Source organism: Zea mays, chromosome 10, assembly GCF_902167145.1.
Source record: "Zea mays cultivar B73 chromosome 10, Zm-B73-REFERENCE-NAM-5.0, whole genome shotgun sequence".
In the NCBI taxonomy this organism is placed as follows: Eukaryota; Viridiplantae; Streptophyta; class Magnoliopsida; order Poales; family Poaceae; genus Zea; species Zea mays.
The window spans coordinates 85,306,461-85,378,549 of record NC_050105.1 but is presented as its reverse complement, the minus strand read 5'-3'; the positions used below and the strand labels follow the sequence as shown (position 1 = coordinate 85,378,549).

The window sequence follows — 72,089 nt, the reverse complement described above, 5'->3', positions numbered from 1 at the left end:
ACCTTGAGTGCCGGTGTCTGTTCATTGTAGCTGTCGGGGCCTGAACATCTAGGTATTTTGGGTGCAATACCGTGTTTCTTCCTTATTTCGAGCACCAGGACTCGCCTGTCGGCTAGCTGGATCGCTTAACCAAGTGTGAGTTGCCCCGTGCGGAAGGTGACGAGTGAGGTATCCGTATCCCGGAGGCGTAGGAGTCCCTCGGCTCGACCGGCCTTGCCGCCCGAGGCTTCTCTTGCTCAGTTAAAGAAAACCCTCGGCCGCTCTGCGATGAGCCGGAGCCGAAGGCAGCGGTGTGAGCGTGGACAGAGGCGGAGTCGGCTGGAGAAGATACTTCGTCGGCCCAGGAGCAGGGGACTTCCCAGGCCGAGGAGGCGTAGCAGCGGCGGCTGGAACCTGGCCAGGTCATCCACTGGCGAGACCAACCCTGGAGTCGGGCTGCCGAGGCCATGAGCCGGGCTGATGTCCTTGGAGGTCAGCTGGCTGAGGCTACGGAGCGGCCGGTCGAGCCGTCTGCTCGGGCCAGGTTCCTAGAGGAGACCCTAGCGGCGATGGGCCAGGCGCAGTGCTGACATCTTCCTTCGAGGTGGAGATCCTCCGACCGTGTTGCTGTCCGAGACCGGGTCGGATTCCGCCGAAGGTGGAGTCGATGCCGAGGGTGCTGCTGCTCCCCCTTCTGATGTCTGAACCTGCAGGAACAGTTTATCTGTAGTGTGCTTATGTTTTTTGCGGCCGCCGATGCCTAAACATATCATCGTCGTGTTATAGAGCTGCGTTTCTTTTCCCCTTGTTTCGAGTATCAGGACTTGTTCGTCGGTAGCAGAATCGTTTATCCGAGCGAGAGTTACTTTTCACGGAAGGTGATGAGTGAGGTATCCGTATCCCGGAGGCGTAGGAGTTCCTCGGCTCGGTCGGCCTTGCCGCTTACGTGTACTCTTACTCATCTGTAGGATTCTGTTATTGATACAGTCGAGAAGGCACGGAAAATTGTTCTGCCAGGAAGGTTTTTGAGCGTTAAGACTTGTTCGGCAGCAGAATCGCTTATCCGAGCGAGAGTTACTTATCGCAGAAGGTGATGAGTGAGGTATCCGTATCCCGGAGGCGTAGGAGTCCCTCGGCTCGGTCGGCCTTGCCGCTTACGTGTACTCCGTCGTTTTCAGGATTCCACTATCGAAGTAGTCGAAAAGCGTGAAAGACGTTCTGACAGAAAGACTTTTTCCGAGGAAAATTTTGACGCAGAGGGGGTTCCCCCTTCTAGCCCCCGAGGGAGGGTTGGGCTTTGCCGAGGCAAGGCTGACCCTTCCTTGACGGTTAGACTCTTTTTGTGTATGTAAAGAGAACGAGGTATGTGAACGACTTGAAAACATCTTAAGGGTAAAAGCGACGTAGTTGTCGAATGTTCCAAGCATTGCTGTAGACCTCGCCTTGACTGTTGGCCAGCTTGTATGTTCCGGGCTTCAAAATCTTGGCGATGATGAACGGTCCTTCTCAGGGAGGTGTGAGCTTGTGGCGCCCTCAGGCGTCTTGTCGTAGCCGAAGCACCAAGTCCCCCACCTGGAGGTCTCGGGACTGAATCCCTTGGGCGTGGTAGCGTCACAGAGACTGCTGATACCTTGCCGAGTGTAGTAAGGCCATGTCTCGAGCCTCTTCCAGTTGGTCCAGTGAGTCTTCTCGGCTGGCCTAGTTGCTTTGGTCGTCGTACGCCCTTGTCCTCGGGGAGCCGTATTCTAAGTCTGTGGGCAAGATAGCCTCGGCCCCATAGACTAGAAAGAACGGCGTGAAGCCCGTGGCTCGGCTTGGCGTCGTCCTCAGACTCCAGACCACCGAGGGAAGTTCCTTCATCCATCGCCTGCCGAACTTGTTGAGGTCGTTGTAGATCCTCGGCTTGAGTCCCTGCAGGATCATGCTGTTGGCACGCTCTACCTGCCCATTCGTCATGGGGTGAGCTACGGCGGCCCAGTCCACCCGGATGTGGTGGTCCTCGCAGAAGTCCAGGAACTTCTTCCTAGTGAACTGGGTGCCGTTGTCGGTGATGATGGAGTTCGGGACCCCAAAGCGATGGATGATGTTGGTGAAGAACGCCACCGCCTGTTCGGACCTGATGCTGGTTAGGGGTCGGACCTCAATCCACTTGGAGAATTTGTCGATAGCGACCAGCAGGTGCGTGAAGCCCCCGGGTGCCTTCTACAAGGGACCGACGAGGTCCAGACCCCACACAGCAAACGGCCAGGTGATGGGTATTGTTTGTAGGGTCTGAGCGGGCAGGTGTGTCTGCCTTGCGTAGAATTGACACCCTTGGCAGGTGCGTACAATCCTAGTGGCGTCAGCCACCGCGGTTGGCCAGTAGAAACCCTGTCGGAAGGCGTTTCCAACGAGGGCTCGAGGTGCTGTGTGATGACCGCAAGCCCCCGAGTGTATTTCTTGCAATAGCTCCTGACCTTCGGCGATGGATATGCATCGCTGGAGGATGCCTGAGGGGCTGCGATGGTAGAGCTCCTTTTCTTCACCCAGCAAGACGAACGACCTGGCGCGCCGCGCCAGTCGCCGAGCTTCGGCTCTGTCGAGGGGTAGCTCTCCTCGGTGGAGATATTGCAGGTACGGGGTCTGCCAGTTTTGATTAGGCGTGACCCCATTCCGCTCTTCCTCGACGCGCAATGTCTCACCCTCGGCGCTCGAGGGTGCCTCGGGCTGAGCCGAGGGTGCCTCGGGCTGGGTCGAGACCTCCTTGGGCTCGGGCGTGTCGTCGGTCTTGACGGAGGGTTGATGTAGGTCTCGGGAGAAGACGTCCGGGGGAACTGTTGTCTGCCCCGAGGCTATTTTAGCTAGTTCGTCCGCAGTCTCGTTGTATCATCGAGCGACGTGGTTGAGCTCGAGCCCGTAGAACTTGTCTTCCAGGCGCCGAACCTCGTCGCAGTAGGCTTCTATGTTCGGGTCGCGGCAATGGGAGTTCTTCATGACTAGGTCGATGACGAGCTGCGAGTCGCCACGAGCGTCGAGGCACCGAACCCCTAGCTCGATGGCGATGCGCAACCCATTAACCAGAGCCTCGTACTTGGCCACGTTGTTTGACGCCAGGAAATGGAGGCGCAGCACGTAACGGAGGTGCTTCCCGAGGGGTGAGATGATGAGCAGGCCCGCGCCCGCTCCTGTTTTCATCAGCGACCCGTCGAAAAACATGGTCCAGAGTTCCAGTTGGATCGGAGCTGTTGGAAGCTGGGTGTCGACCCATTCAGCCACAAAGTCCACCAAGACTTGGGACTTGATGGCCTTCCGAGGAGCGAACGAGATTGTCTCGCCCATGATCTCCACCGCCCACTTTGCAATCCTACCCGAGGCCTCTCGGCACTGGATGATCTCCCCCAGGGGGAAGGATGACACCACAGTCACCGGATGAGACTCGAAGTAGTGTCGCAACTTTCGCCACGTCAGAATTACCACGTACAGTAGCTTCTGAATTTGCGGGTAGCGGATTTTGGTCTCGGACCGTACCTCACTGATGACGTAGACCAGCCTCTGGACGGGAAATACATGCCCTTCTTCTTGTCTCTCGACTACGATCACGGCGCTGACCACCTGAGTGGTTGCGGCTACGTAGATCAAGAGGGCTTCTCCAGCAGCGGGGGGCACCAAGATGGGCGCGCTTGTAAGGAGTGCCTTTAAGTTCCCGAGGGCTTCCTCGGCCTCGGGGGTCCAAGTGAAGCGCTCGGTCTTCCTTAAGAGGCGGTACAGGGGTAGGCCTCTTTCGCCGAGGCGCGAGATGAAGCGGCTCAGAGCCGCAAGGCATCCCATGACCCTCTGTACCCCTTTCAAGTCCTTGATGGGCCCCATGTTGGTGATGGCCGCGATTTTCTCCGGGTTGGCCTCGATGCCCCGCTCGGAGACGATGAACCCCAGGAGCATGCCTCGGGGGACTCCGAAGACACACTTCTCGGGATTGAGTTTTACGCCTTTCGCCTTGAGACACTTGAATGTCGTTTCAAGGTCAGTGAGGAGGTCGGAGGCTTTCCTCGTCTTGACTATGATGTCATCGACGTAAGCCTCGACCGTTCGGCCAATGTGCTCTCCGAACACGTGGTTCATGCACCTTTGGTATGTCGCACCTGCGTTCCTCAAACCGAATGGCATAGTAATATAGCAGTACATGCCAAAAGGTGTGATGAAAGAAGTCGCGAGCTGGTCGGACTCTTTCATCCTGATTTGGTGATACCCTGAGTAGGCATCGAGGAACGATAGGGTTTCGCACCCAGCAGTGGAATCCACGATTTGATCGATGCGAGGCAGAGGGTAGGGAACTTTCGGACATGCTTTGTTTAGACCAGTGTAGTCTACACACATCCTCCATTTCCCACCTTTCTTTTTCACAAGCACAGGGTTGGCTAGCCATTCGGGATGGAATACCTCTTTGATGAACCCTGCAGCCATCAGCTTGTGGATCTCCTCGCCTATGGCTCTGTGCTTTTCTTCGTCGAATCGGCGCAGAAGCTGCTTCACGGGTCGGGCTCCAGCTCGGATATCCAGTGAGTGCTCGGCGACATCCCTCGGTATGTCAGGCATGCCCGAGTGACTCCACACAAAAACCTCGGCGTTCGCGCGGAGAAAGCCGATGAGCACTACTTCCTATTTGGGGTTGAGCTCGGAGCCGATCCGGACCTGCTTGGAGGCGTCGTTGCTAGGGTCGAGAGGGACGGACTTAACCGCCTCAGCTGGCTCGAAGTTGCCGGCATGGCGCTTCGCATCTGGAACCTCCTTGGAGAGGCTCTCCAGGTCGGTGATGAGGGCCTCGGATTTGGCGAGGGCCTCAGCGTACTCCACGCACTCCACGTCGCATTCGTACGCGTGTCGATACGTGGATCTGACGGTGATGACCCCGTTGGGGCCCGACATCTTGAGCTTGAGATAGGTGTAGTTAGGGATGGCCATGAACTTGGCGTAGCATGGTCTCCCCAGCACTGCGTGGTAGGTTCCTTGGAACCCGACCACCTCGAACGTGAGGGTTTCCTTTCGGAAGTTGGAGGGAGTCCCGAAGCAGACGAGCAGATCGAGTTGCCCAAGGGGTTGGACGCGCTTCCCGGGGATGATCCCATGAAAGAGCGCCGCACCGGCCCGGATCACGGATAGATCGATCTGCAAGAGCCCGAGGGTCTCGGCGTAGATGATGTTGAGGCTGCTGCCTCCGTCCATGAAGACCTTGGTAAGCCTGACGTTGCCGATGACGGGATCGACAACGAGCGGGTACTTCCCTGGGCTCGGCACGCGGTCGGGGTGGTCGCCTTGGTCGAAGGTGATGGGCTTGTCGGACCAGTCTAGGTAGACTGGCGCCGCCACCTTCACCGAGCAGACCTCCTGGCGCTCTTGCTTGCGGTGCCGAGCCGAGGCGTTCGCCAGTTGCCCACTGTAGATCATGAAGCAGTCGTGGACCTCGGGGAACTCTTCTGCCTTGTGGCCCTCCTTCTTGTCGTTGTCATGGCCTCTGCCACCTTCCGCCGGGGGCCCGGCCTTGTGGAAGTAGCGCCGAAGCATGACACACTCCTCAAGGGTGTGCTTGACGGGACCCTGATGATAGGGGCACGACTCCTTGAGCATCTTGTCGAACAGGTTGGCGCCTCCGGGAGGCTTCCAAGGGTTCCTGTGCTCGGCGGCGGCAACAAGATCTGCGTCGGTGGCGTCGCGTTTCGCTTGCGACTTCTTCTTGCCCTTCTTCTTGGTGCCGCGCTGAGCGGACGCCTCGGGGACATCTTCCTGCTGGCGTCCCTGATGCTGCTTTCCTTCCGGAAGATGGCCTCGATCGCCTCCTGACCAGAGGCGAACTTGGTGGCGATGTCCATCAGCTCGCTCGCCTTGGTGGGAGTCTTGCGACCCAGCTTGCTCACCAGGTCGCGGCAAGTGGTGCCGGCGAGGAACGCGCCGATGACATCTGAGTCGGTGATGTTGGGCAGCTCGGTGCGCTGTTTCGAAAATCGCCGGATGTAGTCCCGCAGGGATTCTCCTGGCTGCTGGCGGCAGCTTCGGAGATCCCAGGAGTTCCCAGGGCGCACGTATGTGCCCTGGAAGTTATCGGTGAAGGCTTTGACTAGGTCGTCTCAGTTGGAGATCTGCGCAGGAGGCAGATGCTCTAGCCAGGCTCGGGCGGCGTCGGAGAGGAACAGGGGGAGGTTGCGGATGATGAGGTTGTCATCGTTCGTTCCACCCAGCTGGCAGGCCAGCCGGTAGTCCGCGAGCCACAGTTCCGGCCTTGTTTCCCCCGAGTACTTGGTGATGGTAGTCGGGGTTCGGAACCGGGTCGGGAACGACGCCCGTCGTATGGCCCGACTGAAAGCTTGCGGACCGGGTGGTTCGGGCGAGAGACTCCGATCCTCCCCGCTGTCGTAGCGTCCCCCACGCCTAGGGTGGTAGCCTCGGCGCACCTTCTCGTCGAGGTGGGCTCGACGGTCGCGGCGGTGGTGCTCGTTGCCGAGGCGACCCGGGGCTGCAGGCGTTGCGTCCCGCGTGCACCCGGTGTGGACCGAGGCTTCCCTCATGAATCGGGAAGTCACGGCGCGATGCTCCGGGGGGTACCCCTGCCTTCGGGAGGCAGAGATTTCGGCCCGTCGGACCGCGGCATCCTCCAGGAGATTCTTGAGCTCTCCCTAGATACGCCGCCCCTCGGTGGTGGATGGTTCCGGCATCGCTCGGAGTAGTATTGCTGTCGCAGCCAGGTTCTGGCCGACCCCGCTGGAAGCCGGAGGCAACCTTGCCCTGGCATCGTCAGCGATGCGGTGCTGGACGTCCTGGGGCAGATGACGCGCTTCTCCGACCGGTGCTCAGCCTGCCCACTCCTGTTCGATGTTCTGCCGGAGCTGCGCAAGTTGTCCTACTTCCTCGTCGAGCCTGGCCTGCATCTCGCGGATTTGCTCGAGCTGTGTGTCCTGACCCTCGCAGGGACTGGGACCACAGCTAGCTCCCGAAGGATGTCAACGCGAGATGCAGGCCTAGGGGGATCGCCGTCCTCCGACATACCAAGGTGATTGCCTCCGTCGAGACCCCCTAGATCGACGTGGAAACATTCGCGACTTGGGCCACAGTCCTCGTCGTCAAGGCTGTGGCCATGTCACACCCGGATTTCGGGGCACCAAGACCCGGGCGCGAACATAATCACCAGGTGTGCTGGGACCAAGTCTCACACATATGATGCATAGTGGCACAGGATCGAATGTCACATCTTTACTATATAACAGGAGTTCTGTACAAAAATAATTAAATAATTACATCATATGAGGAAACGATCCAGCAACCCAAAGTTGACTGGGAGACGACGGCCTAGACCTCTCACGAACACATCGCAGCATCCTTCATGCGCCTCATCCTGTGGTACCTGTTCTTGACCTGTGGGGGGGTGTGAGACAGCAAGAGTGAGCTCACATGCGTTCATCGCTCAACAAGTTGTGGGGAATAATGTGCATGAACTCGCCAAAGGTGGGAGCTCACGTGAAGTGTAAGGCTTACCAAAGAGGATGGTTAGAGCTGAGCATTGCTTTTAAAGTTGGTCAAAATTTTATTAGCATAAGTATAAGTAAATACCAACCCAATTAAGTAGTAGAACAAAAGTACCAACATCACCTGCGATGCAATGCATATGACAAATTGAATTTAGTTCCATAATTTAATCATCAGAGAGTCCTGAGCTGCTCATGACCGTGAGCTCGGCTAGTATACCAGTTTTACACTCTGCAGAGGTGGTACCCTTTACCCACAAGTCGTGTTACCCATCTGCCAAGGGATCGCGACTTCCCATACACCTCTACCGAGGAGGCGAGGCAGGGTAACACTACGAGGCCTTTACAAAGTTCCACTAGCTTCAGAAAACCCGCTACAGTTTATAGGAAGCTCCAATGCAGGAATCCCTTGCAGGACCGCCATCGCAGCAAAATCCTCCCGAGGGCCTCCCTACACTGACCACTCCCCTACTGCCCTTGCCCCTTTCGGGTAAGGTAGTCCTCCACTAGCTTTCCTAATTAATCAGCCAAGGGCGTCCATAAACCCTTGTGGTGGCACGTGTTTCTCAAGTTAAGCTCTATGTTCCAATTAACATTTAATGATCTTGTCATGAACATAAATAAAATAACAACATAATTGGAACATAGATATAATGAAATATTAACCCAAAACCATATAAAGCAGTAGCAGAACTACCCAAGTGATTCAGGGGTTAAACAAGGTATTCAGGATAAACAAACTAGGGTAACCTATTAGGTCCCATCAAAATTAACCTATGCAGATCATTATGATTAATTAGAACATGAGTGGGTAAAAGAAGTGATCAAGGGCACAACTTGCCTGGGACTTGAGATTCCAGGTACCAACTTGCTCTTCAGATGACGCGTGTCCTCACTGCTAAACGTAGCAATACAGCCAAACATGGTATAGGCAAAATTAACAGCACACCAAACATAAGCATAAACTGTGTAATAATATTCTACGCTGCGTAACGAGATCGTAGAAACAAGAACCACTAAATTCGGAGCTACGGTTATTAAGTTATGAATTTCCGAAATTATTTAGTGCTTAAAATAGATTAATCCAAGTTTCATGGTTAAACAAAGGTACTAGGTGATAAACAATATTAATAAAAAATTATTGCAACTGGAATGACTCAATTTGGAGTTCATATGAATTTTCTATGAATTATTAAAGTTCTAGTAATTATTTTCTCATTAAAAACCACTTCCTGATATTATTTATTCAATTTCCCATGACCTCTGGACTGTGCGCATATTAAACAGAGATGCAGGGGGCTCGGGGTAAAATTTCCTAGACACAGATCGGCTGGCGCCAGGACTGCGGGTTGAACCTGTAGAAACGGAGGGGCTGTTTTGAAAGAAGTGCACGGCAAAGGGGTATCGTTGATTCAGAGCCGTCCGATCCTGGATCCAGGGACCAGATTAGAACCCCGACTCGGTAAGCGCCTGATTTAATCTCTACCGCTTGTTTTCAATCCGAAGGCCCGAGTTCTATTACTATGGGATCCCATCTCCATCGCCCAACTACAATCGAACGGTCAGCATCCATCTTCTTCCTCCAGCCACACCCACCGATCGCGGCGCCCAGACAGCGGTGGCAATACGCCGGCGAGCACGAATCCCCAGCCCTGAAGCTCGATTCCCACATCCACCAGGGAATACATAATGTAGGTGCCGCGGGGAAACCGAGAGGCATACATCCACTACGGATTACGCCGATGGGAGTCTTGCCCACGTAGAGCAGCGGCACAACGGCGGTGCCAAGGCCACGGTGAGAAATTCCCGGCCAATGGTAGCGACAAAACCCACCGCGGGAGGCGCCAGACGAGGTTAAGATGAGGGCAATTCTCACAGAGGGGCTCATACCGATGATTGGAGCCACGAGGAGGTCTGACCACGGCGAGACGCACCCCCGCGGCGGCAGCCTCGCCCTGCCGAGCCGTTATTGTCACCGTAGCCCCGATTCCACCCGGTTGGCGCCACGATCTACTTCCCAGAGACACTGAGAAGCGCCCAGACTGGTCACCGAGGACCCGACGACGCTGGTGGCCCGGTTCCCACGGTGGCGGCTCCCGACTGACTCCGCGCTCCCCTAACTCACACCCAGAGCTTGATGCGCCACGAAGGTTTTCTGGTGACGAGCAGGGACGGCGGCCGGGTTTTATAGGCGGAGTCCACGAGGAGCGAGTCCAGGGGAAAGCGGCAACAGAATCCTGGTGTAGTGCGAGAATCGCGGCATCGGTAGCGGCAGTCTGGTCACGAGGTAGGGGATGACTCCCGCACACCCAGGCCCATGCTTCAGCGAAAAGGGGGAGTCGCTATCGAGCCCCAGAGACCGACTACGCGGGCCCCACAGAACAACGATCGCACACGCCCCGGGTGGCTGCCAGGGCGGGCCCATCGGTCGGCGCCTGAGAGCGCAGCCCTGAAGTGGGCGGCGGGAGTGGAGAAATGGGCCAGCCGGGGGTTTTGGGCCCAATTCGACCCCCATTTTTTTGTTCTTTTATTATTTTTGTTTTACATTTCTTTCTTAATTTCAAAGTTTAGTATTTGAATTCAAATTCGTTTGTGAGTTCACACATAGGTTTAAATGTACCAATAAAGCACTAGTGTGAAAAATTATAATTAATCATATATATCTTGTTTTATAATGTATATCCTTTTCCATTTCTATCTCATTATCTTTCCCCATTCCTCTTTCCATTTTCAAATTGCAGATATCCAAATTAAATTCAACTCCTGTTTTAAATTTAAAATTTCCCAAAAGTCTCAATCGAAATCCAATTGTGAATATCAACCATATTATTTTAAATATTACCATTTTATTCTCTTTCTCATATTTGACTCTAACGATGGTTGACTTCATTACAAATTTCTTTTCTCATTACCTAAAGCACTACAACAACTATATTTATTTATTTATTTATAAAAAAAAGATTTCTACTAATTTTGGGTCTTACAGGCCACCATCGGAGCAATCGGAGAGGCAGTAGTCACATGCTGTCATGAAGTCCCGCATGGCACTAGGGTTATCGAGCCCAGAGAAATCCTAACCAGAGTCGGGCTCGTCATCTTCCTCGGAACCGGGGGCCCGTAGGCCGAGACGGCCGTCAGTCGGTCCCAGGTTGACCACATATGGTACCCCGGAAGGTTAGGATATGCCTTTATGAAAGCGTCCACCGAAGCGGGGTCGCTTGATGGGTCGAAGCTGAATCTAAAAGGCATAGGGTGCAAAACGGACGGTACCTCTTGATCGACGGATGGTGACGAAGTCGCGTCGGGGACGGACTGCACCGTTATCTCAGGTACGAGGCTAACGCCCAGCAAGTCCTTCGCGAGCGTGCTGGCGTCATCCGTCCGCTTGGGGTTGGCGTGTTGCGGGGAAACGATGCTCGTCTTCGTCTCAGACGCGAGGTCAACGCCCGACGTGTCCCCCGCTGGGGCGCCAGAGTTGTCGACTCGCTCGACAGCCGACGAGGCGCCTCCTCCTGCTTGGCCATGGTTGCCCCGCCTCCTCCTCCGTCGGCGGGGAAGGTGACGGGACAGACCCGGATGCTGCTCTTCCGCCACGCGGGGAAGACATCGTCGATTCCGCCGCCGTCGGGCGGGCTGACGGCCATCGTTGTCGTTGTCGCGCGGCGGAGGAAGGAGTACCATGTCGTAGCTGCCGTCGAGGGACATGAACTCGAGACTCCCGAAATGGAGCAGCGTCCCAGGCTAGAGAGGTTGCTGGAGACTACCCATCTGGAGCTTCACGGGAAGTTGTTCGTCAACACGCAGCAGGCCCCTACCTGGCGCGCCAAGTGTCGGCAATTCGACCCTAGGGGGTCCCTGGACCGACGAGTAAATTGTCGCTGCGTGTCCCAGCCCAGATGGGTCGGCGCGAGATGGAACACAAGGGGGAAAAGCCGCGACTCGTGTTATCCTGCGCCCAGGGCGGATGCGCTTGCAGTAGGGGGTTACAAGCGTTCACGAGGGAGAGAGAGAGAGCCTGTCCGTCAGCCCGTCCTCCCGCGCGGCCATTTTCTCGTATGAGGGCCCTGGACCTTCCTTTTATAGATGTAAGGAGAGGGTCCAGGTGTACAATGGGGAGTGTTGCAATGTGCTAACGTGTCTAGCAGAGAGGAGCCAGAGCCCTATGTACATGCCGACATGGCTATCGGAGAGGTGTTAGTGCCCTGTTCATGTGATGTCGTGGTCGTCGGAGGAGCGATTGAGCCCTGTAGAAGCACAACTGTCGGGGCTGTCGGATCCTTGCTGACGTCTCCTTGCTTCCGTAAGGGGCTGAGAACCGTCGTTGTCATGGAAGCACGCGGGGTACCATAATTACTTGTTTACCGGGGCAAGCCAGATGGGACCCCGGTCTTGTTCCCCGTAGCCTGAGCTAGCTAGGGGTAGGGTAATGATGTATCCCCTTGTAGCGTGGTCGGTCCGAGCCCAAGGTCGGGCGAGGCGGTGACTCCTCCGAGGTCGAGGCTGAGTCCGAGCCCTGGGGTCGGGCGAGGCGGAGACCCTCTTCCGGGGTCGAGGTTGAGTCCGAGCCCTGGGGTCGGGTGAGGCGGAGACCGTCTTCCGAGGCCGAGGCGGGGGCCTGAAGCGCCCCAATCGTCTGGGACTCAAATGTGATACAATTACTAGTCCCAGGAGGCTAGTAAACACATTTATACATCAGATGATACCAAATCTGCTTAAACGAGACAAACCTACAAAGGTGGCGAACAACTTTAAGAGTTGGTCCACAACTCGAGACATATCATCAGAGTGGGGCTGAAGCAGCCCGATATACGCAGTGAAGCAATTCAGCGGTCCAACAGCCACAGGCAAGGTTGGGAACAGTCGTAACTCTTACCCGATCTCCTTTTTCTGAAAAACAACAAATAAGCAAGGGTGAGTACAAACGTACTCAGCAGCCCACCTTCACCCGCGGAATGGGGAAATCAGATATAATGCATGGAATATGTGGAGCTCAGGATATTTTGTAGAAACAGCAATATTTTATGCAGAGTTGTTTTGAAAAACATTTTGTATTTTTGCAAAGCGCATCCTCTCCAAAAGGAGCAGGAAGTTTTTCAGTATTATAACAAAATCCCCTGGACTAAACCATCCAGGTATCTCAGCAGTTCCCACTGGTTTTCATTTTCAAAAACAGCTACTGGACTTCCCGTCCACCATAGCTCACGGCTCAACCGCCGAACCTTTTAAAAACCACTTTTCTCAAAACCATCTTTTTTTAAAACAAAACATTAATTGCCATACCATACCAGACTCGTCCATTCCTGTGGACACAGACTATTCGAATAGGTTTTCAAACTCTGCGCAGAGGTGTACACTTTACCCACTAGTCCGGCTCTGCGATCTCATAGCTAGTGAGACCCGAATCCGAATCTCTTTCTTTCCCCGCACCTCCTAACCTTAACGGTTATCCGGAAGGAGTCAGGCCACCGCCATGTCCAAACCGGACAAAACTTTCCCCCTCCTTATCCTCCCGGTGCTCCCCAGCCTTCATAACCCTGGGGTTGGACCGTACGAGTTCAGATTGAGTGACTGCCCACACAGTCTCGAGTGGTTGTACTATTAAAGAGTACAGGTAGTGAAGATGACAAACCGGTCCTTATATGAGGGGACAATCCTTCTGCTCACGCCTAAACCAGCTGAGCCAACACCTTAGGCCCTCCCCTAAACCAGGGAGTCCCTGATTATCCCACTCACAAGGTGATAAGGGTGAAAACCCTTCATCACACACATTTTGAAAAGCATTTTCTTTTGAAAACTCACACCTGTTCTCAAATCATTTGGAACATATATATCAGGGATTGATTGCGGCAAGCGGCTGGGTGGCCATAATAACTTGTCTCAAAATCATATCATGCATAAAATAACAGGCTGAGGGTTGTGGTTGAAAAATCATAGGTAATTTATGCATCAAAGGGATCCAGTGAGCTTGCCGTGCTTATTCGGCGAAGGGGGAAGGGGAGCTCGCGGAACTGGCTTCTGGCTCCACCGCCTAGCGTAGACTTGCAGATGTGGCCTCCACGAGACGGCACGAACGCTCCGATAACTATGCAACATGAACAAGCAAACATACAAACCAGCAAGTATACCAACAAATATTTAGTATAGTGGTCAGAATAGCGATATATGGATGGGTAGAGTCTTGAGTAGAATCTGTGTCATGTGGTGTTGTGATATTACTGGTGGTGGAGCGGAGGTGCTTACCAGGAGGGTGGACTGGAGGCGAAGCGACACTATGTGTGTAGCCGGCAGAGCAGAGTAACTGAGTGGGTGGGGTGTTTGCCTTGGCTGAGGGTGTTGAGTGTGTGTGGAGAGGGAGAGGGTAGCTGGGTGTATTTATAGCTGGGTGTATGTGGTGTAGCACAGTGAAGTTCACTGTTGGTGAGAATAGTGACGAATGAATCGTCTGACTTAGTATGAACAGGAGAGTTATAGGCAGAATATGGGACAAGAGTATTTTGGGAGTTTTCTGGAATATGGACCATGCTTAAGGGATGACATGGTTGGGTAGGGAATAGTTTGATAAGAATTTAGAAACGAGATTTATTGGAATCTGAGTTTGGGAGCCTGGTTCGAAGGATTCTCAAAGTTAAGCGTGCTCAACTTGGAGAAACCTGGGATGGGTGACCAGATGGGAAGTTCCCTACTGGAAGAAAAATCACAGTCACCGGAGTTCGTATGACTGGAATATGGGTCTGGCTGGTCTTAGGTGGACTGGACAACATGATGTACGAGTAGTTGAAATTTGGGATGACTAGATGACCGATGAATAGTAACGATGATCAGTAACGATGAATAGTGGCGATGGAAAAGAAATTATAGATATCATCGATGAATAGTAACGATGATGAATAGTAATGACAAATAGTAACGATGATGAATAGTGTATGTGAATAGTAACGATGAATAGTAATGGTGAATAGTAATGGTGAATAGTGATAGTGAATAGTTCGTATGAACGAACGATGAACGATGAATAGGAACTATGAACGAACGGACGAACGATCGGACGAACGAACGATCGGAATTTCGGCAGCATAACGGCAGGAAAAGATTATTTGGACGAACGAACGAACAAACGAACGATCGGAATTTCGGCAGCATAACGGCAGGACAAAGATTATCTGGAAGAACGATGAATAGGGACTATGAACGAACGATGAATCGACGAATAGGGACTATGAACGAACGATGAACGATCGAATGATCGAACGAACGAACGATCGGAATTTCGGCAGCATAACGGCAGGACAAAGATTATCTGGAAGAACGATGAATAGGGACTATGAACGAACGATGAACGATGAATAGGAACTATGAACGAACGATGAACGATCGAATGATCGAACGAACGAACGATCGGAATTTCGGCAGCATAACGACAGGACAAAGATTTTCTGGAAGAACGATGAATAGGGACTATGAACGAACGATGAACGATGAATAGAAACTATCAACGAACGATGAACGATCGAATGATCGAACGAACGAACGATCGGAATTTCGGCAGCATAACGGCAGGAAAAAGATTATTTGGACGAACGAACGAACGAACGATCGAACGATCGGACGAACGGACGAACGAACCATGAACGATCAGACGAACGATCGAATGATCGGACGAACGAACGAACAAACTAAGAACAGGGGACGAACGATCGAAGAACGATCGAACGATCCTTGTGCTAGTGTGTGCTTGTGTGGAACATGGAGTGGGTGTGTGTGGGGGGGGAGAGAGTTGCCATGAAATGGCTTGGGGTGGGATGAGAGGAGGCCCTTGCCCCTCTATTTATAGCCATGGTGGGGGGATTAGGGGGAGGGATGAGAGGATTAGTGGGAGGATGAGAGGATTAGTGGGAGATTAGCATGTATTTGTCTTGTATAAGTGAGATTAGCTTGTAGAGCTCACCGTATGACACCGGAGGCATACGTATACGTATGAGCATGAGGAAAGTTTTGAAGAAAATATTTGTAGGGACTTGAAAAATCATTCTGAAGGTATTTCTCAAGAAGAAAAATACTTGGAGATATATCGGTGGAATATTTGGACAATATTTCTGGAAAGAACTTGAGGGGATTACTGGGGAAATATCTGGGCGGTATTTCTGGAAAGAATTTGAGGGGGATCACTGGAGAAACATTTGTAGGATATTTTGAGGAGGATTTTGGAGAGAAATATAGACCACTATATTTTATTTGTCGATATCAACTCGCAAACAAACATTTTGAAATGAAATTTGAAATTCATTTTGAATTTAGAGCAAGTTTGAGAAAATTTCAGGATTTGAATTTTTGGGATGCTACAAATCTACCCCACTTAAAATGAATCTCGTCCTCGAGATTCGGCTTAGAAGGGTTATGGGTATAGCTTTACTTCAGCTACATATCTTCACTTTGCAACTCTTCGAGGAGATGGAACTTCAATAAAATCTGGCCTTGCAGGAGCATCCGGTTGTCGATTGCAACACTGATTCTGGCTACTCAAAGGTCATCTTCAGGCTTCTAGCTTTTGCTTGGCAGCTAGCTTATTGAAGAAGCATAGATGCCAACACGCAAACCTTTCTCTTGCGAACTTCCACATGGATTCCTTCCTTGATTGGTCTTCTGGTGCTTCATCAACAAAACTTGGGTGACCACTTCTCATCCAGAAACTTATAAGCTTGGACGATTGGGTCCTCCACAAGCTTGCTACAGGCCTTCTTCTTTTTCTCCATAGCAGGAACCTTACTGGAACACTACCCCACTTAAAAAGAATGAGGGTAGAACTCTTGAATCTTGGGGATTTGAACTCCTTGAAGTACCTCATAACAAGGGTGTTATGGGGCCTTCTTCTGCTATTGCTGCTTGAGCAGGCTGCGGAGAAATGACTGACACAGGGTTGATTCTGGGACAACCTTCTTCTCATCTTCTCTTCACTATCTTCTTTTCTCTTCTCACTTTTCACTTTTCACTGCCTCTTTCTTTCTCTTCGCTCTTCCCACTCGAGGATTCTATCAAAGAGTATTACCATCATACAGAGGAGGAAACCGAAGATGTTGAACCATATACAACAGTCTTCAACCCAAGAATCACCAAGCATTGTGATCTTAGGGGCAAGGGGGTGGAAAAATGGAGTTGCTTGCGATTTGGCAGAGGGGATTTATCTGGAGTGTGCTTTTGCTTTGAGCGAGATGGGAGTTGAGGGAGATGGTGGGGGGGTTTTATAGGCGAGCGGGGGTGTTCGGTTGCAGAGCAGTGGTGATGGAGTAGGTGCTACGCGGCAGCGGGTGCGATAAGGGGAGGGGGGCCTGGTGTTGCCGGCGATGATGGTGGCGGTGGGTGCGCTGCAAAGGTGGCGTGGGCGGCGGTAGTGCGCTGCAAAGGGGGGCGTGGGGCGGTGGTAGTGCGCATGGAGGCGGGCACGCGTGGGGGGGCACGGGTGAGTGGTGGGGTCGATGACCCTGATGTTTGTGGTCTCTGGTTCCAAGAATCTTTGCCTCTGTGTATGGTAATAACTCCTTCTGTCCTCTTTTCCTGTTTACTTTGACTCAGGGGCAGTGCTTTGATTCTCACGGTCGGTCCTTTTGACTGAGCGGCTGGACTGGCTTCTTCTGTAGCTTGTTCCAGGCTTCAAGGGTAAGCTTCCCGGTATCTTCTTGGGTAAGGCACTTTTCTCTTGAGATGGGTTAAGATGAGAATGGAAGCATAAGGTGAGGATTAGATCTAATTTGTGATCTATGTTTTTTAGAGAAAACCTTTCTTAAAAAAAACACACAAGCTCAGCAATGATAAGCACAAACAAATCGAATGTTTTGAATAAGGGAAGAATAGAGTTTTTCCAAAGCACGGACTACTCAGATTCGGTGGCTAAGCATAACTACTATTGCTTGGCTCCTGAATTGAGAACTATGCTAAATGCAACTTATGAGCACTAACGTTAAAGCATCACATATGCACTCAAAAGGGAGGAAAACATCAAGCGAAATTCATTTTGAAATGCCCTAGGGGGCAACACAATTAGAGTTTTTCAAAACACGAGTCTACACGATTAACTCTCATACATGCAGGGCTCTAGCCAAAGTGAAGAAAAACTTCACTACCCAATGCATGCAGAGGACTGGGCATACTAACTTCAGACCAGACAACTTCTCTTCTGGCAGGGCTGGCACACAACTTCAATCTGAGACATCTCCTGGATGGGTCAAGAGGGAGCTGACGTTGATGACTTCTTCTGGCGGCGACTGAGATGGCAGGACAGGGTCGAACTCTTCTTCAAGCGGGACTGGCTCTTGTAGCTCCTCTGAGGGCGGCGGTGCTGGCGGGGTGCTTGCAGCTTCTTCCTTGACCTCAAGGGATGGTGCTGGAATCTTCTTCATGGTGAGGGGCTCAAACAACTCTGGCGGGGGATCTTGGGAGGATTCAGGGTGCTCTTGCTTATCCATAGCCTGAGGGGAGACTGGAATTCCTTCCAAGACTATGGCTCCTTCCGGGAGTTCCCAAGCCTTCTTTTCTCCTCTGATAGAGACCGGGTGACCTTCAAGAATCTGGGGGTCTTCAGCTCTCCTGGGTTGAACTGGGTTGGATGGAGCAGGCTCTTGGATCCGCAGGGCTCTACGTTGGTTATGGGTTACCAAGTAGGCCTCCATCAACTTCTGGATGTGCTCATCCTTGGCTTGCTTCAGGGCTTCAACAGCAATGACTTCACGACTTTCCAAGGCAGCTACACGGGCTTGAGCTGTGGTGAGATCCACATGGAGCTTACGGTTGAGCTTCTCTGCATCTTCTGCTCGAGCAATCATCTGACGGTGGTGCCGAGCCAAGAAATCATATTGTGCATCCAGGGTGAGCAGGTATGCAGTGAGGTACACGACTGTGGGGTCATCCTCAAGCAGCTGCTGCTCTTCCAATGCACGCATCCTGGCCATCCAAACGGGACGGTCTCTCTGAAAAGGCGGAAAGAATCTGAGCGGGGTGTTAGCCACTTCTTCTTCATAGAACTGACACAGGGCCCTCAATGCCTTGCGAGCAACGACTTGGCAGGTGTCTTTGAATCTGTGCCCCGCAGCAGTGACACTCCATTCCACATGGTGCGGACTGGATCCAATGTATACAGTCACGACACACTTCTCTGTGCCATGTTCGACGAATTCACGACCATCATACTCTGGCTGACTCCTGATTCCGAGGCGGACTGTGCATGCTCTCAGCAACTTGGGGAAACCATCTTCATTCTGGCAGAAGCTGGTTTGGCACTGAACCTCCATCTGACTTCTAAGAGAAGGAAAGGGGGAAAACATTTTTGAAATGAAGGGATGCGAGCAAGAATTTTTTTAAGAAAATAGTTTGGACTCAAAAACTTTTGGATCAGGCTAAGGGTTACGTCCTGCGGCCAACCTAACAGCTCTGATACCACCTGAAGCGCCCCAATCCTCTGGGACTCAAATGTGATACAATTACTAGTCCCAGGAGGCTAGTAAACACATTTATACATCAGATGATACCAAATCTGCTTAAACGAGACAAACCTACAAAGGTGGCGAACAACTTTAAGAGTTGGTCCACAACTCGAGACATATCATCAGAGTGGGGCTGAAGCAGCCCGATATACGCAGTGAAGCAATTCAGCGGTCCAACAGCCACAGGCAAGGTTGGGAACAGTCGTAACTCTTACCCGATCTCTTTTTTCTGAAAAACAACAAATAAGCAAGGGTGAGTACAAACGTACTCAGCAGCCCACCTTCACCCGCGGAATGGGGAAATCAGATATAATGCATGGAATATGTGGAGCTCAGTATATTTTGCAGAAACAGCAATATTTTATGCAGAGTTGTTTTGAAAAACATTTTGTATTTTTGCAAAGCGCATCCTCTCCAAAAGGAGCAGGAAGTTTTTCAGTATTATAACAAAATCCCCTGGACTAAACCATCCAGGTATCTCAGCAGTTCCCACTGGTTTTCATTTTCAAAAACAGCTACTGGACTTCCCGTCCACCATAGCTCACGGCTCAACCGCCGAACCTTTTAAAAACCACTTTTCTCAAAACCATCTTTTTTTTTGAAAACAAAACATTAATTGCCATACCATACCAGACTCGTCCATTCCTGTGGACACAGACTATTCGAATAGGTTTTCAAACTCTGCGCGGAGGTGTACACTTTACCCACTAGTCCGGCTCTGCGATCTCATAGCTAGTGAGACCCGAATCCGAATCTCTTTCTTTCCCCGCACGTCCTAACCTTAACGGTTATCCGGAAGGAGTCAGGCCACCGCCATATCCAAACCGGACAAAACTTTCCCCCTCCTTATCCTCCCGGTGCTCCCCAGCCTTCATAGCCCTGGGGTTGGACCGTACGAGTTCAGATTGAGTGACTGCCCACACAGTCTCGAGTGGTTGTACTATTAAAGAGTACAGGTAGTGAAGATGACAAACCGGTCCTTATATGAGGGGACAATCCTTCTGCTCACGCCTAAACCAGCTGAGCCAACACCTTAGGCCCTCCCCTAAACCAGGGAGTCCCTGATTATCCCACTCACAAGGTGATAAGGGTGAAAACCCTTCATCACACACATTTTGAAAAGCATTTTCTTTTGAAATCTCACACCTGTTCTCAAATCATTTGGAACATATATATCAGGGATTGATTGCGGCAAGCGGCTGGGTGGCCATAATAACTTGTCTCAAAATCATATCATGCATAAAATAACAGGCTGAGGGTTGTGGTTGAAAAATCATAGGTAATTTATGCATCAAAGGGATCCAGTGAGCTTGCCGTGCTTATTCGGCGAAGGGGGAAGGGGAGCTCGCGGAACTGGCTTCTGGCTCCACCGCCTAGCGTAGACTTGCAGATGTGGCCTCCACGAGACGGCACGAACGCTCCGATAACTATGCAACATGAACAAGCAAACATACAAACCAGCAAGTATACCAACAAATATTTAGTATAGTGGTCAGAATAGTGATATATGGATGGGTAGAGTCTTGAGTAGAATCTGTGTCATGTGGTGTTGTGATATTACTGGTGGTGGAGCGGAGGTGCTTACCAGGAGGGTGGACTGGAGGCGAAGCGACACTATGTGTGTAGCCGGCAGAGCAGAGTAACTGAGTGGGTGGGGTGTTTGCCTTGGCTGAGGGTGTTGAGTGTGTGTGGAGAGGGAGAGGGTAGCTGGGTGTATTTATAGCTGGGTGTATGTGGTGTAGCACAGTGAAGTTCACTGTTGGTGAGAATAGTTTCGAATGAATCGTCTGACTTAGTATGAACAGGAGAGTTATAGGCAGAATATGGGACAAGAGTATTTTGGGAGTTTTCTGGAATATGGACCATGCTTAAGGGATGACATGGTTGGGTAGGGAATAGTTTGATAAGAATTTAGAAACGAGATTTATTGGAATCTGAGTTTGGGAGCCTGGTTCAAAGGATTCTCAAAGTTAAGCGTGCTCAACTTGGAGAAACCTGGGATGGGTGACCAGATGGGAAGTTCCCTACTGGAAGAAAAATCACAGTCACCGGAGTTCGTATGACTGGAATATGGGTCTGGCTGGTCTTAGGTGGACTGGACAACATGATGTACGAGTAGTTGAAATTTGGGATGACTAGATGACCGATGAATAGTAACGATGATCAGTAACGATGAATAGTGGCGATGGAAAAGAAATTATAGATATCATCGATGAATAGTAACGATGATGAATAGTAATGACAAATAGTAACGATGATGAATAGTGTATGTGAATAGTAATGGTGAATAGTAATGGTGAATAGTGATAGTGAATAGTTTGTATGAACGAACGATGAACGATGAATAGGAACTATGAACGAACGGACGAACGATCGAATGATCGGACGAACGAACTATCGGAATTTCGGTAGCATAACGGCAGGAAAAGATTATTTGGACGAACGAACGGACGAACGATCGAATGATCATACGAACGAACGATCGGAATTTCGGCAGCATAACGGCAGGACAAAGATTATCTGGAAGAACGATGAATAGGGACTATGAACGAACGATGAATCGACGAATAGGGACTATGAACGAACGATGAACGATCGAATGATCGAACGAACGAACGATCGGAATTTCGGCAGCATAACGGCAGGACAAAGATTATCTGGAAGAACGATGAATAGGGACTATGAACGAACGATGAACGATGAATAGGAACTATGAACGAACGATGAACGATCGAATGATCGAACTAACGAACGATCGGAATTTCGGCAGCATAACGACAGGACAAAGATTTTCTGGAAGAACGATGAATAGGGACTATGAACGAACGATGAACGATGAATAGAAACTATCAACGAACGATGAACGATCGAATGATCGAACGAACGAACGGAATTTCGGCAGCATAACGGCAGGAAAAAGATTATTTGGACGAACGAACGAACGAACGATCGAACGATCGGACGAACGGACGAACGAACCATGAACGATCAGACGAACGATCGAATGATCGGACGAACGAACGAACAAACTAAGAACAGGGGACGAACGATCGAAGAACGATCGAACGATCCTTGTGCTAGTGTGTGCTTGTGTGGAACATGGAGTGGGTGTGTGTGGGGGGGGGAGAGAGTTGCCATGAAATGGCTTGGGGTGGGATGAGAGGAGGCCCTTGCCCCTCTATTTATAGCCATGGTGGGGGGATTAGGGGGAGGGATGAGAGGATTAGTGGGAGGATGAGAGGATTAGTGGGAGATTAGCATGTATTTGTCTTGTATAAGTGAGATTAGCTTGTAGAGCTCACCGTATGACACCGGAGGCATACGTATACGTATGAGCATGAGGAAAGTTTTGAAGAAAATATTTGTAGGGACTTGAAAAATCATTCTGAAGGTATTTCTCAAGAAGAAAAATACTTGGAGATATATCGGTGGAATATTTGGACAATATTTCTGGAAAGAACTTGAGGGGATTACTGGGGAAATATCTGGGCGGTATTTCTGGAAAGAATTTGAGGGGGATCACTGGAGAAACATTTGTAGGATATTTTGAGGAGGATTTTGGAGAGAAATATAGACCACTATATTTTATTTGTCGATATCAACTTGCAAACAAACATTTTGAAATGAAATTTGAAATTCATTTTGAATTTAGAGCAAGTTTGAGAAAATTTCAGGATTTGAATTTTTGGGATGCTACAGGGCCGAGCCCTGGGGTCGGGCGAGGGACTTCGATCCTCCTCACTGTCGTAGCGTCCTCCGCGCCTGGGGTGGTAGCCTCGGCGCACCTTCTCGTCGCGGCGGGCTCGACGGTCGCGGCGGTGGTGCTCGTCGCCGAGGCGATCCGGGGCTGCAGGCGTCCCGTCCCGCGCGCGCCCGGTGCGGACCGAGGCCTCCCGCATGAGTTGGGAGGTCATTGGGCGATGCTCCGAGGGGCACCCTTGCCTTCGGGAGGCAGAGCTTTCGGCCCGTTAGACCGCGACATCCTTTAGGAGATTCTTGAGTTCTCCCTAGATACGCCGACCCTCGGTGGTGGATGGCTCCGACATTGCTCGGAGTAGCATTGCTGCTGCTGCTAGATTATGGCCGACCCCGCTAGAGACCGGGGGCAGCCTTGCCCTGGCATCGTCAACGATAAGACGTTGGACGTCTCGGGCCCGATGACGCGCTTCTCCGGCGAGTGCTCGGCCTGCCCTGTCCTGCTCGATGTTTTGCCGGAGCTGCACAAGTTGCCCTGCTTCCTCGTCGAGCTTGGCCTGCATCTCGCGGATTTGCTCGAGCTGTGTGTCCTGACCCCCCGCAGAGACTGGGACCACAGCTAGCTCCCGCGGGATGTCAACGCGAGACGCAGGCCCAGGAGGGTCGTCATCCTTCGGCATACCGAGGTGGTTGCCTTTGTCGCGATCCCCCAGATCGACGTGGAAACATTCGCGACTTGGGCCACAACCCTCGTCGTCAAGGCTGTGGCCATCGTCAGAGCAACCGGAGAGGCAGTAGTCACACGCGGTCATGAAGTCTCGCATGGCACTGGGATCACGGAGCCCGGAGAAATCCCAACCGGAGTCGGGGTCGTCTTCTTCCTCAGAACCCGGGGGCCTGGAGGTTGAGACGGCCGTCAGTCGGTCCCAAGATGACCGCATAGGATACCCTGGAAGGTCAGGATATGCCCTTGCGAAAGCGCTCACCGAAGCGGGGTCGCTTGGTGGATCGAAGCTGAATCTAAAAGGGATAGGGTGGAAAACGGACGGTACCTCTTGATCGATGGACAGTGGTGAAGTCGCGTCGGGGGCGGAATGCACCGTCATCTCAGGTATGAGGCTAACGCCCAGCAAGTCCTTCGCGAGAGTGCTGGCGTCATCAGTCCGCTTGGGGTTGGCACGTCGTGGGGAAACGACACCCGTCGTTGTCTCAGGTGCGAGGACAACACCCGACATGTCCCCCGCTGGGGTGCCGGCGTCGTCGACTCGCTCTGGATCGACAGCCGATGAGGTGCCGCCTCCTGCCTGGCCACGATTGCCCCGTCTCCTCCTCCTGCGGCGAGGAGGGTGGCAGGGCAAACCCGGATGCTGCTCTTCCACCATGGGGGGAAGACGTCGTCGAGTTCGCCGCCGCCGGGCGAGCTGACGACCGTCGTTGTTATCGTGCTGCAAGGGGAGGAGTACCATGTCGTAGCTGCCGTCGAGGGACATGAACTCGAGACTCCCGAAGCGGAGCACCGTCCCGGGCTGAAGAGGTTGCTGAAGACTACCCATCTGGAACTCAACGGGAAAGTATTCGTTAACACGCAGTAGGCCCCTACCTGGCGCGCCAACTGTCGGCGTTTCAGACCCAGGGGGTCCCTGGACCGACTAGTAAATTTGTCGCTGTGTGCCCCTGCCCAGATGAGTTGGCGCAAGATGGAACACAAGGGGGGAATGCGGCTTGTATTATCTCGCACCGGGGGATGCTCGTAGTAGGGGTTACAAGCGTCGCGACAGAGAGAGAGAGAGAGCCTGTTCGTTTGCTCGTCCCTCGCGTGACCCTTCACAGGAAGGCCCTGGACCTCCCTTTTATAGATGCAAGGAGAGGGTCCAGATGTACAATGGGGGGTGTAGCTATGCGCTAACGTGTCTGGCAGAGAAGTGCCTGAGCCCTATGTACATGCCAACGTGGCTGTCGGAGAAGTGCTTGAGCCCTATGTACGCGATAACGTGGCCGTCGGAGAAGTGCCTGAGCCTTGTAGAAGCACAGCTGGTGGTGCGGCTGGGATCCTGCTGACGTCTCCTTGCTTCCGTAGGGGGCTGAGAACCACCGACGTCATGGACGCACGTGGGAAACCATCATTACCTGTTATCGGGGTGAGCCAGATGGGACGCCGGTCTTGTTCCCTCGTAGCCTGAGCTAGCTAGGGGTAGGGTAATGATGTATCCCCTGTGGCGCGGTTGGTCTGAGCCCAAGGTCGGGCGAGGCGGAGACTTCTCCTAAGGCCGAGGCCGGGGTCGGGCGAGGACACGATTCCTCCCGAGGCCGAGGCCTGGGGTCGGGCGTGGCGGAGACCTCCTCCCGAGGCCGAAGCCTAAGGTCGGGCGAGGCAGAGCTTCCTGTTGCGCCCGAGGCTGAACTTGGCTATTGTCAGCCTTACCCCGGTGGGTGGCACAACAGTCGGAGCGGGGCGAGCGGCGCTGTTTTCCTGTCAGGTCGATCAGTGAAAGGGCAAAGTGACTGCGGTCACTTCGACCTTGCCGACTGAGGCGCGCATGTCAGGATAAGGTGTCAGGCGATCCCTGCATTAAATGCGCATGCGATACGGTCGGTTGGTGAGGCGATTTGGCCAAAGTTGCTTCACAATGAAGCCTTCTCGAGCTGGGCTTTGGGGCGAGCCGAGGGTGCGCCCACCGCCTGAGGAGGCCCTCGGGCGAGGCGTGAATTCGTCCGGGACTACTGTTCCCGCCCGAGGCTAGGCTCGGGCGAGGCGAGATTGCGTCCCTTGGTAGACGAGGCCTTGACCTAAACCGTGCCCATCAGTCTTTGCGGTTCGTGCTGAGGGTGGTTACCAGCCGTATTTAGGAGTGTTGGGGGTACCCCTAATTACGGTACCCGACAATGATATAAGCGATGACTTTGTATCACAAAATGTTAGAAGATATTTTAATGATATTAGATAACAAATAAGTGTTTTTGGCTATATTTTACATTTGTTATCTTATAAACTTCAAAACAATGCATAATAATTTTTATACGTCAAATATTCGATAATATATATAATTATATATATTTGTGTGTGGATGAGGCCTACATATCGGATTTCGCACTGGGCCCCTGAAAAGTCAGGAACGGCCTACAGAGTGCTTTAATCTGAAATAAAGAAAGAAATTTAAATAGATCATGGAACATATACATTTAGTATTGACATGTCTCAGATACCTGTTGTATTAGAAAAAGTCACTGACTTTAGAAGATCTATTGCACATCCATGCTTTGGAATTTGCACAGTCTGCTTAGCAATATAAAACTTGGTGATACCATGAGACCCAATATTTGAAATAAACTTATGTTATTTATGTCCGGTGCTACGCAGACCAGTCCAACTTTTTCTTTTTCATTCCTATTCTCTTTTGCTCCTTTTGACTTGACTTCATATAGTCCCTAGCACTTAAACAAATATGATTAGTACCCAAAACAGTTGACTAAGTGTTCAGAGCATACCTTTTTCACTTGGAATCATATGGATTTGTGTTATGCCCACTTTCAAGCCTAAAAGTGTCTTTTTCTCAATTTGCTTTAACTATATGTACTCATTGCTCATATAAGATGATGTTAGTCTAAACAAAATGTGTTGAGCATTTAATCACCAAAACTAAATAGAAATGTCTCAACGGTACATTTCCCTATCAGTGTGGTTGAACCTCAAGATAAATCTTATGTCTTGTGTTCTTGTTTTGTTCTCTTGCATACTTTGTATTTGTGAAGCAAGGCCTCGACGTTTCGTTGTGTGTGTGGATTTTGTGGGGTTGCTCCATTTCGATCCACCACATTTGACTTAGATTATCCCTAGAGTTCTTTTAAAAGAATTTCTCATTATATTTTGTGTTGTTCTTAGCCTAGATCTATTCTTGTAGTTGAGCTGGTTCGAAGTGGTTCAACCGTCCAGGTATAGGTTGAACCGGCCTACACCAGTTGAATTGGTAATTTGTCTTTGGTTCGAAGTTTGTGGTGAAATTTCTAGGATTAGCCAATTCACCCCTCTAGACTACTTTCAATTTGTACTCTCTAACCTTGAAGTTGTTCGAAGAATACCTGCAAGCCTGACATCTTTGAAATAAGCTAGAACCCATGACTCATGGATTCTATACCTTCCTATCAACCATTCATTAGTTGCCAAAATGGATGTAGTTCTTCCTGCTAATTGTATCAGCCCAAAACACCAGAACCAATCTTTCATCTTTTACTTCACATTCAAAGAAAAACCCTGGGTCCAATTCCTTAATCCTACCAAATTGATCAATAAACATCTAGGCATCAACGTCTTTGATTTTGTTATTGAAATAAAAATAGTAGTTCTGTAAATCTTTCTTTGTGCAACCAACATACTCAAACCCTCCAACTCTGACTTGAAGTAGTCTATATGCTTGTGATGTTCCTATGCTTGCTTTGTAGCAATTGAAAAGTGTAGTTTTTGCCTTCTCAGTTACAAAGCATTTGGATCTTAGCAAGTTTAGTTTGCTAGGATGCACAAGATCATGGTTGTGGTCCTCATTCACTTTTGATATCATGTAGTTGCCTTCAATATTGCACTTAACATAAATATGAGCATCACATCCACATCTAGTTTCTCTACCGTGTCGTACCTTTTTAGATGGATTCACACCGACACTATTTTTTATCTATATTCTTGTCTTGAGCATAAGTATCGTTTCTATTCGACCACACCATTGTCATATGTTTTTTGTTGTCCATATATATGGACAGAAAAGCCAATGTCATGTGCATAATCCTTGTAAAAATTCTCTACAAAATCAATGTCGTCAAATGCAGGGCCGATCCTATAGAGTGGGCAAGGGGGAAACTGCCTTGGCCCCCGCCCCAACTATCAAGTATATATCAATTATGTATATACTATATGTCTATATATTTGAGTCCTACAAGCGAATCGATACAGATCTGAGAAATGGATCGATATTCTTGTGTCCTCGCTGGACGCTGCACCAATCCCGCGTCGCCACGTGTTGTAGTGTCCATGGCCACGGGCGCATTCACCAAGAGGCTAAACCAATTCACAAATTTTAAAATTTCCTGACACTGTGAAACATGGTTCGCGATCTGAGCTAGTTGCGTTACACGGGCATTTGTCACGTCGCCTCATTCATGGAGACGCTATATGGGGGCGGGTGGCCTGATCTCGAGACTCGAATTTCTCTCAAAGAAGTTGGAGATCCGAAGCTTGAAACCACTGCTCTAGTATAGGTTCTGAAGTCTATTTTTCTATCCCAAACTCTTGTCTTACCTGACACTAAGTGATATCATGTGTAAAATGTCAGAATATTTTTAGCTTGATATCAAGTGCAAGTTTGCTTGACTCAATTTATGTTTGCCATTTTATAAACATTAAAGAATTTCATTGCGTCCAATAGAAGTTATTTTTGTTCATCAAATGATACTTTCTTTTATTATACGTTCGTAAGACATTATATCTCTACTATATTAAAGCATCTGTTTATCTAGTTTCATGGTTTTTATCGTCATGCACCCCACATTTAAATTAGAGAAATGCTAAAATTGTGTAGAAATAGAGTTTCAAACCATGATTGTTGGTTCTAAACCTAGATTCACACCCATCCGCCTAGCCACAAGAACGCAAGTGTCTTCATGTTTTATATTATATACTTAAATATAAATAGAAACCGTAGCAATGTACCATCACTTTGCTAGTATAGAGAGATGTGAGGAGCTTTTATATTAACTTTCATCTACACCCCCCAAGGCCCAAATGCTAGGACCGGGCCCTGGTCAAATGACACGCCAACCTGTAAAAATGTATAATTTTTGTAAGTAAATGAATCAACTAATTGCAGTGTATCAAATAAAAAACGCACCAAATTAAAGGTACACTCGTTTTTTGTTGGAATCTTATATCCGTCACGCATGTTGACATCTTCTGCATTTTTTTGACAATCATAGGACACATCAACCATGTCCATCTCAACAACGACATGGGAATATGGAACATGTGGTTTCCTTCACCGTCCATTATCATGCAAATAAAAAAATGACAGGTTATGTGATCAGCTACATCGACTGCCTCGTCTCATACATGCAGCAGATCATCGTCTTCCCGGGAGTCTTGCGCGTGAGGCTTGACTGTCAGGGACCAGGGCGGCAGGGCAAGCAGCGCCGGCAACGATTGGACCGTGTCGTGAACGTCTGCGATGTCGTCAGGAACGCGAACGACACAAAGAACTGGCGATGTTCTAGCGGTTAGTTGCGGGATAGCCAGGACGTCTCCTGGTGTCATCTCTTATTCCTCCAATTTTGAGGGATAATTAGGAACAACACTGGGATAGTCCTGTCCCAAACCTTGACCCTGAACCAAACAACCTTATTTGAGGGATTGTTTCATCCCGTCCCATCATGTCATTGCAACCTAAAACATTCGCGCATGACGGCGATAGTTACATACGCGGGACGGGAGAATCAGGTTAGAACTGATGAGGGGGTTATGGGGAAAATCATCAATTTAGGTAAAATGTGGAGTATATTTGCAACATTCGAAGCAGTGGCGGACGCAGCATAAAATTATAGGTGGGGCGACAGTATAAAAGCTAAATCACTAGACTAGATCACAACTCACAAGATAAAACTAGTTTTATGATGACACTATGGAGGCTAAGTAATAATACTAGAAATGTTTCATAATAACATGCATACCGAAATTTCTCTCTTAATCTGCAGTGCGGCACCAAAATCACCAACAAAAATCCAATCTACAGTTAGAAAAGATGTATATTACATGAACATCAATACAAGAAAAGTACATTGATGAAAATAGTGTAGTGAATATACCACTAAGTTGTCAATCTTGTAGTTGTGACTCGAGACAATTGCATTCTTCTAGTTTTACTAGGTAAGTGCTCGTGCGTTGCAACAGGAACATATTTATACTACTCTATTAAGACAATAGCGTCAGCGTTCACAGCCTGTGCCCCCGCCTGCCCCTGCCTCGTGTTCCCCTCTCCCCGCATCGACAGGTACTTGGCGCGCAGGAACTTGCCGAGCCCGCCCCACCGCGGGCTCCTCGCGTCCAGGAACGAGCTCGCCGGCTCCGCCTTCAGATCCGTGAAGTTGAAGTCGCGACGGTGGAGAGGTGAAGCTCGTCCAGGAAGCTGAAGTTGAAGTCGCGGCGGTGGAGAGGTGGAGCTCGTCGAGCGACGCCAGGGTCCGCCCCGGGTGGAGCCGTGCCTCCAGGGCACGCTCGGCGCGGAGCTCGGCGGTCAGGGAGCTCCTAGCGCGCTCGGCCTCGGCGTCCCTGGCCCGGAGGTCCGCCGCGACCTCCAGCGTCACCTCCCCCACACCCGCAGGCTGCCGGACTGCTCCCCCTCCCGCCGCTCGCGTTCTCCAGCCAGACGTACAACGAGGCGGCGGCGCTGCTCGCGTCCATGTACCCCTCCGTCTTCCCCATCGCCAGGGGCGGCGCCGCGCCGCGTCGCCTCCTCGGCCTCGCCTCCGCGCTCGCCGACGACTCGTCCTGCTCCGACCTCCTCCCGCCGACCTCCTCATGTCGATGGAGCGGACCTTGCGCGCGCTGGACCGCCAGATCTCGCAGTTCGTGGCCATGGACCGGCTGATTTGGGCGGACTCCGCCGACGCGGACGCGTTCCTGGAGGCGGTCGATGATCTCATCGGCACCGTGCAGGAGCTGGACGCTGCGGGGACCAACCGCGCCCTGCTCGACCGCGCCGACGAGCTGCTCAGCCGGTGCATGGCAACGGCTCGTACTCGTTGCACCGGAAGAACCACTGAGGCGGGGGAGGCGCCGGCGCCGGCGGGACCGCGCCCTCGCCGAGCAGCAGCGTGAGCGCGGCGGAGGGCAGCGTCGAGGGGCTGAGCAGCGCGTCGCGGTTGGGCGAGCTGGAGACGAAGAAGGCGTCGTCTAGGGCCAGCGCGCCCGCGTGGAGCGAGCCCAGGGAGCCCGGCGCGGGCTCACCGCGCACGCGCTTGGCCAGTGTGCGCGCCGCGAGGCCCGCGGGCATGCGCAACAGGCCGATCAGGAAGTCCACCGCGTCTTTGCGGGCCTCCGCGTTCAGCACGCGCCGCGAACGCCTGTCCACCAGCAGCTTCAGCTACGGGCCGCTAGCGGCCGGCGCCGGCTTCACGTCTGTAGCTGCCGTCATGGACGCCATTGCTGTGGCTGGTGCTGGCCTGGCCTGGTCTGCTAGATGTTGAGAGCTGCAGAGCTTTCCTTGTACGTGGTCGGGGCATGAAATTAATAATGGTCAGAGCAATGCCAATGGCATTACCAATAAATCTAAATTACCAGATGTTTTCCTTAACTATGGTCTACAGTCCCTATTTGTAGGTCTATTCATTTTTTTCTTATTTTGTTTTGCACGTTGTTTGAGTAGCAACAGGATCGCAAGCTGTTTTTTTATACGTCAGGCTTTTGCTGGTGATGATGTTGAAGCTGAATTTGAGAAATACAAAATGGATGTTTTAAGTGTGAAGAACCCTGAATCTGAAAAGCTTGCTTTTGTTCGTTGCTGGGTCCAGTGGATAGACATCCAACAGAAAAAAGGACTTCCCTCATGGATGCTAAAAGACCATGAAGTTGCTAAAAGAAATAGAGAGGAAGCCTTGAAGAGGAAGGACAAAGCTTAAGCACGTCATCATTTCTAAACATGTAGATAAGAAGTTAAAGTTGTATTTGATTCGTTACATGCACATGCTTTATGTTTTTGTTATTTATGTAAAGTGCTAATAAAAATATAGAATAACAATTAGTGTTTTTATATCAATATATTTTATCATAGTGCTTCTGCATCTCAATATGTCTTATCATTATATTTTATCAAAGTGTTAATAAAAATATAGAATAACAATCTGTGGATTCTGATACTTCTGAATGGACATGTGTGTTGTGTAATGGCATGAGAGACAGTACACTCAGGGATGGACCACTGACGACGAACCTATGTGCAAACTTTGTCAAGGACTTTGCAAGTAACAACTCCTTGTGTTTCGAAGTAAATCCTGTTTTTATTATAAACAAATAATATTTGGTCACAATAATATTGTTTTACTTGGTTCAATGAAAGGCTTGGAAAGTCACCAGAATATTTTGAAGATTTATTCTGTGGTCTAGCTTGTTTCCAGGAATACAGATTAAGAACCAGTGGTAGGACCCTGTGACAGTTAAGTCTTCTTTCTGTTATCCACATAAATGAACAATTTTTTAGGTGCCATTGAATAGTTAGGACTATTTTCAGCTATATAAAATCAAAGAAAATTGCAAGTTAATTCACATATATGTAATAAAGCTTCTTAGTAATTATCTGCAGGCACTGTTTGAAATAGAACGTGCCAAGTGCTCCCAATGCAAGCTCGATTGTTGCAAGCTTGTCAAACACATTAAACTCTTACCCTTGAAAAAGCGAGAAGAATACATCAGAAAGGTTGCTCCAAACATTGCAAGTACAAAGAAAATGTGCGTGTTGCACATTGATATCATGATTTTCCATGTTCTTTTGCAAATATAGGGCTAACAGACGGCTCCTCTTAACAGTATAACACACATTTGTACATAAGTTATCATAGTATTATATATTTCCGTTGCAACGCATAGGCACTTACCTATTTACCATTTAATACACTGATTATTACTGTTACCTCGGATTGAAAATGTCAGCTTTACTGAGCCACGAGTCCATGCTAGATACATGGAGGCCATTTTATTTGGGAATCCGATTTATTTATTTGTTTATTACAGGAATAGTCCCCTGTGTTAGGGGTGGTAATAGACAATGATAATTCCTAAAAGGTCTAAAAATATTTAAGTTCCGATACTAATTCAATTCAATTCTTAAATTTTATGTGTAAAATTGAAAGTCCATTGTAATCTTGTACTGACAATCACTGGACATGCAACAATCGATTGCGATGTAAAATTCTTGCAGCTGGACAATGGAAATGTATTCCTTTTGCAGAATGAAATCAATCTAACATTTTAGGGATGGCAGCATTTCAGCCGTCGACAAATACCCATAGCTTTGATCATATCCAAGATGACAATACAAATACAAATATGCCTAGGGGTCGAAGGGCATATAAAACTGAACCAAGTAAGCCTCTCTTCCTGAACCGCATCCTGGAGAATTACATCGTTTCAAGGATCACTTCAAAGATTCCAGCAGAGCAAGGAAACGTCTTAATTTCAGGACGGACACAAAAAGGTGTCATTTAAACGTTTCATCAATCATCTATCTTAAATTCTTAATAGCAAGCCAGGTTACAGAAGTGTGCTTTCTTCAACGTCTCTTTCTTCTGCCCCCTTCTGCTTACCCTTCCCCTTGTGCTTGTCCTTCCTCATCTTCGGTTCCGACATGTCCTTGCCTGATGGTTTCGGTGGCGCCAGAAGATGCTTGACGTTCAGTATACCGTTCCTAAAGTGCCCTTCTGTGGCCCTAAGCACTCGATCCTCTGGCCTTGTCTTGTGAGGTTTGGTGTCCTTGTCCCTCTTCCTAAAGATCCCAAGTAGTTTTTCCTGCATAGAGTTCTCATGTGTCACTCCTTGTTCATGTCCTTGAAAACAGGTTACAAAAAGTGTGCCGGATAGGCAGAGTAGCGTACCTCTTCCATTTTCTTCTGTTCTCGTTTCTTCTGATTCTTCAGAGCTGGCTTCGCAACACTTAATGGTGTGCGATGCTTCTTAACAGACTGTTTTTCAGATGACATAAACACTGAGATGACAGAGTTTCAAGCCAGAACAGGTGGAGGTTAAGAAAATGAGAGATTACCTTTCCACCCAACTCAACTACTCTGCGGTTCTCGATTTGCTTTCGCCCCTTAAATGTAGGGGCACCTAAAACAAAGCATCAAGTGAGTCATTGTACATCTCCAAAAACTTGAGACATAGGTGTTTATGTAAGATGCAACAATATAGGGAAAAGGCAAAGATAAATTGAAGAACAAAAAAAACCAAAACTGAAGTCAAACAAGGAACATACTTCTCTTCCATCCAGAATGAAAAGGAACACCAATTCTAATGTCACGTCAAGAGCGTAAAAAGTTGAAAATAATTGCATGAACAAGTCAAAGACCTATAATACCACTATAATTATGTACAAATAGGTTTATGCTCGTGCGATGCTACAAGGAAACACATGGAATCGTTATCTATGTGGTACCGCAAATCAAACAAAGCATAAAATTTATACACATGACACGACAGTATCACCAAGAGAAAATGTTTGGCGTATTTTTAGAGTATTGTAGCCATGGATGCTCTGCCCATTCAACTAACATTGTCAGAAAAGCAATGACAAAATAATTTCATACATACAATTAGTGACAACATAATAGTTTTGAGCATCGTATTTCAATAAAATAAACCTGATGATGGTCACTGCATCTATTTTAGTTCTCGAGATATTTTTAGCCACTGACCCTATAAACCACTATCCCTAAAAGATGTCTCTTGGTGTTAAGCCGTTTAGTAATACATCCAAGCCAAGGTAATTTGAGGTTCCAAGAACCACCCGAAAGAGAAAAAAGTGAGGGTAAATTAAGAATTTACACACATCCTTTTGTAAAGTGGCCAGACTGTTCAATGATTCCAACGCTCACCAAACCCTGTCCCAATTTCAGAATCATATGAAGGGTCATAGTCCATCTTGGAGTTGGCCAGCTGACATTGGACTTGACAACAATACATTTTTAGAAAGAGATTACGAGTTAAGTAGCCAATGAAGGGAGTAAAAAAGATAAATTTGCATGAGCCCAACCTCCAAATTTGAAGAATTATAAGCTCCTAGCCTTCCCATGACGTACCAAGCTTGAATTACCTGTGAAGAACAGTTTATGTCAAGACAGTAAGTTGTTTTCTAAATAAGTTGAATCTAGTGAAATTGTACAATGCCACTTTACACCGCCCAGCAGGTCAACATCTCGATCTGTTGGTTAACCAAAGAGCTCAAACCAAATGAATGAATGCAATGGGTTGAAGCTGCAATAATAAAAGAACAAGTGTTAGTAAAGGTTAACTCTTGCTAAAGCTCTTCTTTTTTTGGAAAACAAGGATTTCATCAACCTCAGCCTCTACGGAAGGCAGGATCTATGGTTTATTACATGTGAAAGCGGTATAAACAAGATCACCGGTGTAGCACCCAAATGAGGATAACCAGAACAACTGCTTGATAATTTTTTAATAGATCCAATTATTCCAAATTTTATGCAAATCAATTATGTTTGGCTAAAGCAAACTGGAGCTGCAGAAGGGTACTCGAATAACATGCATAAAGTTTCATGTGTCCAAGACGCGGGCTGGTGAAACTCACAGTACATTGGAATTGAATTGAGAACCATGAGCAACAAAGAATTGACTGAATACTGGAGACTTGTATTCATTTTCCCCACATAAGTAACTCAAAATGATTAGGCTGGCAACAATTATCCAGTCAAAACTCTTAAATCTTACTAAAACATGGCAAGTCTAGGAGGCGGGGTGGGTTTGTGGCGAGATCCGCCTTATGAACGAAGGCGTCTATAATCCATCTGTGACAAATATGCATCTCCAAGGCGGACTTAAATTATTGCTTTGCTTGCAGGAGCTATAGCCCTCGTTATCGCTCTCCAAGGCGCCGTACTCCTTCACCGGCTCGTGGACGCAGCTATAGCAGGTCGCCATAGTACAAATGTGACAAATATGCATCTCCCTCATTAACGGGTATACAAACAAGCGAAAATACAATGCTTTCTTCTTGGAGAGCTTTGTAGAATACATATATCTCACATTTCTGTGTGCTGTTATGCAGAGTAATGATGGCAGATACTGGTGTAGCAGGAGCTTGGCCTGAAGCCCGTGCCTGATTCTTCTCTGTGTGAGGACTTGGTTCTTGGTTTGGCTGTGGGGAACAAATTTGGAACTGTCGTCAACTGCATGACTTCAGTTCAGGTTTAAAACCTTATCTAGCTTATTGTGATTGTCTTGATTATGCCATTAAAGAACTTTTAAGATTTGTGTATTATGCCACTAAGACATATTACCTTCTCTGTGTTAAAAAGGCATGTTCTGCTTAAACGACTCGGCCAACTACGGCTCTCAGTTGTAGTCTTCATGGTTTTGTTCCTCCATTCTTGGCACGTCCTTATCTGCAAATGAATGTCAACCTTCCATTACTATCTGTCTGCGATGTTTCATCATGAAATTCTTCACCAAAGATGCTACTTCGTCACAAATTAGTAACATTCTTTCCCCCATATAGTTGATATGGTTCGAGTGTACTGAGCACTAACAATTGCAGCTCATGAAAATAAGGCCCTTGATTTTTGTCATAGAACAAGAGCGACTATTTTAATTGCAGCACTCACATGAAAATAAATCTACTCTGCATGCCGAGGATTGAGGCGACTGAAGTGTGAGCCTTCAGCTGCACCTGACATAGTTGATATAGTTTATGATTTCATCGAGCATCACTGCCTTGCCCACCACCCAAAATGAGAAACATTTTACTCTAAATTCAAACCTAAGCAGCACACCAAACTACTCGAGTGACAACAAGTGCCTGATGTTAATTGAGTGAGTGAGTGAGAGTGTCTTCTCGGTTACCTTGTTGCAACTCGGCAAGAGATCCTGTAGCGGCTTCATCTGCTAGCTGATCTTCTCCCGTCTCACATGAATTATACATAAGAAGCAAGGAAAAAAACTCAACACACGAATCTCTGTAGCCAGCAAGGATGATGATGCAAAGAAATAATAGTGCAACAGAGCCTTAGGGAAATGTACCCTCTCCATGAGGTTGTGACAGTCCATCGCCTCGCCATGCCTTGCTCGCCACGCCTTGCCCAGACATGGATGTAGTCCTTGGGCAGCTAGGGGGGCTTCGTTGCGTTGTCCTTCCCCTGCTTCTTTCCACCATTCCCGGGTTGTCCTCCGTGCCACCGCGCTTGGTCGATATGCACCGCTTCCCATTGGATTCCTCCTGTAGAAAACACAACCAGAATGAAATACAATAGGATGATGTTTTGCTTCTATTGTTGATCAAGCAAGAGATAAACCTCATATTTCAGATAACATTCGAGAACATCTAAAAACATTGGACTACTTTCAGCACTCTTGCTCCCCTTAGCTCCACTTTTGTTAGAGAAGTCTTTCAGTTCATTCTATCAGAAGTCCGGCTGATTTACAAACAAAATGGGGAAACATATTAATGGATATTGATATCAAAAATGTAAAAACAAAATATTATGAATGGTTACCAGTTACCAGGTTACACTCTGGAAAGTAAAGTTTCATTGTGTGACTTAGTTGTGGTCACTCCAAGTATTCACAAACAAGTGCAGTCAGTAACCTACCTGCAATTTAACAGACATCCTCTCAGGTGGTATCTGGTTGAGAACCATCCCGCCTTGTGGGTTCTGAACCTGCTGCCCTTGAAGCAGTTTCTTCGCTGAAATGAGGATGTAATAGTGACAGTGGGTAAATGATTGAGCAGCAGCACACTGTCTGTGTGTTTAAATGCTAGTTACTCACCAATCTCATAGAACACGTCGTTCACATTGGTAGCTGTTTTGGCAGAAGTTTCCATGAAGAAGAGACCATTCTCTTGAGCGTACGCCTTTGCTTCCTGCAGCATAGGATAATGTTACCTAATGTATTTTGTTTCGGTTCAGTAGACACCATCACAATCAAACGAGAGGAAGACAAAAAAAACATTGCTGCTATCATGCACCAACATTTTCATGCTACAACTGACAATGGCGTCCTCCGCAGAGACGAACCAAAAAAAGTTAGCATTCCTTGCAGCTACAGGCGAATCAAACATTTCTTAACAGGTTCCTCATCAATAGATAAAACCCATCTCGAAGCTGTTTCTAGATTATTAATATGACATTTGTTTTGCATAGTCTGTTTTTTTGGAAGGATCACTAATTCCTGACGCCTGGATGACAATGTTGCCAGTATTGATTACAAGTTAGGGTATAAGCAAATGCATTATCCTGAAAATAGCAGTTATAAGTGGTTAGACGATGGCCCTTCCCAATTAAATGATGATATCTCAAGTGTTAACCCAACTTGTTGGAAAAGGCAAAGGACTGAAGGTATATTCCATGAGTATGCATATTCTGATAATCTTGTAATGATGGAAGATATTCCAACTGAAGGTTATTTTGCTCACAAACAAGAGACTGAGCTGATTGGTCCAGAAGTTGAAATACCATAATCTTGCTTCAGGGCTCTCAATAAGCCAATGGAATGACGTCCAATTTTGTGCAAAATAAAACCAACTTGAAGGAGCGTATGCTTATATCACGTGTCAAGACAAACATGAAAGAGTTAGAAATTATGTTTCAGTGTAGTTCTCGATATGTGAAACTACACAAATATCAAATACAAGTGGATCAGATTGATGACATGATAGTGCACAAGAAAGTAGACCTCACTTGGCTCAGCGGAGGAGACACTCTCTATTGTGGTTGTGGCTTTTTCTCTTGACTCCCCTTCATATATTTGGCCTTTGGTTTTGGAGGAGTGCCAGCTACCTTTGCTCTCTGCTCCTTTGGTACTGGTTTCTTCTGATCGGAAGAAGGCGACGGTGATGGCTTCTTCTGATCAGTAAGAGAAGCTGAAGGCAATGGCTTCTTTTTCAGGGTTTTCCGGTCATTGATATTGTTGCTTAGGGTAATGGAGCCCTGTAGCTTGAGAGCTAATGGGTTTGTGGTGTTCTCTTTCTTCGCCCGTGCTTTCTTCGGGTTCTCAGGGTGGACCATGGATCGCGACTCCCATGGTCATGCTACGATCCAGCGGTCCATCCAGCTCCAGCCCCAGCCATCCTTACCGACTTCATAGCTGAAGTTTCCTAGACTTGTGGCAGACCTTGCTCTCCACTGCCAAAGGGTAAAGTACATCGTTCTGTTAGGTGCACTCACAATCCTGCTATTCTCTTGAACAAATTATGATTGGTTTTAAAGTTAAGTCATGCGTGCAGATTTTAAATGAAAATTTGAATTTTATTTATAATTTGAATCTTAGTGGATTTCTACAACGAAATGAGTTACAACATCCGAATTAGTAAGTATAAACCTGATGGTTGAACGCGTACGCCATAGCTCGCTCACGCTTTACTGCTGCTTCTTCCAGTTGTTGTATCCTAACAAGAATTTCATCCATAGTATTCGAGCCTCCATTCCATTCAATCTAATACAAGATGGAAACAAACAAAAAATACAATGTCATCAGATAAATAAGTGATGTGATCTGCAAGCAAGATGAATAAACGATGAGAACATGTGCATGTCAACAGATCAAAGCACAAAGAAGAGGAAAAGCTGTGAGATGAAATGAAATGCACAGGACATAGGTGAAGAAGAGCAGTATCGGATTTAGGCCCGCGTACATTGGCCATCTCGATGCCATCCACAACGAACGGAGCGTCCTTCTCGCCCGTGCCAGACTGCTGTGCATCGACGACATGCTTCACCGTGCTAGACACGCCTCGTCACCTTCTCGCCACCTAGGGACGCCAGAACATAGGTGAGCAGCACAGGACATAGATGCAGTCACTGAAACAAGATAGGGACATAACACATGTCACAAAGTGTATGATTTTCACCATGAAACTTTTGAGATGGACCCTGATTGATTTAATTAACAGCTTGAATCGACGAACAGTGCTGCCTATAAAGCTACAAAGACAAATCTAGACTGAATAAATACAAAATCTTTAGTGTTGCCAAATTGCAAAATATCTAGCACAAAGAAATTTATAGGCAGGAGGTGCTTCAGGATAAAGACTGTATTGTTCCTGCAATTCCTGGTCTGTCCCTTCACCCTTACATACTCTATGTATATAGTTCATGCAACATTTTTAGTATCCGATGGAGAATAATACCATCACTTTGCGTGCAGTGTTCTTCGTTGTTTCAAAGAAGTCCACATTCTATAAAGACTTCAAGGCTAGAAACTGGTCTTTGCCATGAAACAGAACCGGACACTAAGGTTCAGCTTAAATTGATCTCTGAGACGGGTAGCATATATGGCAAGAAAGCAGAAGATGCCCTCTTGTGATCATGGTCCTTTGGTTTAAAAGGAGTGTGCTTTTTTCAGTGTCTGCAGACTGACAGTCTTTTGTTACCGAGATAGACAGAAAAAGGTAAGGTAACCCTGGCAATCTGCTACACTAAGCAACAAAATTTCAGAAGTTACCTAAGATCACATAACCTGTTTTTCTTACAAAGTTGTGAGGTAACTGCCATTTTGATGATTGACTATTTAGCCATAACCTCAAGACCTAACACTGTAACGATCACATAAACATATCATCTAACCCAATGCACAACAATACCTTGCTATTGAAGAAGGGGCACATAGACTTCTTTGTTGCTGCTTAATTTCTCAAAAACAGTGTATTCTAGATCAGTTTGGCTTGCTTATTTTCTGATGAAAAAATGTTGCAGCTTTGCTTATTCATATATGTTCAAGCATACACACTGCAATCAGAGTAGTACAATACCTGACTCTGGTGTCTCTGACGATGCTGATGGCCATGCCGGCAGCGAGGCCAGCAAGGCTGCATGCGAGTTCGAAGGAGAGGTGTGTGTAGCCGTCTAAGAAGTAGGGCTTGGGCTTGGCCTTGGGGTTGATCCCGGCAGAGATGATGGCGGCGATGATGAGGTCATAGATGCCGAGGACTCTGGCCATGACGATGAGGACGATGGACTTCATGACAAGCTTGAGGCGCATGACGCCCATGGAGGCGACGCCGACGCCACTCTTGGTCGTCTCATAGGCGACGCCCATGCCTAGACACCAGCGAGGGTGAGGGGCCAGGGGAGTGTGGAATGGATGGTTGGATCCAGCTGGTGAAAGAGACATAGAAGGGAGGGAGGGGAGATCCGAAGGGTGCTTACATGAGAAGCTTCACGTAAGCCTTCTTCTTTCCATCAGGCCTGGACAGACACAGTTAAGAATTAACTCATAGTTGCACAACATAATAGATTATGCACAAGAAAATAACACTGGACCAAATGCTAACCTGATCAGGGTGTTGACCTTCTTGGCCTGAATGTCATACATCTTCTTGACAGCAGCCTTGATCTTCTTGTCTGCCTTGAGGTCGACAATGAAGACCAGAGTGTTGTTATCTTCAATCTTCTTCATCGCTGATTCTGTGGTGAGGGGATACTTGAGAATTTGGTACTGATCAAGGTTGTTCCTTCCGGTAGTGCTGATTCTTAGGTACTTGGGGTCCCTAGCCTTCTTCAGGGTCTTGGGGCGGTGAAATGTCACGGACGTGCGAATCTTCTTGGTCTTCTTCTTTCCTGGCCCAGACTTCACAGCCTTGACAACCTTCAAGGCCTGGTCTTGGCATCACCCTTCTTGGCAGGAGCAACTAATCAAACCACAGTTAGATAAAACAGTCAGGTCATGAATACAACACAGTAAGCCTATCGAATGGAAATAATTTGTGGATTTGGGCATGGTGATTGTGCACTAAAATAGACAAGCTTTGTGCATAGTAAACAATATACTACAATATGTATTGGTAACATTGCATTACATATCCTATCTGTATTTAGGAGACAATGCAGTAATTATAGTTTGTTAATTATATACCCACCCTTCAGATAATTCTTGGCAGAGCAGATAATTATAGCTTTGTGCAACGATCATGTGCATACCTATGGATACAGTAGGTTTTTTTAAAGAATTTGTACCACATATTTCTTTAATCTTTTACTTTGTTGTCATCTTTTCACTGACTATTACCTGATTTGAGCTGTTGGTTTCAGATCAGGACAAAGATGGTTGCTCCTGGAGGTGAAGCTTTCGGTGGGGTCATTGGTGTTGCCCGCCACATGATCCAAACTGAAGGATTCTTCTCGCTGTATAAGGGATTGGTGCCTTCTCTTATCAGCATGGCACCCTCTGGCGTTGTATTCTATGGAGTGTATGACATACTGAAGATGGCTTATCTGCATTCTCCTTAAGGAAAGAAAAGGGTATCGATGATGAAGCAACAAAAACAAGAGACAAATGCATTGGATCAACTTGAACTGGGTACTGTGAGGACTGTACTCTATGGGGCCATTGCAGGTTGCTGTGCTGAAGCTGCTACATACCCATTTGAAGTGGTCCGTAGGCAGCTACAGATGCAAGTAAAAGCAACCAGAATGAATGCGCTTGCAACATGCCTTAAGATTGTCGACCAAGGTGGGGTACCAGCACTGTATGCCGGTCTAATCCCCAGTTTGTTACAGGTATGTATTCTTTCAGCAGAGAACCTACTTCCACATATATGTCAATGGTGATCCAACACACATAGCAGGGACAAACACCGACATCGAAGGGAGAAATGGATGAACAGCTGCACAGAGCCTTGGAAGGAATCTGCATAATATAAAGAAGCATGAATTTAGACCTTTAAAATAGAAATTGACCAAAGTGGGAGACAAAGATCAGAAACATAAGGGAACTGTCCAATCTAGCACAGCTCCCTCCCATACTTCAGTTCAAAGCAATGAAGGGAATACCATAAATTATATGGATCATTGATCCCATGAATTATTCCATGCTAACAGATTGATAAGTGAATTTGGACTAATAGAGAGCAAAAACTTGCATGACATACGTGACCTGGTAGTGAACCATGTAAATTTAGGTGGGTACAACAGTGTGAGAATTGTACTTCCCAGCACTATACGGGGAATAATGCAGTTGGCACTCTTTATTCTCCATCACTACCTGTAAATTTAATCCAAACTCAAGGGGGCACCGTGGTTTATTTGAATCCCAGAAGAAACAGGAAGCAGAGCAAAGTATAGGAAACATTCCACACAATCTGCACCAACAAAAGAATCCATCTAATCAAACACATTGGGATTTCTATTAAAAAGAGAATTCATCTAACCAAGAGAAAAGGGAATCAACCTGAGCCAAGATAGATCTCCACCCTATGCTCATCGGGGGGGCACACCTGCATGAGGACGATGACAGGAGAAGAGCTGTGGTCGAAGGATACCTGGATCCAGATGTGTTTGGCGCAGGGGAAGATTGCCTCCGAAGTTGTCAGGTCAGGCCAGAGGAGCAGGCTGTGTTGGAGAGGCGTGATGGCGGGTTGCTTTAGGTCAAGGGATCTAACACCGCGTCGTCGTCGGGAAACATGACGCTGCAGGCGCCTTCCACGCCGCCATCTCCATGTCCTCCACCTCCTTCGTCAGATCAGATCAGCACTCACCATGGAACCTTCCAACGAGAGGTGTCTCAGTCTTGCACTGCTGATGCGGTTGTCGGGGCCAAGGTCGCACGCCTTGTGGGTGGCGATGGCAGCGTGGAGCAGTGGGATGCGGCGAGGCGGAGCACGCGTGGGGGCGTGTCGCGAGGCGCGTCGCGCGCATCACAACGAGATGGACGGGGGCGAGGGAGCATTGTGAGGTTGGCCGCGCGCATCACGGCAAGACGGACGCCGTCGGTGACCCCGAGGACTCCGCCTGGTCAGGGCCACGGTTCAGATCGGTTAGACGACAGGTCAAATCAGGAAACGGCGACGCGAGATTCTTCGATCCGCGGGGTGCGCTCTCACCTTGGGGCGCTTCGGGAAGGTACGGACGAAGAGGATGGCGATGGAGACGTGCGCTTCCCGGCGGCGGCGACGGAGCTCCGGCGAGTCTCCACCCAACGCGCGCCCAACGCGCGCGGAGGACAGGGGAGGAGGCGACGCGGGCAGGTGAGGTGTGCGGGCAGGAGGGCAAAACAGGAAATGAAAAAAAGGCAGAACGCAAGGAGGCAGCCTACCCCTTACAGCCTTAATAGTAGTAAAGAAGGCGCTGGAGTCTTCTAGTAATAGTCTCATCATCAAGGGATTTGAATATCTCTTTCTCCGTATACCAAACCATCAAATCATTCATCCAATCATCTTCAATTTTGTTACGCAAATAAAATATGGAAGTACTATTACCTCAATATCACAACCATTTGTTCTTTAACAGAAACATCACGTGATTCATCAATAAGAATAGAGAAGTTTATATCTCCTATTTCTTCTAGGATGTTCTCTATGATATGTTTAGCACAACACTTTGCAAGATCTTTTTGAATATGTGGTGATATCATAATGCAATTTCTTGGAGCATGCTCAAAAGCATCTCATTTCTTTAATTTTATCTTTCATCCAATAAATCAATTCTAGAAAATTTCCCTTATTTAACGAACTAGATGATTCATCATGACCACGAAAATCCAAACCTTGCATCAAAAGAAATCTGGAACAAGCCAATGAAGAAGTCAAACGAATTTTATAAAGGTCTTCAACCTCACGACTATCACTAGATATGATAGTAGATATGCTTTGTCTTTGATTGTTAAAATCATCAAAATGTAACCTAGTATTATTGTGGATACTGTTAACACCACCAACATGTGATTTCAACCTTTCAAATGCATCCTTCCAATTATTATACCCAACTTTATTGAAAGCTTTATATTTATCACCCTTCACTGCTTGCTTAAAAAGAAAGCAATAAAAGCAATATACTGCATCTTTTGATTCACTATACTCCAACCAATCATACTTGTCATACCATTCCTCTTTAAAAGGCCTTGAACTTTGTCCATATTGTCTACGAGGGAAATCTAAACCCTTTGGTTGGCATGGACCATTCAGAACATATGCCCTTCTCACTTGGTCTTGGACATCTTTATCATATTCATAAATTTGCCTCCTTAAAGCGAGATCTGCATCTATGTCATCCGGATTGAACGTTCCTCCAACAGTTGGTGTGTTATTCACATTATTATTAGCACCAGTGCCAGAGCCTCTTGAAAGTGGCTGGAAAACCTTCTCATTTGCTCTGAAAAATTATAGAAACAATATTTGATAACACACAATAGTTGACCAGTTGTTAACCAAAATTCTATGCGTTGGTGCATTTCGTCGAACATCTTGCGCTGACCAGTTGTTAACTCTGCTTTGGCCCTTTGGTGCTACAGGAGTACAGGACGCCAGGTCGCCGCGCTGGTGCTAGCAGAGTAGCAGTAGCAGCCTGCCTAGGCCTAGCTACAAGAGTACAAGTGCGAGTGGTAGAGTGGGAGAGCAGCCGACGGGCCGAGCGTAGAGCGCAGAGCGAACACGGGAGAAAGAAGAAGGGGCAGGGGTGGCGGTTTGCCTATGGCCTGTGGGGCGGTGTCGCGGTCCGCGGTGGGATGTGGGGCGGCGACCAACAGAAGACCTGAGACTCCTGGGTGAACAGCGAATGGGCGACCACTGCTTAGGCGCTGCGCTCGGCGGCTGAGATCTCCTGCTCCCCCTAATCCTCTACGGTATTATGAATATTATAAAATTTGAGGTGGGGCCATGGCCCACATTGCCCACACTATAGATCCGCCTCTGATTTGAAGGTGTATATTATCCGTCTGTATTTCGAATTCGATCCGTCTAACAAGGCTGAGATTAGGGATAGCAACGGGAAATTCCCCGTCGGGGAATAACTCTCTATCCCTTTCTCAGCGACAATTTTTTTTGCCACGGGGATCATACGAACGCTTGCGGGGGACATTTCTTTCCTATCCCTATTCCCCGCGGGGATCCTCGTCCACATTTAAATTATAATTAGGACATACGTTCTTTGTTATTAATATAAAACATTGTCACTTATACATATTGTCAGATGTAAGAAATCATTATGTATACATCAAAATGAACACAGTTTGATAATAAGTGGTCTCTTGACAAGGTAATTATTTATTTTTATTATTAACTAGTACACGAAAACATCGTCACATGGGTCCCCGTGGGAAACGTGAGGGGAATGCTTCCCCATCCCCGTTTACCCATCGAGGGGTGAAATTTTCCAGTTTACATCCCAATGGGGAAAGTTTCTTTCCCATCCCCTAAGGCCCTGTTCGGTTAGGGGTAGATTGAGGGGGATTGGAGGGGATTCAATCCTCTTCTATACAAATTTATATAGAAGGGGATTGAATCCCCTCCAATCCCCCTTAAACCCCTTCAAACCGAACAAGCCCTAATGGGGAAATTCCCCGTGGGCAGTTGGGGAGCAGGTCCCCATTTAGGGCTTGTTCGGTTAGCTCTCAATCCATGTGGATTAAACGAGATTGGGTGGGTTTAAATCCCGAGCAAGTCAAACTTCTTCTTAATTTTTTCCAATCTCATCCAATCCATGGGTAACGGGATTAACCGAACAAGGCCTTAGAGATGGCAATGGGTAAAAACCCGCTGGGTATTACTTGCCCAAACTCATACCCGCGAAGAAAAAATACACCCGCTAAAAAACCCATACCCATGACGGGTATAAAATTTTGCCCAAACCCATACCCATACGGGTTTCCCATACCCACTAACATCAACATAAAAAATAATTCATCATGTAAATGACAATCAATACATTAATAAGTTAGCATAAAAGGAACAAGTGATAACTAATTTTAGCCTAAAATTTGTTACATAAAGTTTATTTCAATTAGAACATATTCAATTAATAATATTATGAGACATATTTATAAGGAATGTTGATTTTAAGGCGGGTTTTAAAAACCCATGGGTTTGCGGGTATGGGTAGTGGAAGAACAAACTCATGCCCACGTACCCGTTGGGTTTTCATTTGAACCCATTAACAAACCTATGGACAGAGAAATTGACCCAAACCCATACCCTAATAGAGCAAAAACCCACTGGGTTTTGGGTAGCGGGTACCCATTGCCATCTCTATCCCCATTGCCATCTCTAACTGAGATCTGATCTGTATCCGAGTTCAGGTATTCAGTACCTGATCTATATCTGTGTTTGTATACTCAAAGTTGGATATTTAAGATACCAATATTCATTTAAATCTTATCCGCCATAAATTAATAATGTTGGTTAGGGGTGAAAATGATTGATAAACACAAACATTTCCATTTTCATGTTTTTCTTCAGAAACGAAATCGAAAACGATAACTCTAGAAACGAGAACGACATCGATAATTCAAAAACATCGGAAACGAAAGTTTAGTATAGAAAATACACCAGTTACGATTGAAATCTAAGATATAATCGGTAAAAACGGTAACATATACCCTCCATTAACTTCAAAAATCATACAAGTCATAAATCCACATAAAAGCTAGTAGTAATATATAAATGTTCACAAATTCATGAAAAAATAAAGAATATCTCACATAGTATTAAAGCAATATCCCATAAATATAAGTGCATACATATAGTTAGAAAATCATAAGGCAATACCTTATAAAACGAAACTATTCGATTGAAAATGCATGATAACCATCAAAAACCATAAAACAATACCACACATCAAACTATGGAGCATAGAACTAGCCATATAACTTTTATAATAATTTATAAGACATTTTAATATAGGGTAGGAGGTCACAATATATAAGGTATGTAATACAATAATAAAATCATTATCATGTATTTAAATAAAGCAATAATAAGTCTATTAGCATATGACTATATAATCAAGATGTGTATAATGATATGACACTTGCATTCTAATCGTACTCTTACTATTGGCATAGTAAATATAATTGGTGTCCTCTTGGTCCTTCTCAAGTTTTTTTGTGCAAATTATGAATATATGTATCGAGAGTAATAATTGGTAAGAAAACATAAATAAGATTCATAAAAGGTTATAAACAACTCTAAACTATATATCATTAGATAGATCTTGATTTTATAAAAATAATAAAATTAGCTTCATATTTTTCTAAGTTAAGATAAATTTATTATAAATTTATAAATTTTAGTTTAGATTTAATATTTTCTGAAAAATACTGAATTCATTACAGACGGTAAAATACCGAATAAAAACAGTATTTTTTTGGAAACGGTCGGAAGAGACCCAAACCATTTCTGTTTCTGATTTTTTTCTACCGATTTCGTTTCCGTATTTTTTGGTAAATGTTTCCCTTTAGACCTAAATTTTGGTCAAATTTTGAAAACAGATTTCAGTATTCGGAAATCACCGTTTCCTCACAAGCAAACTAAACTAGATGAGAAGGCAGAATGTAGCTAAAACATATGGGTTTCTCTAGAATCCAATTCAAATCCAAACAAACTATATAAAAACAAATAAATGAGTAACTATCTCTATGCACTTCGATTACATCCCTATCCTGACTCTGAAGTCTGAAGCCGTTGCCAGGAGCCCAGCCCACCGCCGCACCGCGCGACCCGCCGAGCACCGAAGCCGTCTGCCACCGGTCGCCCGCCAGGATCTCACGGCCACCACGCGCGCCCGCGCTAGGACCCTGGCGCCCTGGCCCTTCTACCTACGCGCCCCTATCTGCCGCTCGCGGCTCGCCCGACCACCGTCGTTGGCCCTTCGCCGGTGCCTCCCGGTACTCGGGCACCGGCCGCGCCCACGCCGCCACGCGTGACGCACCCACACGGGACTCGGGCAGCGACACCACCCAGGCGGCCAACTTGGAGCTGTGGAAATCTTCATCATTGCGAATCTGCGACCTATTAGATGCATTACTTTGGCTAATGGCTATGGTATTGTTACTGTGTGCATACAGTTAACAACATAAGAACCCTTATCTATTAATCCTAAACCATTTCGTGACATTTAATCTCAGTAAAGTAGGATCAGTTTGTTAAGCTGTGATAGGCACACTATTTTGGTGGAATGACTTATAAATTCAGAGTTTAGTCATGAGTGGGCTCTGCAGTTGAGGAATAAGCCAAGGAATTGCAATTTGAATAGTGGGAATGAAATGGTAGGCCTAATCCATTTCTAGCCAATCCACTGACCTCTTTTGTTTGGACTAAGATGTCTCTAGTATTATCGACAGGCATTTGGCTCAATGCAATGGTGTCTTAGAGCTTCTTATTTTATGCTTTAGTCTTGCAGTTTTTATTTGCAAGTAACAAATTTTTATGTATCATAACAATTGAGTTTACATCTAGTTCTGGGTTCCTCTTGTAAAGCGATGATGCTGTATAATTGACTTGAAGTTTTGGCTTTCATTGTTTTTTGCTGGCTTTATGTCTATGTCTATTGGACTATAGATCTTGGACATGCATATTAAGCTCAACCTTAAATTTCTTATTTATTCAGGTTGGTGATGGGACAATAAATGTGGTGCTTCTAGGCGGTCAGGCCCCAGGCGTTTACCTGAATATTTTTTTGCTAATGTTTTGCCTTGCCCGGTTCATAAATTGAAGGTCAGTAAGTATGGGCTCTAAAGTTTAGTTCAAACTAAATTCATGGCTACTCAGACAAACAGACATATGTCTAATTACAAGGATTGAATATTTGAATTCCCATTTAATTGATAGTTGAAGTATTGATGAATTTATGATTGAAATCTGTGAACTTTTTTATAGCTAGGATTTGTGGATTTATGGTTCCAAGGCACTTAATAATTGTTTTGTTTAAATGTTAGTATTATCTATTCAACTATTCCCTTAAAATTATTAGCCTATAATTGATTTGAGACTTTAAATAAACATTAGAAGTTTATAATGGTGCCCAGGCTTCGATTGCGGGCTGGCTCCGCCACTTGAGACATTCTGAATGCATGAGACATGAACCACACACTTGATGCTGCAGAACTCAATGCATCAAACATTCAAACAATAGTGTATATTGGTGTACCACGTACATACAGTATACAATATAGTAACAAATCAAATGTGCAAACAAGCATTGCACTTATTCGTTGCGTTACATGAGAGACAAGCCGTTATGCAGTCAAATACAGAGGAAAGCCACACACAAGTCCAAATACCACTGTGCAGAGAGGGAGACGCATGTAGAACAAGCTACCCACCAATGCACAGGCACACACTCAATCGACGCCACAAGCAGAATATAAATGCACACACACGGATACAAACCGTGGGAGCGAGGGACTCGATGATGAACCTTGAGTTCTCCCTCCCGCGCCAACCCTTGTCCTTCCTGATGTGTGTAGGCAATCTGTAACGCTATCCTCTTTTCCCGCGCTTCTTGCTGCTCAGTACTTCTGGCTCCCCGGGAGGTTTGTAGTGTGTATAATGGATCCTATCTCCGTCTCTATGTTTGTCGATATCTTCTTTCACCTTGTCAGGTAGGGAGTGCCCGATGAGCTCAAGTTTCTTCAACCTCGTAAGGTTCTCGATGCTGGAGAAAGTCTTCATTTCGGCGAAGGCCCACACGAGCTTCTCGAGCTGAGGAGAAGACCCAGCCTCGAATTTGATCCCGGTGACCGTAGGGCATCTCACAACAAGAACATTGAGTCTTGGGAACTCGTCCTTGTTGACGTCGAGTTGGCTTCCATCGTAGGATCCATGTGAGAGCACCAAGCAGCGTATGTTTTCCATCCTTGCGAGTGCCCGCAGATCACCTTGCTTCAGCATTGTACCGTGAAGAGTCACCTTGGACACTTGTTTGGCACTGGAAAGCAATTCGGGAAGCAACACCTGGTTGGTGGAGGTGGTGGTTTGGGTAGGATTGGCAGCGCTAGCAGTGGTGGTAGTGCGGGAAGGGGCAGGGTTACGGATTGTGGGGGTGGAGGAGGGGACATGGTCGGTGGCGACAGCGGAAGCGGCAGTTGGGGCAGAGGGTGCAGGATAAGGGGCTGTTGCGGTGGAGGGGACGGGGGCGTTGGTGACACCAGCAGCAGTAGCAGGGTCAGTCTTGTCGCTGTCCTTGTTACATTTATTCAGCTCAAGCTCCTCTAGTTTCTTAAGGCGATCCACTCCAGCGATCGATTCTATGATTTCAAAGCACAGAACAACCTTCACCAGCTCTGGAGCTGCTGTATCTTCTTCGAAGCTGATCTCAATCCAGTTGGAGCCCTCAACAAGTAAGTACTCAAGTTTCTGGAACCGAACCTGCTTGAATGCGAGTTTGTTGCCGGGATATGTGTTGTGCCGAAGCTTCAGGCACCGTAGCATGTGCAAATTGGCGAGGGCCACCAGGTCGTCCTGCGTGAGCAAGGTGTTACTCAGAGTTAACTTGATCAGTGGAGTGCTCTTGTCGGTCAGCTCTGACGGAAGAATCCGCTTCGGTGTTATGTGTACGTCTCCACTGATGCTGAGGCTCTCAAGAACCTTGGGATGCTCTTTCATGATCTTCTTCTCATCGCGGCCCGTGGAAGAGCCTTCCAGCTCTCTTCGACCTCTGATGGTACTGAAAGTCCCCTTGTGGCTGGTGGTGGCGTCAAGAGTAATCGATAGAGACCGGAGGCACTCATGCAGGTTAGTGACAGCCTTAAGCAGTGTGTCCTTGTCCTTGACATTGATAACCACCCCGAGCTTTCTCAGCTGCCATAGCCTTCCGATGCCTTCCAAGTCTTTGTCACTCTTCACCCTGACATTGGATAGCACCTCCATGTCTGACATTTTGTCGATCTTCCCAGGAACCAGGACATGGCCGTGGGTGCGTGGACTTGGATTTCTGTTTCCAGCAAGCAGACGCTTCAGCTTCAGGAGCAGGAGATCCATTGTGCATGACGCAGGCACCTCCGTCTGCTGGATATCCAGCACCTCCAGCTCGCGAAGGTTGTTGATCTCATGGGGGAGCTTGTCAACATCTGTTCTCCTCAGGCTGAGATACTTGAGCAGCACTATCTTGTTGCAGATATTCGGTAGGTAGTGCCGGTTTTCCCTGAAGCCCCTGCAGCCTTCCAGATCAAGCACCTTGAGCCGAGGCCACTGAGATGATTCAGACAGCCTGTTCAGGAAATTGCTGATATTGTCAGACACACTGAGATGGAGGTCGCTGAAAACGGAGAAGTGGCAGGCCAGGTGGTGCGACAGGCGTGGCTCCAGAATGCGCCGCTTCTTGGCCATCTTGGTAATGAAGTCGTAGGTGACATCGCCCACCATGCAGCTCTTGACCCTCCCTGTCGCGCTGATCTCAGTGGGATGGACAAGCCCCCTGATGACGAGCGCGTCGAAGCATTGCTCAGCGATGCTCACGGCACTGGACCAGCGCCAGTCTTCCGTGGTCACCATCCGTTCCACAACCCACCGCGCGATCAAGGTCGACCGCCGGATCCTGTGCCCCGGGGGGAAGATAGCTAGGTACAGCAAGGAGGACTGGTACTCTTTCTTCACGTCCCTGTAGGAGAACTTGAGCATCTTCATAGCAATGCTGCGGTACGATCTCTGCTGGAGCCCCTCCAGGGTGCTGTACAGCTTCTGCAGCTCTTGTTTGCTTCTCCTGGGCCTGGCGTACAGAGTTTGGGCAAATATCTTCATGCACATGAAGTATGGCTCGCACTTATCGAAGATGGCGCGCAGGAGCCGGATCTGCTGCGCGGCGTCGTCATCGCTGGATGTGCTCTTCTGATGCAGGCCTGTAATCTCCAGCGCGATGTGGTGGTAGAACGCTGCGAGATAGGTGTAGTCCATGGGCTCCCCTTGTGGATGGCAGTATTCTGTCCTGGCTCTTTCTAGATTCCTGTCTGTTTTGGTCAGGATCATCATGACAGCGACACGAGGCAGCAGGCTCAAGGCACTCCTGGTCTTCTCCCACTCGTCCACATGCTGGTAATCTACTCTGAGGATGATCATGGTCTCTTGACCAGTCAGATGACTTCTAATCTTGGCCACAATTCCGTTGATATCCAGCTGCCTTTTGATCTTCCTCTGGAGATCTCCCATCTTCTCTGTGGTTTGTTTAATAATAGGAACCAGGAGTTCTCCGGTCTTCTTCGTGGCTTCATCAACAGTACTAGCTTTAGCTCCCTGACTTGAACCCTGCTGAGCTGAACTACTACCAGTAGTGTCCGGCTGGGCCTTCTTCTCGTCGGGGTTTTCTTGTCTAGGAGCTGCTGCGGTTGAACCCTGACCACCCGAGACATCTGTTTCTTGTTTCTTGTCAGCTGGTTTCTCTTCCTTCAGCTGATGTATAGCCTCCTGGATCATTTTTTTGACTTGGGCCTCGTCCAGGGTTGTTGCTGCTGTTGTTCTTGTAGTGGTATCAGTCTTGGTGGCTTCCTGGGCCTTGGCACCACCGACCGCCTCGAACACCTCACTCAGGATGTCTTGTTTCACCTTGTCGATGATGATCTGAATCTTGCCTGTTGTAGCTTCGGCAGTGGCTTCTTGCTCCTGGGCGTCCTGGGGCTGCCTCGTGCTGTTGTTGTTGCTGCTGCTGCTCACACTTGGGAACACATCTTGCAGGATGCGAGCGTACTGGGCAACGTTGTGAATGATCCCTTGCCCCTTGGCTGCTCCTTTGTTTACTTGATCCATATGCTCTTTGAGACTCTTGGCTGCATTCTGGAGTATGACATCGTAGTGATCTTCCAATGCCTTCCATTGGATCTTCTCGTCCGTTTTGTCCGCAGCAGCAGATGACATGAGCAGCAGGACGAGGAGCTCAGGTAATGCATGGTTTTTGTTCCTGATCTTCTCTTTCGTGATGTGGTCTTCCTTCCGCTTTGGTTTGCTCAGGTACGGCTGCAGCTTCTGGTTGTTGTCCTTCACGTTTTCAATCAGGTTCTTGATCTCTTGAATCTTATCCATCGCTTTCAGTTTTTCAATCTCATTCTTGATTTCTTCAATCCTTCTCCTTTTTTCCTCGCGGATGGGCCGCCACCCCTGTGATTTGGCATCAGCCTGAGTCTTCTGCTGCTTGAGCTCGATCTCCCTCAGGATGTAGTAGAGGACATTCTTGGGCCCCAGCGCCCTCCATCTGTGCAACGATGGGATGTCGAGCAAGATGGTGTTCTTGACATGCTTCTCCGCCACAGCCGAAGCTTGCCGTGCAATAGCAACAGACTCCTCCTTGGGCACCAGAAAGGCGCCGCACCGGGTGTCATGGCGGCCTTGGTCGTCAGGTGCGCTCCACTGTGGCTGTGCTCGGACCTGCTGTATCCACTCGGCGAGCAGGTCGCTCAAGTAGTCCTCCCGGACGTAAATTCCAAAGAGGGCTCTTCTGATCCGGCTGGAAGCGGCAGTCGCCCTTTCCCACGCCTGATCGTGCCCGCCGCCGTCTTCCACGTCGTCGGCGTGGAAGAGAGCAGCAGCAGCAGCTTCATTGCCGCCCTGTGCGCCCGCCGCCGCCCCAGGACTTGCAGGAGCGACGGCCGCCTTCTTTGGGACCTCCACGCCGTACCTCAGCCGGCGCTTGCCGACGTCGCGCGCCCGCTCCTTGAGCACGCTGAGCTCCAGGGCTGCCCGGTGCTGCGCCACCGTCTTCTGCAGGAACCACGGGACCCAGCGGAGGTAGCGCCGGAGCCGGTCCCTGCCCAGGTGGATGTCGGGGTTCCCGCGGTACAGGTACAGGTCGATGCAGTTGTTGCAGTCGTTGGCGAGCACGCGGACCTGGTTCATCCAGGTCTGCACCTGCTCGTCGTGCTCGCCGCCTGGGGGCGTCGTCCTGGCCAGGTGCATCAGGAAGCTGTTCATGCTCTCCATCTCCTCCCGGATGAAGTGGACGTCGCCGCCGACGCGCCCCAGCAGCCGCCACTCGCTGCGGATGACGCCAAGCAACGAGGTCACGGCGCCCGACGCGAGCTCAGCCATTATGTACTGTGTGCTAGCTCGCCGCCGCCGGCCGCGCGCGGCCGCACCGGCGTCGATCGATTTGCTTACGAGTTTAGCTAGCAAGTAAATGCTGAGGGTGGTGAGGTGACCAATGCAAGCATTCTGCATGCATGCATATATAGGACTCCTATCCTACATATGGCCAACCAGCTGCCGGCAAGGCACGCACATCAACGGCAAGGCAAGTATAGTATAGTATTCGTCCGGGCCACACGTGCTGTCAATTCTTTTTCCACGAACAAGTCACAAGTGATTCCTCCATGAGCGTTTCATTTAGCTTCACCTTTGGTCTTTTCTTTTTCTTTCTATAAAGATGAGGATTGGATTCTGCCTGCCACGTCCTCTGCTCTCTTGCCCTTGTGCTATCTATGTACCCTCCGTTTCAAATTATGGGTCATTCTAATTTTGTTAGAGAAGCGAAAACATCTCAAATTTAATTAAAACTACAGAGAATTATGGATATATATATATATATATAGGTATATTACAAAAGTATAATCAATAAAAAAGCATAATGGTACTTATTTAATATCATAAATGCTATTATTTATTATATAACTTTAGTTAAATTTGAGATGTTTTTATTCTTTTAAAAAAGTTTAACTTACTTATAGCTTAGGATCACACTTGTATTCCACGCACAAGTTACCTAAGGTTCTCTGTTGGAAAAGAAGGAAGCTAGGCACACATTTGGTTCCTCTTCCCCTACTCCCTCCTACTACGTATACTACAATTTTCCTCCATATTTGGGAGCTTCAACATCACAAGATCTCTAGTACAAACAACCATACGCTAGCACTAACATTCACCTAGCTGCCGTCATATGTATAGCCATATAGATGTGGTCGATTAGCTTAACGTTCACCATTGCTGCCGCCAATGGCAAGGATTCCACGCACAACATCAAGTAGCGCTAGTGTAGAACACTTGTGTGTGCATGAATCAGCCTCAAACTTAAATGCGTCAACCCACAAGCTTTTGAAACTTCGAATAACAATATACTTGCATTGTTTAGTTCACTTGGACACCCCCAGTCCACATCATCTCCAACTCTGCTATTTGAAACAGCCTACGCGCATCCCTTTCATGGCAATGTAACCAGATTTCCAGACAAGCAACCACTTGATATATTAAACCGTATCAAGCGAGATGGTGACTTAATCAATACACGTGGCAAAGAAAATATCGAACCAATAGAGAACACCAATGACCTTTTTTAGAAATCTCTTGCATGGAAGAAGGAAAAAAAACCCCCACAAACGATGGTGAGGCGATTCCACTTTAGGATTGATTTGGTGGCAAGGGGGTCACAGGGGATTGGAGGGGATTGAGAGGAAAATGAACTTATATTTCATGTGACAAAGTTGGATGCTTTTTGTCAAATAGAATATATCTAGTGCTATTAGTTATGATGATGATTAGAACATATCCAATTTAAGGCTAGATATTCCTGATTACTGCAAGAAAATCTAGGATTTATTTGTTTCTAGAGTGTCTGCTGAGAACTAACATAAATTCATGTTGGAGCCTAGCTCTAAGTAATAACAAGATTGTGGGATACATTTTATAGTTTTTTATTTACATGGTTCATGCAAATGCTCTTTCTATGAACTATATTAAAGTTATTAGGGAAGGTTTGGCAAAGCTTTTCGAAATAGTTTTTCGCTAAAATTCATTCCTCAGCCAAGCAACAAAATTGTGCTTAATTAGATTTTGGTGGGGAGCAGACAAGGATCAATTCTCCATTTACACCGGGAGTTGAGAGCTAGAATACTCGCTCCTCAATGCTCCGTATTCAGTTCACACTACAACCAATTCTCTCGTATTCTCTAACCTGCTCCTCCACCAAAATCAAGTAGAATCACTATACTAGACAATCAAGGAGCAGATCTAGAGAATGCATACCTGTTCGGGATAGGTCCAACTCTAGAAAACCACCTTGCAGCAACTACAACTTGAATCTATGATACCACGTGTGTTGAGAAAATTGTTTGGGAGAGCTCAACATTGGATTTATTGGCCCGATCCAATCACTACACGACGGTTCACTTACAGCGACCTAAGGTTGGTTGCTAAAACGGCCTTCAGCGACCTACAGTTGGTCGCTAAAAACTTTTAGCGACCCATAAGGATGGTTGCTGTAAGTGCCGTCGCTAAAGGCTTTAGCGACCGACCGTCCGTTGCTAATATTGTATATTTAGCGACTAACCGTGGGTTGTTGTACTATAGATTTAGCAACCAACCGTAAGTCGTCATACTATACATTTAGCAACCAACAGAAAGTCGCCCTTTTTACAGTTGTTATTAATAATAATATACATTTAATTAAGCACCACAAATCACAGATTTTTATACACAAATCATAAAGACATAAACAGTTAATCAGTATACCACAGTCATAGATCCATCACATAAGCACAAAAGCACCACAATTATATATTCACAAAAGCATCACAATTATAATATCATTCACAACTAGATCATTTACAGATAGCTAGCTAGATCATTCACAAAAGCTCCAGAGATGATCAGTCACAAAAGCACCACAGCGACATCACTCCAGCTTGAAGCAGTTCAAAAGCCCACAACTACATTACTAATGTTTCATATCACTCCAGCTATTGTTCAAAAGCCCACAACTACATCACTCTAGCTGCTCCAGAGCTGACCAGTCACAAAAGCACTAAAGCTACACTAATGCTTCAAGAAGTTCAAAAACCTTCAGACAACCACTCCATCTTCTTGTATCCTCCTGTTTTAAGGTACAAGCTTTCTTTGTCCAGAACACCCTAGAAAAAAGTACATCAAATTAGTATATTGTTGCTACATTTGCAAATAAAAATACAGTTTTGATGCCTTATCTACCTCCACTAGACGGTGTTGCAGCCTTATGCACCAACTTCAACTGGTGCAATCAAGGTTAATCATCATTAAGTTGATGGCTCATATAAATCTAAACATAAACAAGATAAGATATAGACTATTACTTTCTTGTATGGCCATGCAACTGACATCATGTAAGCATCAGCCATAGTTTCCACATTAGCACAAGGGCGAGGCAAAAATGTATCTCGTTTTAGCACACAAGTTACAATAACTTCACAATATTGCCTTCCAAGGATCTGGCCTCCAACTGTGTTGCTTGGTTTAGTTGAAACAATTATCCCTTTAGCCACAAGCAAATCAAATCTCAACATAAACATATAATATGACATCTTTTCCAACCTGGTGCAAATGATTAAGAATAATTCACTTCAATGTTTTTTAGGGTTTATGAAAATAAAGGTTAGAAAATGTATGAAATGAATGAGAGCATTACAAGATCATCATGTTTAGAGTGTGAAGCTTCAGCAAAGTGCCTTGTAGATCTTGGTGAGTTTGCACCTTGCATCTGATGAAATATTTGATCATCCTCATCATCTAATTCCTCATCTTCAGAAGCACAATATTCTTCATTGTCTTCCTCATCCTCAGCAGCAAACTTGTTCCTCATCACCTTAAGAAACACAATTTCATAGCATAGTACAAGGAATCTAGAAAATTAGGATAAAGCAGCATGAATGAAAATATTGAATACCTTATGTTGAAATGAAGTAGAGTCGCGATGTGACATGGGCTCTTCACTTGCCCGGTCTGGTTGAGCCCTTTGCTCAATTTGAGTCTGTAGCACAAGTACACGCTGTTCTAAAGCAGCCTTCTCACTTTGAACCTTTGTACGAGCAAGAATCTCCATTTGTAGTCTTGTTGCAGTATAAGACTTCAACCCTGGAGTGCTAATATCTTGAGGAGTTGGGCCTAAACCCAAAACACGAACATATCCTTTTGGCTCTTTCGCTCCACAAACAACAGAGAATGCATCATCCTCTTGAATTGACCGGTCATTTAACTCTGGATATACTCCAAGAACATCATTAAGTTGGTACTATAGAGAATTAAAGATGATTCACATCATAAACGGTAATTCAGATAGAAATGCATATTGTACTAAAAATTAACAACAAAGCGTTACAATTATTGGTTTTGCTTGTTCTGTAGGAACTCCATTTTTTCTTGTATGGGTTTGGATAAAGTTTTCATCTCTTCGTGGAGGACGTCCTAGTTTCACAGCCTGCAAACATACTTTGTTATTTGGTGCCCACATTTTAGTAAACAATTTATCAAGTGAGTAACAATGCAGTATGACTTCTATCTCCATATTCACCCTTGGAACTTAAGGTATCACATTTCACAAAGGAAAAAAATGTAACATGTAAGTTCATTGAAAACAACAAGGAAAACGACAATCTATTTTTGAGGACTACAACCTCAATAGGTGGTTTAGGAGTGGGTTCTGAGGAAAACAGCACAGCAGCACAAGTAGTCAAGTGGTGAAAACTGGACTACAGCAGCACAAGGAACACAGAACATCAGCACTAGTAGTAAAGTAGTCAAGTGGTTCTGTTGACACAAGGAAAACAGCAGCACATGTAGCAATCTATTTTGTGTCTAAAATGTATCATTGTTGCCTATGCTTTCAGACTGGACAATAGAGCTTATATATCAATGTTTTTGCTTAGGTCTAAAGCCATATATATCGAATGTGGAGCAGCAGGATGTAATCATGAATAGAGATAGTAAAATACAAAGAACATTACCAAATCATATTCTGAACATGCATAGCTCACACTGCCGGTTGTATGGTGCATCTTTAGCTTTTGTCGATTTATTTCAGCTTTTTCTGAGCGAACCTAAAAATAGAATAAAAAATATGTGTTACATGATTGAAGTATGGTTGCTTTATTAGAACTAAAGTGTAGAGCTTACCCGAAATTCAGAAGACATCCAATAGTTGTACATAGAGTGCCAATCATCATTATTAACCCTCTTATCAGGACATTCTGGAATTTCTTTTATAGACAATTCAGGATTGAAGTATCGTTGCTTTATGGATGCTTTAAATTGCTTCCACTTCTTTCCAGTTGTGCGCATCACCCAGTTTAAGGCAGCATCATCTACATCATAATATGTCTTTATATCCTCCCACAACTCATACTTCTTGTTTATATCAACAAGCCTCCAGTCCGTGGTAGCAATAGACAATTTCTTTCTAACTTGACATCCAATAGCACTTGAAAGTTGTCTAGCACTTTTACCAATAGGCTAACCTCGATCATTGAGTAAAATTTTGATTTTTGGCATTTCAGGTGACCTTGAGAATATTCCCTCCATCTTAGTTATGCCCCTTGCAGGCCTCTTTTTTGTAGCATTGATTGGATCATCCTCGGTAACTTCAACTTAAGCAAATGAAAAGCACATATTGGTAACTGTTAAAAGAAGTTGCATGTACTAAATGATATACATGATATATAAATATGAGGATTATGAGTCATCACCATTGTCGGTGAGAAAATCTCCCACCGTCTGTAAATCAGCAATCGCTTGTTTGTCTTGAGGTTGAGCATTTTGTCTTTGTGGCCTTGGTCGCAAGTTTGGAGGTTTAGTTGTTGGAACACTTTGTCTTTGTGGCCTTGGTCGCAAGTTTGGAGGTTTAGTTGTTGGAACACTTGTCTTATGTTTTTTCTACAAGCAAATGGCATGAATGTTATGCATTTAACTGCTATGAAATATATATATACATTTGCTAAAAGTGCTAGAACTAAAACTGCTATAAAACTGAAACTGATATATAAATACACACTGAACCAGTCATTTGCTAAAACTGCTAGAAATGACTGCTATAAAAGTGCTAGAAATACATATACCCTTTTCCCTCTAAGTCTATCAGTGTCCAAAGTCACTTGCTAAAAGTGCTAGAAATATATACAGTCATTTGCTAAAACTGGAACTGCTATAAAACTGAAACTGCTATCTAAATAATTGTTCAGGAAATGGTAGTTTCACACCTGGTTATCACAGAAGCAATAGGCAAAAAATCGAGTTTGCACCATTTTATTTCAGTCTTGTATTGGGGCTTGTGGTGGGGCTATGGATGGTGTTTTCTGCTCTGTTGTTCATGAACACATGGAGGGTTGCTTATTTTGGGCTCCTCGACGAGCTGTATAACAAGATCTACGTGTTTGTAGCTGTAAAATGGGCAAGTTTGACTATCAGTGCAGCTGTAGAATGAGAGCAGAACATCTTGAAGGGAATATTGTCCAGGACACGACCAATACAATGGAAACTGTTAATGGACTATTCAGGAAGATATATAAAAGTGCTATAGGCCGTGTGGTTTCATCCAAATAAAGACCATGTTCTGATTTATCCTTCTGTTACCTGTAAACCATAATACTTCTTTAGACTCAAGCACTACATGTGTAACTATATTGTTTCGACAGATTTATCTGTTTATCAATACATTGTTTTTCATCATTGAAAGACTGAACTCCAGGTTCAGAATGGCCATTCTATCACATAGTAGCAAAAATGACGCAATTTTTCAGGTTATAATTTTGTAGTTTGGATAGCATTCTGAAACTGATAAGTGGACCAAGGAGAGTAGGAAGCCCAAAATGTTACAGCAAGAACTCGATCTCGCTTGGAACGAAGAAGATGAATAGAGGAAAAAAACACACACACACACACAATACATGCGAATGGCTGGAACACAGAGACACACATTCGTTTGGTGTGGCAACAACCGCTTTTCCGAGACTCTTTCTATTAAAAACTGAAGATGAAACAGATACAGACTCTGAAGCTACTAAACATGCCTGGATCATACGCCACGCCTTCCACACGAATCTCTAGCGTGCCGAGGAGACAGGGCAACAGACGCGTTCCCGCACAAACTGAGTGCGCGTCGAACTCAACTACAACCTCCTAACGCACTACAAAATCTGAGCTTATTCAGTTTCCATACTCTGAAACGCGACAACACTAACTGAAAGTCTGCAACTCTGAATAACAACACTTGAAGTACCTGACAAAGAATCCTAAAGCTTACTTGGCTACACTCATGCCGACCCAAAGGATTGCAATCTCTGCAGCTGTGTTTGATGAGTTAACTGACCATGGCCTAGCCTCATTCTTTCAACTTTTTGCTGGAGAATAAGAAATTTAGATGTCCACCTTAAATTTTTTTGCTAGGCCCGACGCCCGCGGGCCGCAGCTCTGACCGTGCCGGGCCAACCCGTTAGCCCGTCAGACCATTTGGTTAAATCAGCGTAAAATGTTAAAAACGGTGCAAGAGGTGAGGTTCAAATATAAATTTATCAGGAGTCCCCAACTATATTTATCAGGCAACTTAAAAATAGTTGGCAACTTAAATTTGTTCAGACTTCGGAATTTATTTGCAATAGCAACAATCATGTTGTCGGTGAGAACAAAACTGTATAAACTGAATTTATTTGCAATCGCAAATCTTATAGTCTTTCACTGCTTTATCTACCTCCACTAGAGAAATAAAACATTGATCGCTAAAGAAATAAAACATTGATCACTCCAGCTTCTTTCACTGCTTTAGTAAATTGAACACAAACTAAGCACAAAGAAATTCAGTTAAGAGATGCCGACCTTTGAAATTTTTTTGGATGGACCTTGGTGCTCCATACTCTTGACGATTTCAGGGATGTTAAGAGATGCCAACCTCCTTTTATTTCTTTCAATATTTTCTTGCTTCAGCTGCTCGTATTCACTACATGATCCATCTTTATTGCTTTCTCTTGCGCTTGCCATTTTTTTTCCTGAAATATCATCAAACATGGAATCATCAAACTTACTCAAACAATGAGATTAGCTATTTATACTCAAACGATGAGATTAGCTATTTATACTCAAACAACAAGTGCATGCATATATTAAAAAAATATCATCAAACATGGAATCATCAAACTTACTTTCTAGCTTTTTTTCCTTGTTTTACTCCACTAACAATGACACCATCTATATCTGTTCTAGCACATGGGACACATCCAACAATAAGACTTCCAAATACATTAGATTGCAGATCAAGGATTGGCGGAACTACATCATTTTCATCATCAATGATACCATAATCAACATCACTTCCATACAAATCTCGCGGTTTTGGCTGAACAACAGCAACCCATTCAGTATCAATTGGATCAACAACATAGTAAACTTGCGTTGCCTGTGATGCTAATATGAAAGGTTCATCCGAGATCTTTTCACCAGTATTGAATAAATGTTTGAAATTCACTGTGGTGATTCCAAATTGATCTTTCGAACCCATTTGTTGTTTACACGGTTATCAACCCAATCACACTTGAAAAGCACAATATTTCCTTTGTGGTGGTAGTTGAGTTCAAGAATTTCTTTTATGATACCATAAAAGATGTTTTTCCCTATAGTATGGTTGTCATCATTTCCTCTTTCGAAATGAGTTGTCTCAGTAGCTAACGCTACCCCACTACTTTGGACAGACCTATTCTCATCATATGACTGTGTACGGAAGTTGAATCCATTTATTGAGTAGTTGTTATACTGATGTGCAATCATTATTGGTCCCTTAGCTAAAATTTTGATCTCTTCTGAGGCCTCCTCACATGTTTCCTCAACCTGTGGTACCAATACTATTGTTAAAGTGAAAGACTTTATGAGATTGTAAATTCACTTCTCCTTTTATACTTACATGTAACCTGAACCACTCATGGAAGGTTTTATGTTGCATGTGGTTGATCTCACGCTGATTTCGAACACCAATTGAGGAGAGGTATTGAGCATGTTTGCTGAAATGGCCAACATGAATTTTCTTTGAAGTATGGTATTGAGCAAAACGAAGAGTAAATAATCACACGATACTCGCTGAGTTAGATAGCTTACTTTAAATATGTTTCTATGTTGGAATAGTTGAAAAGGACATATCTATGTGCTTAAAGCCATGTCTTGTGATCTAAATTGACAACACACTTTCCAGCCAATGCTCGACCAATTTTGTGAAAGAATGGAGTTGTAACACGAATTTGTGTTGGTAAGTGATTTCTAACTCTATGGTTGAAGTGGGTCTCATCTTGTAAATACCGAGAACAAAGCGTGAGAACCTAATCAAACAAAGAACCCTCCATAATTGATCCTTCCGGGTGACTTTTTGTACGCACATAGCCCTTGCATTTTTTTAGAAACTTATACATGTAAACAACAACACTCATCATGTTATTGAAAAATTATATCGTTATTTGTTTGCTATGTAATAAACCAAAGAAAATTACCTCTCCACCGGCCACATGCTTCGGAAATGGATTGGGCCTGTCACTCTTGCTTGGGTAGGAAGATGTACCATCAAATGTACATTAATGGTAAAAAATGATGGAGGGAAAATAATCTCTAAAAGGCTCAAGATTTCAGCTATCTCAGATTCTAACCTTTGCATGTCACTTATTCGAATAACAGGAGAGTACAATTTTCTAAAGAACGTGCTTAAACGAATCAGCACAACACTAACTTCTTGAGGGAGAACTCTCCAGACAGCAAGTGGCAGTAAATCTTGTAGAAGAATGTGGTTGCCATGAGTATTAAGATTAACTATCTTTTTCATTGACAAGAACATTATGTCGTATATCAGCGGCATATCCATCAGGAAACTTGACCCCTTTTAATACTTGACAAAACAATTTCTTCTCAATGGAGCTCATTGAGTAGGGTGCAGGAGGCAAATAAAATTGATTAGCTTCTAGTTCAATAGGATGAAGGTCGCTTCTAATACCTAAAGCTTGAAGATCCAAGCGAGCATTCAGATTATCCTTAGATTTTCCAGCAATGTCAAACAAAGTATTAATTATATTTTCACACACATTCTTCTCTATGTGCATGACATCAAAATTATATCGAATTTTCAAGTCCTTCCAATATGGAAGAGTGAACCAAATAGGTCTCCTTTTCAAAAAGACTAATGGTTTCCCATCCTTACGTTTCTGATTCCTTATTGGCTTACCTGATGGCTTCTTGCCATAAATTGTTTTCAAATTTTTTGTACAATCCAAAATTTCCTCTCCTGAAAGAGGAGTAGGTGTTGGCCTCAACTCACTTTCACCAAATGAATCAACTTCAGACCTAAATGGGTGGTTTGGATGTAAGAACCTACGATGTCCCATGTAGCAAGACTTGCTACCATTTCCAAGTCTGAGAGAACAAATCAATGGGTGGCAACCAGGACACACTGCTTCACCAGAGGTGACAAATCCGGATACACTGCCTAGACCAGGGAAATCAGTGATGGTCCAAATTATTGCAGCACGCAACTGAAAGTATTCACCCTTTGAGGCATCATAGGTCTTCACACCATTAACAAACATATCAAGCAGACCATAGACAAGGGGCTGAAAATAAATGTCCATATCACTACCCGCAGAAGATCGACCAGGAATTAAGACAGACAAGATAAAATTTGAATCCTTCATGCACATCGATGGTGGAAAGTTGAGTGGAATCAATATGCCAGGCCGGCCAAATACTGTAACTAACATTCATTGTCCTATATGGATTGAAACCATCTGTAGCAAATGCTAGGCGGATATTACGACTATCCATAGCAAATTCTGGATACTTTTGATCAATATATTTCCACAAGGGTGAATCGACAGGATGCCTAATAAGTGAACCATCTTTTACTCTGTGTTCATCATGCCACCTTGTGAGACTTGCAAATTTAGAAGAAGTAAACAATCATTGGAGTCTTTTTTAATAGGGAAATAACGAAGCACCTTCCTAGGAACTTTGTACTCATGTTTCCCCATCTAAACTCTTCTTTTCTGATTTCCAACGTGAGAGACTACATACCGAGCATGAATCAAGTTTTTTATGCTCCTTCCAAAATAGAATGCAATCATTTTCACATGCATGAATTGTAGTGTACCCGACTCCTATAGATTTGACCACTTTCTTTGCTTCATGAAAGTTTCTGGGAAGTGCCGAACCCTTAGGTAGTGCATCAACAAGTAAATCTACCAACAAATCAAAACTTCTATCTATCCATCCTCCAAGAAGTTTGATGTGAAGCAAACAAACTAGGAAACGTAGCTTTGAGTAGTTTTGACAACCCGGATATAATTCTTGACTATTGTCTTCTGCTAGCTTACGAATGGCTACTGTGTCTTCATTAGGTTCCTCAAAAGACCCATCATCCTCCATATCCCCTCCATCATCTAAACCACAAGCTAAATCCTTTAACAACTCAGATATTGCATCATCTTCTGTAGGATGCTCGCTAAACTCATCATCATTGTTACCATGATTCACAAAAGACGACGAAGCTTCTCCATGTAAGGTCCATGTTGTGTACCCTTTTAGAAAACCATCACATATCAAGTGTTCTCGCACTTCACATGCCTCTTGAAAGGGAATTAGGCTTACACCTAGTTCCTAAATAATTTTGGTGGTTGAATTGCCCAACACAAATAATTGGACTAACTAGTTTGCCCAAGTGTGTAGATTATACAGGTGCAAAAGGTTCACACTTAGCCAATATAAAGACCAAGTTTTGGATTCAACAAAGGAGCAACGAGGCAACCGAAGGCACCTCTGGCTGAAGGCACCGGACTGTCCGGTGTACACCGGACAGTGTCCGGTGCGCCCAGAGGACTCCAACTCCAACTCTTCACTCTCGGGAATTCTCGGAAGCCGGCGCGCTATAATTCACCGGACTATCCGGTGTGCACCGGACATGTCCGGTGCTCCAAGAAAGCGCGGTCTCCGGAACTCGCCAGCCTCGGGTTCGCGTGGCAGCCGCTCCGCTAAAATTCACCGGACTGTCCGGTGTGCACCGGACTGTCCGGTGTACCAACGGAGCAACGGCTCTTTTCGGCGCCAACGGCTCCCTGCGGTGCATTTAATGCGCGCGCAGCGCGCGCAGACGTCAGACATGCCCATACCTGTGCACCGGACATCAAACAGTACATGTCCGGTGTGCACCGGACACCCAGGAGGGCCCAGAAGTCAGAAGCTCCAACGGTCAGAATCCAACGGCAGTGATGACGTGGCAGGGGCACCGGACTGTCCGGTGTGCACCGGACTGTCCGGTGCGCCATCGAGCAGACGCCTCCAGCCAACGGTCAAGTTTGGTGGTTGGGGCTATAAATACCCCAACCACCCCACCATTTATTGCATCCAAGTTTTCCACTTCTCAACTAGTACAAGAGCTCTAGCATTCAATTCTAGACACACTAAAGAGATCAAATCCTCTCCAATTCCACACAAAGCCCTAGTGACTAGTGAGAGTGATTTGCCGTGTTCATTTGAGCTCTTGCGCTTGGATTGCTTCTTTTCTTTCTCACTTGTTCTTGAGATCACAACTCCATTGTAATCAAGGCAAGAGGCACCAATTGTGTGGTGGCCCTTGCGGGGAAGTTTTGTTCCCGGCTTTGATTTGAGAAGAGAAGCTCACTCGGTCCGAGGGACCGTTTGAGAGAGGGAAGGGTTGAAAGAGACCCGGCCTTTGTGGCCTCCTCAACGGGGAGTAGGTTTGCAAGAACCGAACCTCGGTAAAACAAATCTCCGTGTCTCACTTGCTTATTCGCTTGGGATTTGTTTTGCGCCCTCTCTCTCGGACTCGTTTATATTTCTAACGCTAACCCGACTTGTAGTTGTGTTTATATTTGTAAATTTCAGTTTCGCCCTATTCACCCCCCCCCCCCTCTAGGCGACTATCAATTGGTATCAGAGCCCGGTGCTTCATTAGAGCCTAACCGCTCGAAGTGATGTCGGGAGATCACGCCAAGAAGGAGATAGAGACCGGCGAAAAGCCCACTACAAGCCATGGGAGCACTTCATCGGAAGAGTCCCACACCAAGAGGAAGGAGAAGAAGAAGGACTCCTCCAAACGGAAGGAGAAAAAGGCTTCCTCTTCTCACCACCAAGAGAAGAAGGAAAAATCTTCTTCCCACAAGCCGCATCGGAGAGGCGACAAGCATAAGAGGATGAGGAAGGTGGTCTACTACGAGACCGACACTTCATCAACTTCTACCTCCGACTCCGATGCGCCTTCCGTCACTTCTAAGCGCCAAGAGCGCAAGAAGTATAGTAAGATCCCCCTACGCTACCCTCGCATTTCCAAACATACACCTTTACTTTCCGTCCCATTAGGCAAACCACCAACTTTTGATGGTGAAGATTACGCTAGGTGGAGCGATTTAATGCGATTTCATCTAACCTCGCTCCACAAAAGCATATGGGAAGTTGTTGAGTTTGGTGCGCAGGTACCATCCGTAGGGGATGAGAACTATGATGAGGATGAGGTGGCCCAAATCGAGCACTTCAACTCTCAAGCAACAACAATACTCCTAGCCTCTTTGAGTAGAGAGGAGTATAACAAAGTTCAAGGGTTGAAGAACGCAAAGGAGATTTGGGATTTACTCAAGACCGCGCATGAAGGTGATGAGCTCACCAAGATCACCAAGCGGGAAACGATTGAGGGGGAGCTCGGTCGGTTCCGGCTTCGCAAAGGGGAGGAGCCACAACACATGTACAATCGGCTCAAGACCTTGGTGAACCAAGCGCGCAACCTCGGGAGCGTAAAGTGGGATGACCACGAGGTGGTTAAGGTTATTCTAAGATCACTTATTTTCCTTAACCCTACTCAAGTTCAATTAATTCGTGGTAATCCTAGATATACTAAAATGACCCCCGAGGAAGTTATCGGGAATTTTGTAAGTTTTGAGTGCATGATCGAAGGCTCGAGGAAGATCAACGAGCTTGATGATGCCACCACATCCGAAGCTCAACCCGTTGCATTCAAGGCAACGGAGGAGAAGGAGGAGTCTACACCAAGTCGACAACCCATAGACGCCTCCAAGCTTGACAATGAGGAAATGGCGCTCGTCATCAAGAGCTTCCGCCAAATCCTCAAGCAAAGGAGGGGGAAGGATTACAAGTCCCGCTCCAAGAAGGTTTGCTACAAGTGTGGTAAGCCCGGTCATTTTATTGCTAAATGTCCTATATCTAGTGACAGTGACCGAGGCGACGACAAGAAGGGGAGAAGAAAGGAGAAGAAGAGGTATTACAAGAAGAAGGGCGGCGATGCCCATGTTTGTCGCGAGTGGGACTCCGACGAGAGCTCAAGCGACTCCTCCGACGACGAGGACGCCGCCAACATCGCCGTCACCAAGGGGCTTCTCTTCCCCAACGTCGGCCACAAGTGCCTCATGGCAAAGGACGGCAAAAAGAAGGTTAAATCTAAATCCTCCACTAAATATGAATCCTCTAGTGATGACAATGCTAGTGATGAGGAAGATAATTTGCGTTCCCTTTTTGCCAACCTTAACATAGCTCAAAAGGAAAAATTGAATGAATTGGTTAGTGCTATTCATGAAAAGGATGACCTTTTGGATTCCCAAGAGGATTGTCTAATTAAAGAAAACAAAAAACATGTTAAGGTTAAAAAGGCTTATGCTCTTGAAATTGAGAAATGTGAAAAATTATCTAGTGAGCTAAGCACTTGTCGTGAGATGATTGACAACCTTAGAAATGAAAATGCTATCTTAAATGCTAAGGTTGATTCACATGTTTGTAATGTTTCAATTCCCAATCTTAGAGATGATAATGTTGACTTGCTTGCTAAGATTGATGAATTGAATGTATCTCTTGCTAGCCTTAGATTAGAGAATGAAAATTTAATTGCTAAGGCTAAAGATTTTGATGTTTGCAATGCTACTATTTCCGACCTTAGAACTAAAAATGACATATTACAAGCTAAGGTTGTAGAATTAAAATCTTGCAAACCCTCTACATCTATTGTTGAGCATGTATCTATTTGTACTAGATGTAGAAATATTGATGTTAATGCTATTCATGATCACATGTCGTTAATTAAACAACAAAATGATCACATAGCAAAATTAGATGCTAAAATTGCCGAGCATAACTTAGAAAATGAAAAATTTAAATTTGCTAGAAGTATGCTCTATAATGGGAGACGCCCTGGCATCAAGGATGGCATTGGCTTCCAAAGGGGAGACAATGTCAAACTTAATGCCCCTCCTAAGAACTTGTCTAACTTTGTTAAGGGCAAGGCTCCCATGCCTCAGGATAACGAGGGCTACATTTTGTACCCTGCCGGTTATCCCGAGAGCAAAATTAGGAAAATTCATTCTAGGAAGTCTCACTCTGGTCCTAATCATGCTTTTATGTATAAGGGTGAGACATCTAGCTCTAGGCAACCAACCCGTGCCAAGTTGCCTAGAAAGAAAACTCCTAATGCATCAAATGATCATGCCATTTCATTTAAAACTTTTGATGCTTCTTATGTGCTTACTAACAAATCCGGCAAAGTAGTTGCCAAGTTTGTTGGGGGCAAACACAAGGGCTCCAAGACTTGTGTTTGGGTACCCAAAGTTCTTGTTTCTAATGCCAAAGGACCCAAAACCGTTTGGGTACCTAAAGTCAAGAACTAAAATTGTTTTGTAGGTTTATGCATCCGGGGGCTCAAGTTGGATACTCGACAGCGGGTGCACAAACCACATGACAGGGGAGAAAAGGATGTTCTCCTCATATGAGAAAAACCAAGATCCCCAACGAGCTATCACATTCGGGGATGGAAATCAAGGTTTGGTCAAAGGATTGGGTAAAATTGCTATATCTCCTGACCATTCTATTTCCAATGTTTTTCTTGTAGATTCTTTAGACTACAACTTGCTTTCTGTTTCACAATTATGTCAAATGGGCTACAACTGTCTTTTTACTGATGTAGGTGTCACTGTCTTTAGAAGAAGTGATGATTCAATAGCATTTAAGGGTGTGTTAGAGGGTCAGCTATACTTAGTAGATTTTGATAGAGCTGAGCTCGACACAAGCTTAATTGCTAAGACTAACATGGGTTGGCTCTGGCACCGCCGACTAGCCCATGTTGGGATGAAGAATCTTCATAAGCTTCTAAAGGGAGAGCACATTTTAGGATTAACAAATGTTCATTTTGAGAAAGACAGGATTTGTAGCGCATGCCAGGCGGGAAAGCAAGTTGGAGTCCATCATCCACACAAGAACATCATGACGACCGACAGGCCGCTTGAGCTACTCCACATGGATCTATTCGGCCCGATTGCTTACATAAGCATCGGCGGGAGTAAGTATTGTCTTGTAATAGTGGATGATTATTCTCGCTTCACTTGGGTATTCTTTTTACAGGAAAAATCTCAAACCCAAGAGACCTTAAAGGGATTCTTGAGACGGGCTCAAAATGAGTTCGGCTTAAGGATCAAGAAAATAAGAAGCGACAACGGGACGGAGTTCAAGAATTCTCAAATTGAAGGCTTTCTTGAGGAGGAGGGCATCAAGCATGAGTTCTCTTCTCCCTACACACCTCAACAAAATGGTGTAGTGGAGAGGAAGAATCGAACTCTCTTGGACATGGCAAGAACCATGCTTGATGAGTACAAGACACCGGACCGGTTTTGGGCCGAAGCGGTCAACACCGCCTGCTACGCCATCAATCGGTTATATCTTCACCGAATCCTCAAGAAGACATCATATGAACTCCTAACCGGTAAAAAGCCCAACATTTCATACTTTAGAGTTTTTGGTAGCAAATGCTTTATTCTTGTTAAAAGAGGTAGAAAATCTAAATTTGCTCCTAAAACTGTAGAAGGCTTTTTACTTGGTTATGACTCAAACACAAGGGCATATAGGGTCTTTAACAAGTCCACTGGACTAGTTGAAGTCTCATGTGACGTTGTGTTTGATGAAACTAACGGCTCTCAAGTAGAGCAAGTTGATCTTGATGAAATAGGTAATGAAGAGGCTCCGTGCATCGCACTAAGGAACATGTCCATTGGGGATGTGTGTCCTAGGGAATCCGAAAGGCCTCCAAGTGCACAAGATCAACCATCCTCCTCAATGCAAGCATCTCCACCAACTCAAAATGAGGATGAGGCTCACGTTGATGAAGGGCAAAATCAAGAAGATGAGCCACCTCAAGATGATGGCAATGATCAAGGGGGAGATGCAAATGATCAAGAAATGGAGGATGAGGAAGAACCAAGGCCGCCACACCCAAGAGTCCACCAAGCAATTCAACGAGATCACCCCGTCGACACCATCCTCGGCGATATTCATAAGGGGGTAACCACTAGATCTCGTGTTGCTCATTTTTGTGAACATTACTCTTTTGTCTCCTCTATTGAGCCACACAGGGTAGAGGAAGCACTTCAAGATTCGGATTGGGTGGTGGCGATGCAAGAGGAGCTCAACAACTTCACTAGAAATGAGGTATGGCATTTAGTTCCACGTCCTAACCAAAATGTTGTAGGAACCAAATGGGTCTTCCGCAACAAGCAAGATGAGCATGGTGTGGTGACAAGAAACAAAGCTCGACTCGTGGCCAAAGGATATTCACAAGTCGAAGGTTTGGATTTCGGTGAAACCTATGCACCCGTAGCTAGGCTTGAGTCAATTCGCATATTATTGGCCTATGCTACTTACCATGGCTTTAAGCTTTATCAAATGGACGTGAAAAGTGCCTTCCTCAACGGACCAATCAAGGAAGAGGTCTATGTTGAGCAACCTCCTGGCTTTGAAGACAGTGAGTATCCTAACCATGTCTATAAGCTCTCTAAGGCGCTTTATGGGCTCAAGCAAGCCCCAAGAGCATGGTATGAATGCCTAAGAGATTTCCTTATTGCTAATGGCTTCAAAGTCGGCAAGGCCGATCCTACACTCTTTACTAAAACTCTTGAAAATGACTTGTTTGTATGCCAAATTTATGTTGATGATATTATATTTGGGTCTACTAACGAGTCTACATGTGAAGAGTTTAGTAGGATCATGACACAGAAATTCGAGATGTCGATGATGGGGGAGTTGAAGTATTTTCTAGGATTCCAAGTCAAGCAACTCCAAGAGGGCACCTTCATTAGCCAAACGAAGTACACTCAAGACATTCTAACCAAGTTTGGGATGAAGGATGCCAAACCCATCAAGACACCCATGGGGACTAATGGGCATCTCGACCTCGACACGGGAGGTAAGTCCGTGGATCAAAAGGTATACCGGTCGATGATTGGTTCATTGCTTTATTTATGTGCATCTCGACCGGA

At 46.3% G+C, this 72,089-nt stretch overlaps 2 protein-coding genes, 3 long non-coding RNA genes and 3 pseudogenes across 5 annotated transcripts; 1 reads left to right on the top strand and 7 right to left on the bottom strand.

The window, feature by feature from the left end:
- Positions 1-30,381: 30,381 nt before the first annotated feature.
- LOC109942851 (uncharacterized) lies at positions 30,382-30,813 on the bottom strand (annotated as a pseudogene).
- Positions 30,814-32,780: 1,967 nt separating this feature from the next.
- LOC103642582 (uncharacterized) lies at positions 32,781-33,492 on the bottom strand (the record flags this gene model as incomplete). Its single annotated transcript, XM_008665824.3, has 3 exons — positions 32,781-33,170; positions 33,257-33,343; positions 33,424-33,492. Coding segments are annotated over 3 exons (411 nt in total), but the record flags the coding sequence as incomplete, so codon positions are not given.
- A 1,923-nt stretch (positions 33,493-35,415) lies between these two features.
- LOC103641325 (uncharacterized) lies at positions 35,416-35,808 on the top strand. Its single transcript, XR_560253.2, has 2 exons — positions 35,416-35,579; positions 35,690-35,808. It is a non-coding gene; the product is annotated as an uncharacterized lncRNA (long non-coding RNA).
- Positions 35,809-38,026: 2,218 nt separating this feature from the next.
- On the bottom strand, positions 38,027-40,376 carry LOC103642581 (protein IQ-DOMAIN 1-like; annotated as a pseudogene).
- On the bottom strand, positions 40,327-41,141 carry LOC103636942 (60S ribosomal protein L23A-like; annotated as a pseudogene).
- An 8,075-nt stretch (positions 41,142-49,216) lies between these two features.
- Positions 49,217-54,475, bottom strand: LOC103641323 (disease resistance protein PIK6-NP). The gene has a single exon (XM_008664673.2). It carries the CDS (start codon positions 54,235-54,237, stop codon positions 49,576-49,578), a length of 4,662 nt encoding a protein of 1,553 aa, XP_008662895.2. The 5' UTR covers positions 54,238-54,475; the 3' UTR covers positions 49,217-49,575.
- Positions 54,476-58,179: 3,704 nt separating this feature from the next.
- LOC109942975 (uncharacterized) lies at positions 58,180-58,846 on the bottom strand. Its single transcript, XR_002265552.1, has 2 exons — positions 58,764-58,846; positions 58,180-58,237 (listed from the first exon to the last, which is right to left on the bottom strand). It is a non-coding gene; the product is annotated as an uncharacterized lncRNA (long non-coding RNA).
- A 427-nt stretch (positions 58,847-59,273) lies between these two features.
- On the bottom strand, positions 59,274-59,693 carry LOC109943163 (uncharacterized). Its single transcript, XR_002265882.3, has 2 exons — positions 59,502-59,693; positions 59,274-59,402 (listed from the first exon to the last, which is right to left on the bottom strand). It is a non-coding gene; the product is annotated as an uncharacterized lncRNA (long non-coding RNA).
- Between the last annotated feature and the right edge of the window lie 12,396 nt (positions 59,694-72,089).

Excerpts from the sequence above, each read along its gene's own strand:
- LOC103641323 (XM_008664673.2), bottom strand. The coding sequence starts at position 54,237 with ATGCAGAATGCTTGCATTGGTCACCTCACCACCCTCAGCATTTACTTG.